Source organism: Scomber japonicus, chromosome 12 (assembly GCF_027409825.1).
Source record: "Scomber japonicus isolate fScoJap1 chromosome 12, fScoJap1.pri, whole genome shotgun sequence".
In the NCBI taxonomy this organism is placed as follows: domain Eukaryota; kingdom Metazoa; phylum Chordata; class Actinopteri; order Scombriformes; family Scombridae; genus Scomber; species Scomber japonicus.
Window position 1 is genome coordinate 6,751,189 of NC_070589.1, and position 70,684 is coordinate 6,821,872.

Below are 70,684 nucleotides of genomic sequence, written 5' to 3' on the forward strand. Positions count from 1 at the left end.
TTTACTGTATTCTACATTCCCTATGAGCTGCATTAGCCTAATTGTGAATCGTTATATGTTTCAGGTATCTAATGACATAACTCATCACACCACTATGTGTCCAAGTGAACTTACTTTAGACCACAGCCCAGTGGTCTCCAACCACTACCCCAGCCCCTCTCAGTTTAAACTCTATGGCATGTGAGGCTATTTTTTGCTCCTGAATCATATTATATATTCATGAAGAAAATACTGCCACTGTGTGGATCAACTGTGACATTACACAGAAAGGGTTTCTGTTAGTTTACAGCTCATGTAGTTTTACTTATATACAGTCTATGAGTTTTACATTATGGAATATATCACATCATGTATTCCCACCTTAAAGTGAGTAACAAAGTGATATTACTGCTAACTAATGTCTTACAGGATTCACTGTCAATAATGGTTCCTAAATGTGTGTCAAGCAATCTAACAAGTTCAGTATTCAAAATCAAAGTCAACAGGTCTTCACTTTAGGAGATCAGCTCTGTGAAAAATGAATTCAAGAAGTGGTTGCAGCTTTCCCAATTGCATATATCTTACTTCACACTTGGAACAGTAATATTTTCTTGATGGTGAAATTAATGACATTGAAACCTGACTGACACGTGTTGGAACACAGAACATTGCCGTGGTTCTCTTGATGAAATGTTGTGTGGTCTGATGAGTCCTGTGTCCAGCTGCTCAACCACGACTGCAGACTCAACATGAAGTGATGGGGGGGTTGTTATGGTTTGATGGACATCCTAATAACATATACAGTGTTCAGTAAATTCCTGTAGCTGAATATCTTGATGCTGGAGGATACCTAACACCATTGAAGACCAAGTATATCCATTCATTCTATCACCTCTCTGACAATGTCAACAAAAACTAAAAAATGTATAAACTTTGTTCATGTCGAATTTATGGCAGAGCTGTTGTGTTGGATTGATTGAACAGGTGTTCCTAATAAAATGCTTAATGAGTGTCAATACTTATTTGTACTTTGCTAATGTTTGGTTAATACAAAGTACAAGCACTTTGTTTTTACTGGTACCTAATTATGCAATGACAATCTAAATGACATTTTTTTAAAGATCATTTAAAACTATGAAAGACGACATTTTCATACTATTAAATAATGACATTACAAAGACAAATGATTGCGTATATATTTTATTTGAGTGTACAGTTTCTTTAAAAATATTAGTAGGGTCTTTTTCATGCAATGTGAGTGTTTAATGAATACTCTCCATGTCTTGTTTTTGCTTTGACATGCTTCATTTGATCTGTGGCATTAAAATCTACTCAAAAATGTGTTTTGTTTTTTGTTCCTTCATTTGAATGTTTCTTTCATGGTGCAGAATAACGTATATGTATGAGTTTGTTTTCACATCCATCTGCTCAAAGTGGAAAGTTTATCTGAGCTCATTGAGAATTTTAAGGGACGGGTGTACGAGCATGACTTGTGACATCACAATCAATTCTAGTCCCAGTATGCAACTTACACAAGTGTGATGTGGAAACTTGAAGCCTCCAGTGCACAAACACTGAGAAAGGAAACATCTTGTGTCCAGCAGTCAAAACATTTTAACATGGTAATTATAAAATTAGAGTATTTTTTAAAAGTCTTATTACATGTCTGTAGGGGATCATTAAATAAGGCAGGCTGTGGTACCACATACTCACTCCTCCCATGTGCAGATCAAATCCATCAACAGCCCTGGTCTCTGTGTGCCATCCAGGCAACTTGAAAAACTGTCAGCTGGAGGATCTCACCTCTAATCCTCCGTAAAACACTGACTGACAACACAAACAGCTGTGTGGCTGATCGGCTCTGCCCTTTCCTTCTGCTGAAAATTTTCCAAAGCAGAGAGCCAAACAGGATGGGCGTGCATGCTGGAAGCTTCATGTCCATTTCTGCTGGAAAACAAAAATATGTTAAGCTTGCGAAGCAGAACTGAAATCAGCAATTGCAACATGTATTCAGACGTTTCATGTTGGGTTGACCGCTATCCATACAATCAAAGCTCATCAACCCAAGCAATATAAAAGCACACACCACTGGTTCATGAGGACAATTCTGAAGCTACAAGCTGCAATTTTCATCACATGCTGAACTTTCACAATATTCAGTCTCACAAGACTATTATAAAACTTTATGTGGCTTAAATATGGGCACCAGTGAAATGACAACTGAGAGAATGAACAGAAATAACAACTCTATCAGTACAAGTTCTTTGTCTAGCCATGGTGGTTATTTTTTCCTCATGACTGTTTCTGTGTATGGTTCAGTTCTAGTAAAAGTGAGCCCTTATCTCCCTGGCTGCTCTCAGGCTGGAAATGCCATTGATAGCATGACCAGTGAACAGGCTCAGTTTGTGTGGCCTATCTCTGCAGCGGGTTCAGGCAACGTATCAAACAAAGGGTTTATTAATATCCATCACACCCAAAGTATTAATAAACTGCACACATGCTTAATACCAAAATGATGAGAGGACGGGCAGATGGATTAGTGGAACTTGATAGCAGAAATCACATAAAAGGAAGCTGCTATAATTACATATCCTTAGTTTGGGGATCTGCAACTGTCATGTCCAGCAGATTCATCTTATTTGTATATTGTAAACTATTGGGCCAAAATAAGTGAATTTGTGGCTTCAAATCTCATTTGGTGTACATGGGACGTACTTTGTAGGAGTAGTGCATTTGCAACCTTATGAAATTCTATTTATTTAGTGTTGTGACTTCAGCCTTTGGACTTGATTGATTTTAAATGCTGCTATTAAAAAGTATGCTGTAAGTCAGTTCTTCATTTCCTGGTAACAGGCCTGCTTTCAACCAATCAGCCAGCCGCCTGTTAATGGAGAGCAGAGGAAAGACTATGCCGTGGGCAACAAATACAGATGATAAAAAGCAACAGGTTGAAAATGACAGTAGACTGTAAGACATAAGCCTCAGCTGTGTTCAACATTTGAGGTTGTACTTGGACATTTGAAGGAGACAATAAGGCTTAAGCTAGCTGAGCTGAGTAATTTTGCTAACATGAAATTAAGGTTGCCACTTTTACACATTATCATTTATTCTATTGATGTTTTTTTCTCGATAACTCAGTTAGTTGTTTGTTTTTTTAAAAAGTCATAAAATGTTGAAAAATATCAAGTGCTTCTCTCTTGACTTGTCTAAACCAACAGTCCACAACCAAAAATTTTCACTTTACTTTAGAGAACTAAAGAAACCATAAAAGACTCATATTTAAAAAGCTGGAACCAGAGAATTCCTTCTCGTCAAAATAGTTGATTAATTTTCTGCCGATCAATCAATTGATTCATTGGTGATTGATAAACTCGTTACCTAAATGTTGTGTTACAAACTAATAAATCATACCCAATATTTACAGTAGGCTACCAGATGCCTGTATTTCAGAAATAGCGGTGATTAATACGATAGTGGTAGTTTAATATATCTTATAGCCTCATACATGGTCACATAATGTTACACAACAGTGTCTGCACTGTAATGTGTTTCAAGGATAAAACATAACATGCTACTTTTGCTGAAAAGACGACCGGGAAAGAAGCTGATTAGCTGTTAATCCGATGTCTGCTCCATAAAAAGCTGAATATCAAGTTATAACCGACCAGTCTGATGTGTGTAGAGGTGTGTGTGGTTATGTTGTAGCAGCCTGGTGAAATAAGGATTTAAAGAAGGTAAAGACAGTGAACAGCCGTATGTAACAGCACTGTGCTCTGGCATGGCACTTCTCAGAGGCTGCAGACTTATCAACTTATCAGCCCTGCTGCCTTCAGATGTTGCAGAGATTTAATGAACTGAAGGAAGAGTGTTTCATACAGTGAACAGCAGACACTGCAAGAATCACCAACATTCTTTTTGAGATCAGTGCTGATTTACTGACTTCCCTGATTTAACCACAATAAATATTATTTTCTGTGCTGATTTTGGTTAGAGAATGTTTAACTGAGATCAATTATTTGTATTTTAAGCATTAGTCCATTGTGCAGCATGTCTTCTGCAAGTATTTTGCTTGTTCCTGTGGATAAAATCAAGAAGATTGACAATGTGCCACAAATAGACAGATGGTTCTGAGAACTCTGTTTAAACAACTACCTTTGCGCTTTTCAGTGCCAAAACCTATAACTTGCAAGTACAAAGTGATTTAAGTGATTTACAACTGCAAAATAAATATGCTGGTAAATCCTTTAACACACATGCATGTTTCAAGTAGAACAACACATGGCAGGGACAATAGAGCTTACAGTATACCCAGTTATGTCTGTAAACTAATTTAACCTCAAATTTTTGATCACTTCAGAGCTACTGAAGCTAATATGAATTTAGCTGTCTGAAGCCAGACATTGCCCTCGAGTGTTAATGTTTAAAATTTCATCACTCAGTATTCATTTCTTTGAAGTGTGTCCATCTGTGTTAGCTATATTTCATTGCGAGGTCATGACAGAGCTGTCACTGAAGTGTCAGTAGTAGTTGCTGACAGGAAGCCAACTACATGTAGTTTGAAAAGCCTGCAGTGTATACCATAGACATAAAGCCTGGCTGCGCCAAGCATGCACTAAAGAGACAAGTGTTGATTTAAATTGCCAAACCACTTAACCCTCCAGTCATTCAGGGAGGAGTGATCTCAAAGTCAGTTAGTACCTGGTGACAGAACACTAATAGCTAATTTATGCCAGATCACAGTAGCAGCAGAGTGGTCTGTGAAATTTTAACAACTTCTGGTCAATCACTTGAACCAATAGGTATAAATATTTATCTAGTGGTATGGTTCTACTGCTGGAGCTTCTTTCTGCTAGAGTTATACATACAATAGCATGGAATACACAGAAATATAAGTGACTTATAACTAGGGGACATTGCAAATAAAACCCCAGTGGCCATTAACTCTGAAATGAAGATTCCTCCACAGTGCTTAGAAGCAGAGCATGACTAAAGGCTTTTGCAGTAACAGCATTCACAGAGTGAATGCAACCATCAAGGCCTTTAAATACACTAACCAATTAAGTTCAATGAGATGTGGTTGGTGTGACAGGTTAACTATTGGCTACCAAGAATAGCAACTTCCAGCACGCTGCCTGAACTTGATATTTTTGTACTGTAATTAACTGTTTAACCATTTAAACATGACTGACATTGACTTGACTGTACTGTCCTATGGTATACCAGCATGGCATACACAGTGCATTAATTGCATGCAGAGAACATTTTCATTAACCCTGAACACAACACAAAGCCTAGTCTTACATCAAGTCACAAAGAACGACTCTCTGATTCTGCTGGAATTTGGATTAACAGTGGTACTCATGAGCAGACTCATTCAATATGTGAACTTCTTTTGGACATAACACATCCTTCAGATTATTAGATGTCTGTTGCCTCCCACTAGCAAGGAATCTTATTTTTCAAGCTAGTTTTTTTGTGCTGCCTTCAGCATGGGCATGTTGAAGTTGAAAACTAGGTCAGACAACAGAGTGATGCACTGTCAACTCACAGCATTGATTTGTTTGGCAGGCTCTAGCACAGGCCTTTCTGTGTTTTCCACAACGCTATGTGGGCTTCCTCCAGGATACACTGGTTTCCTTCCACAGTCCAAAGACATGCACACTCTACATTGCCCATGGGGTTGAATGTAAGTGTGAATATGTGTTTGTCTATATGTGTGATACTTGAATCTCCCTACTGGGTAGAGCAACTGAACCCCAACCTGAAGGGAATTCAACATTTTCTGGCAGTGTAAGGCATGTGGCAGGTCACAGTCTAATAAGCCTAACAGCATTATATTGTTGGCCGTGCCAATAGATTACGTCCATTAAAATCAAACACAGAAATGGTGACAAGGTACAACTATGGTGAAGCTCAATGATGTGCCACAGGGTATCCTGGAAGGACAAAGTCATGAACCTCCATGTCCACAAACCAAATGAGCAATCACTGTTTCATGATCAGAACTGGTCCCTGCATTGCTTATCCTGAACCAGAGGCTCAATAATCAGATGTAGCCATGGGGAGGTTGAGCAGTGTGATACCTGATAATTGGAGCACACCTTTGCAAAGAATGGGAACCATCATCCTGTGTACCAATCCCCAACAGTCACACAACACTGAAGATTTGTGTCTAGGAAGACAGCCCCAAAATCTCTATAGCCGTAAGGGTCGTATGTCAATGAACATACTTTTCTCCCCTGCTTAAGTGAGAGTCCAAGACATAGAGCTACAGAAACTGAGCACTGATCTAACCTCACGTTCATGAAGTTGATGACATGGTGTTTTTTATGGATGACCCATGACCAGGACGGATGTTCAATAAGAGAGCCCCACTCAGGTATATAGATAGTAAGCTATTCTCCCCAATCACCTCCTCCAGGTTTATCTGACATGACCACATGCAAGTTAGCTGGTCCAAATGAGGTGTTCAAGTACCTTGGTGATCACAAGTGAGGGTAAAAGCAATTCTGACCTTGCTTGGATACTGAGATAGACTGTCAGATGAAATAAGCTGCTGTTGGTGCCCGAGACAGAAAAGATATTTGCCTGCTAGTAGAGAAAATCGACAAGGGTCACTGTTGTGGAAGGCTGAGGAACCGTGTGTTTAATCACTGCTGTCCTACTGTTCCAGGCACAAGTGGCTTTAAGGTGGCTCAGGAAACATTCAATGGGCAGATCTCCCAGGTAGTTGGAATATTAAAAAAGGGGTTCTGAAACAACCTCTGTGTGATGCACCTTGTCTTATTGGTATTCTACAATATTCCTGAAATAAAAAATGACAGCAGTTTCTCCTACTGTTCCTATTAACTAATTTTCCAATGATTTGTTATTTCTGACCCAGATCCTTTTGGTTAAAAATCATACTGTGTGTATGTGTGTACAGCAGCAGAATGCATACATAAAATATGTGGACAGATATTTTTACTTTTGACCAAGGTGAAAATTCATACCTTCCTTGCCACATTCTGCCCTTCTTTTCTTTGCCTCACAGGGAATAAATGGAATCTGGTTTCTGTCCAAGAACGGTCCTCACTTGGAAAAAATGGGACAAGAGAAATGACAAAAAAGTGTGGGCGTGTGGCTATGGTTTGGGTGAGTCATGAATGAGTTATGCAGGAGAAAGTTCCTGGCATTGCTCCCAAAAAATCACATTATTTGGATATGAGAAGTAGAGACAAATAAACAGAGAGGGCAGCCAGACATCATGAGGGCTAGAGCCCTGTCATTAGTGATAAAAGTGATGGTGATTACCACACAGTGTGTGTGTGTGTGTGTGTGTGTGTGTGTGTGTGTGTGTGTGTGTGTGTGTGTGTGTGTGTGTGTGTGTGTGTGTTAGTGAGTAGAGTGAAATGTGTGAAACTAGTGTACCTGTTGATGTGTGTGCATATGTGTGTGTGTGTGTGTGTGTGAGTGAGTAGAGTGGAATGTGTGAAACTAGTGTATCTGTTGATGTGTGTGCATGTGTGTGTGCATGTGTGTGCGCGTGTGTGTGTGTGTGTGTGTGTGTGTGTGTGTGTGTGTGTGTGTTGGTGGTGGGTGGGTGTGTGTGTGTATTGGTTAGCAGGTCAGGGTGGTACCCTTGGCCTTGTAAGGCAGGTTGATCTGGGGTTATATATTTGATCCCTGCTTGCCAAGTCTAAGAGCTGTTTCTTCTTCACCTGGCCTTTGTAAGTCTGCACAGCTGGCTGTATTATACATTCATCAGTGTTTTTTTAATACTGTATGTTCCATCTCATTTGTCTGATACATTGTGTCATTTGTACTTAACAAATCTCACAATGTATCTGACAAGTACAAGTTATCATGAATACTGGTAAGTAGAAGAAACATGTTATTTCAGACATTTTACTTTGATCTTAATATCTTGAAGTCCTCTCTTTACACTGCAGGTGGATCACTGATACTCTGAAGTCTCATCTCACCATCCTCATCATCTGAGTTGAAGCCACTTGGTAATTCTTCTTTCCTTTTAATGGCTTCTACAGCTTATCAATACCTTAAGATGTAGATGGAATTATCTCTACTAACTATACATATATTTTATATATATATATATACATTAGTGTAGCCATGGGGGATGCACAGATGGCTGTGTTTGGGCTGGCTGCCCCATTCCTGCGGAAGTCGGATAAAGAACGTATGGAGGCCTCCACACGTCCCTTTGACATAAAGAAAGAGTGTTATGTCCCCGATGCTGTGGAAGAGTTTGTGAAGGCAACCATCACCAGCCGAGACGGAGACAAGGTTACTGTGGACACGCAGCACGGGAAGGTCAGTGGTTACAATTTACCATTCAGGATTTAGTTCATAATACTAACAGCACATTCTTATCATAGTTAGGTTGATTTTTTATAAATCTAAAGCCTCAACTTAACATGCCAATACATCCAAAATCAAGTGTAAGCACAATACTAAAATACACCAAATCTAATAATTTCAGGATAACTAGAACTACAAGGCAGGCGGTGCAAAGCTTGTAAATAAAAGTGATTTTTTTAACAATGAAAAGGTATTTAGTTGATGTTAAATACCTGCTGTAACATACCAAGCATGCCAGATACATTTTCTACTTTGTTCTTCAGTGCACTTGAAACCATATCTGTCCCAGAAAAGGGATTTAATCAATTTTGTCACTCCAGTCACCAGGGCCAACTAAAAAAGCAAAGAAAACACATTAGATGTGAGTGTGAGTCCTTGACAGGAAGCAAGTGTTAATCTATGTGTGATTTAAAGCATTTATCCTTAAGTGGGTGTGAATGGGAGCTTGAGTATGGCTGCATTTGCAGTGTCTCCAGTCTCTGCAGTGAGCATCTGAGTGATGAAGCGAGGCATTGCTGCCATTTGTCAATATTGCTTGTGCAACATGATGTTGCTCAAGCAGTATTGTTGCTAACAAGCGCATTCAGGTTACAAAAACCACAACAGACTGTCTGATTGTTTGGATTACTCACTCATGTGGCTATTACAGTTTAAACTGAAAACTGAAATATTTTCCATTAGACGGTCACTGTCAAAGACACCCAGATCATGCAACAGAACCCTCCAAAGTTTGACAAGATCGAGGACATGGCCATGTTGACCTTCCTCCATGAGCCAGCTGTGCTGTTTAATCTCAAAGAGCGTTATGCAGCATGGATGATCTATGTGAGTAGCCTTCAAGTTGATTAACAAAGTTTGCCAACAAACGCTACTGTCTAAGTCTTGTGCTGAAAGCTCATCTAGATGAGATAAAGCAGTACTTTTACACCTAGAAGAAATATGTTGATGTTTAATAATACTTTTAAACACTGTAATATAGTGAATTGTTTTTTTTTAAAGATGTGAACACAAACATAGTGACGGACTGAAAGTTATAAGTACAAAAACCTTTACGAGGAATTAGAAATACAGTGCCAGTCAAAGGTTTGGATACATTTTCTCATCAAGTGAATGGGAAGGAAGGAAAGAAGGAATAAGAAGACTTTTGACTGGTACTGTAAGTGTGTCAAAACCTGAAATCAATCAAATAAAACCTGATTTTTCTGTGTTTCTCAGACCTACTCTGGGCTTTTCTGTGTGACTGTTAACCCCTACAAGTGGCTGCCAGTCTACAACCAAGAGGTGGTTGTTGCCTACAGAGGAAAGAAGAGGAGTGAAGCTCCTCCTCACATCTTCTCCATCTCTGACAATGCCTACCAATACATGTTGGCAGGTACAGACTGATGAGTTAGATACTGTTTTGGGTAACTTTTCTCAGATATATGTAATTGTGCTAAATTAATAAAACTGTATTCTCTTTAAATTTATTTTGCAGACCGTGAAAATCAGTCAATTCTGATCACGTATGTATAATACTTTATACGTAAAAGCATCATTGACACAAGATGCTCTGAAATAATTTTTATATTATGCCATTGTAAGTACTGACCATTGACTTTGCAATTACAGTGGAGAATCTGGTGCAGGAAAGACTGTCAACACAAAGAGAGTCATCCAGTACTTTGCAAGTATTGCAGCTGGAGGCTCTAAGAAAGATACTGCTGCCAAAGACAAGGTAAATAATGAGCTCATTCAAATATGTGAGTTGTTGGAGGGTTTTTGAGGACTACAGAAAATATAATTATACCAAAAAAAGTGTGTCACCACTAACTTTTGCTCCTTTTTAAAAATGAAACAGATTTCCCTTTCAAGAAACCTTCTCTGTGCTCTGGTGACAAATTGAACTTAAAAATTACGAATTTACAAAAAAAACCTCTTAGTGCTGCACCAGAGTAAGCTGAAGTCTCTTTATATCCTTAAACATAATTTACAGATTAAGTATGCACAATGTTCCTCTGTGACAGGGCACCCTGGAGGATCAAATCATCCAGGCTAACCCTGCTCTGGAAGCTTTTGGTAATGCCAAGACCATCAGGAACGACAACTCCTCCAGATTTGTAAGTACCTAATCTTTATGTGAATAAATGATGTATTTCATGTATTTAGTTCACATGAAAGCATAATCATTAACATTGTCATACAGTATATCAATGTACAACCTTTATCCTTCAGGGTAAATTTATCCGAATTCATTTTGACACGAGGGGAAAGTTAGCCTCTGCTGATATTGAAACATGTAAGAGCACACACCCTCATCACACTTAAACTAATAATGGAAATATAATTTATGGTCTGTCATGTCAGCAGAGTGGATTTAACTCTCTTCTTTCTGGCACTTTGAACTCCAGATCTTCTGGAGAAGTCTCGTGTGACTTTCCAGCTCAAGGCTGAGAGAGATTACCACATTTTCTACCAGATTCTGTCTCAGAAGAAGCCTGAACTCCTTGGTCAGTACAGGGCTGTTTTGTGTGCTCACTGCTGGTTTGCCTCTGAACAAGAAAAGGGCTGTTTTTTCAGTCTGTTCATCTGTCTGACCTTGTCTCATCCTCTTTCTCTGTCCACCAGAGATGCTGCTGATCACAAATAATCCCTATGATTACGCCTTCATCTCTCAGGGGGAAACCCAAGTGACCTCCATTGATGATGCAGAAGAACTGATGGCTACAGATGTCAGCATCTTTCTTAGTCCTCTATTCACAATTCCTCTTTAAACTTCTAACACTTTGATCTAGTAATAATGACCATAACTAAGTCACTGTATTAAGGAAATTAACATAAAGATTCTCAGCTTAGTATTATTTTGAGGAGAATTATACTTCATTATTCTTGATCTAGTGTTACTTACTGCTCCTCCACAGAGTGCCTATGATGTATTGGGCTTTACCCAAGAGGAAAAGAACTCTGTGTACAAGTTGACTGGTGCCATCATGCACCATGGCAATATGAAATTCAAGCAGAAACAGCGAGAGGAGCAGGCAGAGGCTGATGGCACTGAAGGTGAGAGTGGTTCAGTGTGCCATGTTAGCTAATACCAACCAATAGGTTATGGCCTAAGCAGATATGTTAATTGTACAGCATTTGCTTTCCTTCCTCAGATGCTGACAAAGTAGCTTATCTGATGGGCCTGAACTCCGCTGACCTCATCAAAGCTCTCTGTCATCCAAGAGTCAAAGTAGGAAATGAGTGGGTCACTAAGGGACAAAGTGTTGCCCAGGTAAGAAATATGGGAAATTGACTTAAAGGGAAATGCTTTATTTCTAATAAAGGAATACATAACATTGTCTATATAGTTACTTCTGTAGAGGCTAAATATGATGATTTGTTTGCATGTATGGGATTAAATATATTGTCTATTTTGCAGGTGACCTATGCTGTTGGAGCTCTATCCAAGTCTGTTTATGAAAAGATGTTCCTGTGGATGGTGGTGAGAATCAACCACTCACTGGAGACCAAGCAACCTCGGCAGTACTTCATTGGTGTACTGGACATCGCTGGATTTGAGATCTTTGATGTAAGTGATTTTTATTAGAACACAATAAATATCTCCCTTTCAATATAAGATACACAGAAAAAAACTTACAAAAAAAATATATATTTGCAGTTCAACACCTTTGAGCAGCTGTGCATCAACTTCACCAATGAAAAACTGCAACAGTTTTTCAACCATCACATGTTTGTGCTGGAGCAGGAAGAGTACAAGAAAGAGGGCATTGAATGGACTTTCATTGATTTTGGTATGGACTTGCAGGCCTGTATTGACCTGATTGAAAAGGTGAGTTATGAAAAATATTGTATCAAAAAATGATCTGTCTTTCAAATAAGTTACTGCAATGTTTATTCCACTTGTAAGACAGCACTTTTGTCTTTATTCTGTAATTTATTTTTCAGCCCATGGGTATTATGTCAATCCTTGAAGAGGAGTGCATGTTCCCCAAAGCCAGTGATACCACCTTTAAAGCTAAACTCTATGACAACCACCTGGGAAAATCCAACAACTTCCAGAAGCCTAGAATTGTGAAAGGGAAACCAGAAGCTCATTTTGCCCTGGTCCACTACGCTGGAACTGTTGACTATAATATCAACAACTGGCTGGTGAAGAACAAGGATCCTCTGAATGAGACTGTTGTTGGACTGTACCAGAAATCTAGTCTTAAGCTTCTTGCAACACTCTTTGCAAATTATGCTGGAGCTGAATCAGGTAATTTTGAGTAAATATCATATTGGCACACATCACAATTAATATGTTCTAGTTCTAAGATGACATGATTTTTTTCTTAACAATGACAGAAGGCACTGAAGGCAAAAAAGAGAAGAAGAGGAAGGGATCATCTTTTCAAACTGTGTCTGCTCTTCATAGGGTATTAAATGATTATTTGTATCCTTGGATATGGTATTTTGTACATACCTACAGTAACAAATACTTACTTTAAATGACAAATTATTCACATTAAAGGAGAACCTGAACAAGCTGATGACCAACTTGAGGTCTACTCACCCCCACTTTGTACGCTGCATCATCCCCAATGAGTCCAAAACTCCTGGGGCCATGGAGAACCCTCTGGTCATGCACCAGCTGCGCTGTAACGGTGTGCTGGAGGGCATCAGGATTTGCAGAAAGGGCTTCCCCAACAGGATCCTCTATGGAGATTTCAAACAGAGGTATCACCTCATAATAAGTGTTAAATCATATAATTTCAAAAGAAAATTCAAATATTATTTCTATGGACATTTTGTCTTTTATTTTCCAGATATCGCATCCTGAATCCTGCTGCCATCCCTGAGGGTCAGTTCATTGACAGCAAAAAGGGAGCAGAGAAACTCCTTGGGTCTTTGGATATTGATCACAATCAATACAAGTTTGGACATACCAAGGTATCACTTGAAGTTGTACTAATATTGATTAAAATAAAACATGATTACAGTGGAAAATGTGGAAGGTAAATGCCCATTGCTATCGCTGCCAGGTGTTCTTCAAAGCTGGATTGCTGGGTCTGCTTGAGGAGATGAGAGATGAGCGTCTCTCTAAAATCATCACTGGAATTCAAGCCAGATCCCGTGGTCTCCTGTCTCGTATTGAGTTTCAGAAGATCGTGGAACGCAGGTATCTTTTGTGTCCTGCTGGAACTGGTCAAAGATTGTTGATCTGTAATTTGTATATTTAACTAATACCTTATGTTTTCTGTAAATAAATAAAATAAAATGTAGAGATGCATTATTAGTGATCCAGTGGAATGTCCGTTCATTCATGGGAGTCAAGAATTGGCCCTGGATGAAGTTGTTCTTCAAGATCAAACCCCTGCTGAGATCTGCTGAAGCAGAAAAGGAGATGGCCAACATGAAGGAAGAATTCCTGAAGTTGAAAGAAGCTTATGCAAAGTCTGAAGCTCGTAGGAAGGAACTAGAGGAGAAAATGGTCTCTATTCTCCAAGAGAAGAATGACCTGCAGCTTCAAGTTCAAACGGTGAGAATGGCACTATAGCAACATTTTCCTAACCTGTCATTAAGGTATGTGCTAATGAGGTTAAACTTTGCAGGAGCAAGACAATCTCTGTGATGCAGAGGAAAGATGTGAGGGGCTGATCAAAAACAAAATCCAACTGGAGGCAAAAGTCAAAGAGATGACAGAAAGAATGGAAGATGAGGAGGAGATGAATGCTGAACTGACTGCTAAGAAGAGGAAGCTGGAAGATGAATGCTCTGAGTTAAAGAAAGACATTGATGACTTAGAGTTAACTCTGGCTAAAGTGGAGAAGGAGAAGCATGCCACTGAGAACAAGGTATGACAATTGATTTAACCATTTATTTGACAACAAATCAGCAACTTGATGGGACATAGAAAAAATGCATATTTTCATGGTCCCTAGGTAAAAAACATGACTGAAGAGATGTCTGCTCTGGAGGAAATCATTGCCAAGCTGACCAAGGAAAAGAAAGCCTTACAGGAAGCTCATCAGCAAACGCTGGATGACTTGCAGAGTGAAGAAGACAAAGTCAACTCTCTGACTAAGGCCAAGACTAAGCTGGAGCAGCAAGTGGATGATGTAAGAATCTACATTAAAATCATTCTACTTATATGGTATTGAAAGTATTAATAATTAAACAATTCACAAATATTGTGATTATATTTATTTGCATTAAGCTTGAAGGATCTCTTGAACAAGAGAAGAAAGTTCGAATGGACCTTGAAAGAGCCAAGAGAAAGCTGGAGGGAGACTTAAAGTTGGCCCAGGAGACTATAATGGATCTAGAAAATGACAAACAACAGATGGAGGAGCACCTGAAAAAGTACAATGCAATATAACATGGTTTAACCGGTAACCAGAGTTTTAATTAACTAACACTGAAACCATACACTGCTACAGGAAGGACTTTGAGATCAGCCAGCTGAACGGCAAAATTGAAGATGAGCAAGCCATAATACTTCAACTTCAGAAGAAGCTGAAAGAGCTGCAGGTAAAAATGCAGTATTGGGTTTTAACATTACATGTTAAGATTTTCCTGAGGTACAATGCATTTAAGCACGTTTTGACACTAGGCTCGTGTAGAGGAGCTGGAGGAAGAGCTTGAAGCAGAGCGAGCTGCCCGAGCCAAGGTGGAAAAGCAGAGAGCTGACTTGTCCAGAGAGCTGGAGGAGATCAGCGAGAGGCTGGAGGAGGCTGGTGGAGCAACCTCTGCTCAGATTGAGATGAACAAGAAGAGGGAGGCTGAGTTCCAGAAACTCCGCAGAGACCTTGAAGAGGCCACTCTGCAGCATGAAGCCACTGCTGCTACCCTGAGGAAGAAACAAGCTGACAGTGTTGCTGATCTCGGGGAGCAGATTGACAACCTGCAGAGAGTCAAGCAGAAACTGGAGAAGGAGAAGAGTGAGCTCAGACTGGAACTGGATGATGTCGTTTCCAATATGGAACATATTGTGAAGACAAAGGTATGTGTGCTTAATGATTCTTAATGCAAATTTTCACACTGGTGGAGCCACCTGACCTCCTGCTAGTTGTTTGAAATGACAGCGGTTTGATTCTTAGAGGTGATGCAACATCAGTAATCTATAAAAACTTAATCCCCTATGTCATTGTTTTGCCCTCAGGCAACACATTTTATAATGGCCCTGCTGAATTTTTCCCTTGCTAAAATAAAAATGCCATAGAAGGTTAAATGTATTGTAGGGATAAAATTTAATGGGGGGGGGGGGGGGGGGGTCTTTGCTCTACAGTATTCATTATATATTTATTATTGTGATACATTTATTTTGAAGACTAACTTGGAGAAGAACTGCAGAACTATGGAGGACCAAATGAATGAATACAGGACTAAATATGAAGAATCTCAAAGATCCCTTAATGACTTCACCACTCAGAAAGCCAAGCTTCAAGTTGAGAATGGTGAGTATTACACTTTTAAAGTTGTATAATATAGAATAATGATAATCTAAAACTGAACTCGCTTTTCCAGATGAGCTTATAAGACAGCTAGAGGAGAAAGAATCTCTTGTTTCACAGCTGACTAGAGGAAAGAATACATACAATCAACAACTTGAAGATTTGAAAAGACAACTAGAGGAGGAAGTAAAGGTATGGAAATAATGCCAAATGTGTTAATTTCTCTGAATGTCTCAAAAAAAGAGAAACATCTCTATTGTCTTTATGCAACCAGGCCAAGAATGCATTAGCACATGCAGTACAGTCCTCTCGTCATGACTGTGACCTGCTCAGGGAGCAATATGAGGAGGAGCAGGAGGCTAAGGCTGAACTGCAGCGCAGCATGTCCAAGGCCAACTCTGAGGTGGCTCAGTGGAGAACTAAGTATGAAACTGATGCCATCCAGAGGACTGAAGAGCTGGAGGAGGCCAAGTAAGTAAAATTAATTTTCACACAAACAATGCTTAAAAGTTAAAAAGCAATCTGATTCAATTCTGTGATAATCTAGAAAGAAGCTGGCTCAGCGTCTGCAGGATGCTGAGGAGGCGGTTGAAGCAGTGAATGCTAAATGTTCTTCTCTGGAGAAGACCAAACACAGACTGCAGAATGAGATTGAAGATCTCATGGTGGATGTAGAGAGGTCTAATGCTGCTGCTGCTGCTCTGGACAAGAAGCAAAGAAACTTTGACAAGGTGTATTATTATTCATTATCAAGATTAGTTTTACATTTCTACACTCTAAGAACCAGGACTTCAGTGGAATATTAGCATATTCTTCTAGTTGGAATATTAGTTAAAATGTTGTAAATAGCATCAATAATAGCTACCTACGCTTCTGGCTACACAACTTCATAATATCGCTATAGTTTGATTGTTACTTATGAAAACAAAAATAGATTGTAACAACACTTCAACCTAAGTCTAAAGTATAAACTTAGACATTAAAAGGGGTCTTACAACTTGCATCTTTATATCTAGGTCCTGTCTGAGTGGAAGCAGAAATATGAAGAGTCTCAAGCAGAGCTGGAGAGCTCTCAAAAGGAGTCCAGGTCTCTGAGCACTGAGCTTTTTAAACTGAAGAACTCATATGAAGAGTCTCTGGATAATCTGGAGACCATGAAGAGAGAGAACAAGAATTTACAGGGTAATGTTTCAGTGAATATGTCTTGGAAGGCAATACATAGTTCACTTAGCATGTAATTGAGATGCCAAACAACCAACTAACTTCAAATTACTTCCACAGAGGAGATTTCTGACCTCACTGAGCAAATTAGTGAAAGAGGAAAAATCTTTTATGAGTTGGAGAAGGTTCGTAAGCAGCTGGAACAGGAGAAGACTGAGATCCAGTCTGCTCTTGAGGAAGCAGAGGTACAGACCTTCTTTGATGAATAGCACATTTTAGAGTAATCGTGCGTGTTAATTTGTATAACTGTGTACCATCCTGTCCATCAGGCCTCCTTGGAGCATGAAGAGGGTAAAATTCTGAGAGCCCAGCTTGAGTTCAATCAAGTTAAAGCTGATATTGAACGCAAACTCGCTGAGAAAGATGAGGAGATGGAGCAGTGCAAGAGGAACCAGCAGAGGACTATCGACACCCTGCAGAGCTCTCTTGAAGCTGAGTGTCGTAGCAGAAATGAGGCGCTGCGTCTCAAGAAGAAGATGGAGGGAGACCTCAATGAGATGGAGATCCAGCTGAGCCAGGCCAATAGGCAGGCATCTGAGGCCCAGAAACAACTTAAATCCATTCATGCACATTTGAAGGTACACTAGAGAGACAGAAATGTTCACTCTCTTAAGATGTTTAAAATCCAGACTGATTATAAATAAATGTTATTATCATCCCATTTAGGATTGCCAAATTCAGCTGGATGAGTCTGTTCGGGCCAATGATGACCTTAAAGAGAACATTGCAATTGTTGAGAGACGCAACAATTTACTTCAGGCTGAACTGGAGGAATTGAGGGGTGCTCTCGAACAAACTGAAAGAAGCCGCAAGCTTGCTGAACAAGAGCTGCTGGATGTCAGTGAGAGGGTGCAGCTACTGCACTCACAGGTGAGACCTGATGACTTACTGCAACACAACCACAGACTGACTAGTTTTCTTGGATATTAAGACAAACAAAAAAACAATTTACTATTTCTGAAGTTCACTGACACTCTTTTTCACATTCTCAAATATCACATCTTAAAATATGTAGAACACTAGTCTGTTAAACCAGAAGAAGAAGCTGGAGGGTGATACATCCCAGCTTCAGACAGAAGTGGAAGATGCACTGCAGGAGTGCAGAAATGCTGAAGACAAGGCCAAGAAGGCCATTACTGATGCTGCCATGATGGCAGAGGAACTGAAGAAGGAACAAGACACCAGTGCTCACCTTGAGCGTATGAAGAAGAACATGGAGCAAACCATCAAAGACCTGCAGCACCGTCTGGATGAAGCTGAACAGATCGCCATGAAGGGAGGCAAGAAGCAAGTGCAGAAGCTTGAGACAAGGGTCAGCATTTCTATTACATATATAATCTTTGTCATGTTTTAAAGACCAATGATGTTGAATAAAAGTTATTTGCAAAATCTTGACCAGGTGAAGGAGCTGGAAAATGAGGTGGAAATGGAGCAGAAGAAAAGCAGTGAAGCTGTGAAGGGCATCCGGAAATATGAGCGCCGCATCAAGGAACTCACCTATCAGGTTGTACCTTGTTGCAAACATAAACAATAACCTACATATGTGGTTACATTTCTTTTTACGGGAACATGTGTTTGATTGTCTTTTTTTTCACAGACTGAGGAGGACCGCAAAAATATTGCTCGACTCCAGGACCTGGTTGACAAGCTGCAGCTGAAAGTTAAATCCTACAAGAGGTCTGCTGAGGAGGCTGTAAGTGTGGAAATCATTGAAGTGAATTCTCCATGTGGTTTCTTCCCCTGGTCTGAGTAATAATATTTCTTTAATTTATCTTTAACAGGAAGAACAGGCCAATTCTCACTTGGGAAAATTCCGCAAGCTGCAGCATGAGCTGGATGAGGCCGAAGAGAGAGCTGATATTGCCGAGTCTCAGGTCAACAAGATGCGTGCCAAGAGCCGTGATGCTGGCTCCAAGGTACGACGCATGCACCCTGCAGAAGGCGCACAGCATGACCCTGACATATGCTGTCCTCTGATTCCTGCATTTAACTCATATGCTGCTCTGCTTTCCAGTTATTAGGACAAATATGCGATATGTCAATTTCAATGTTTATTATACTAAAGCAATACTAATCTGAAGAACTAACAGCTGTCTCTCTTTCTTTCTCTCCAACTTTCCCGGCTGCAACAGAAAGGGTTTGATGAAGAGTGAAGCTTTGGAGCCTTCAGAAAACCTGCTGACTGCTGAGTAGATCTGCTCATCTATCACTATTCACTGCCTGTAGTGCTTAATAAAATCTCATCAAGCTTATGCTCAACTTTGAATTCTTTTTTCTCTTCTTTTTGAGAATGAATGAGTTAATAAAATATTGTGGATTTATCATATCTTAATCAAATTATGAATATGCAGATATTTAGTAAAGTAAATAGTTTAGGCATAAAATCTATACAGAATTAGTGACTAGCCTGACAAAAATTACTTTTAATTTGGGATTCTACTTTCTCTTTCTCTTTAAATATTAAAACAAAATACCTATCTGAAATACTGAGTATAGCTTCAAGAAAAGCAATTTCAGAAAAGGATTAAGCTAGACACAGCCCTATTAATGGAGGACTGGTACATAATCATTTGTGAAATCTTTGAAAAGAATCACCTTCCTATTATTACACTGGAAAATACTGAAAAGGTGAATGTTTCTATCAATATCTAACTAATAATGATGATGTAAACTGTAGGTTATTTATTTGTGATAGCAAATAAAGAAGAAAAGGTGTATTTACAGGTGTTAGGGAGTACTACTGGGTATGTGAAAAAGTAGTATAAAGCCTTTTGTGACTCCAGAGGGAGCTGTGTGAAATCTGATAAATTGGTTGAAATGCTAAATCAGTGGAGCACTTGCTTTAAGATACATCTTACTGTTGAGGAAGGAAGGGAGAGAGGAGTTAGGCCTGAACAGGAGAACTCAGGGGAACAGTGAAGTGTGGTGGTAGAGGGCCTGAAAATTGAAGAGTTGAGGTGAGGTGATGGCTAAAACAGAGAGACACAAAACAAATCTCTTGTTCTTAAAATAGAGTTAAAGAAAGCCCAAGAGCCCTGGCCTCAAGGTCAACATTAAATCCATGCTCACTCCCAGGCCTTCCATATTCCAGTGTATAATCACTTGCAGCTGGTCAGTGAATCCCTGCTCAGGTCTGCCTGTTTCTCCAAAATGGCAAGAGAGGATACTACAATCAATCAACACAACAAAAACAAATTCAACTCAAATGACTTTCCCATTTCGTGGTACATTTACAAAAATTAAGCATTGGAACCTGAATTGAATTAAGTCTAAATCAATCTATACATTTTATAATATGTTGATGATATGAGATTAGTTCTAAGATTATCAGTAGATTATAATAGTGGAGTGGTTTTCAAATAAAAGTGCTATCCTTACCTGTCTAGAGCTTTTCCTTGGCGCTGGTGTGCTGGAGACTAAATGATGATTTGAGGCAGGAGCAGGGAGGAGAGGGAGGCCCCAGACTCCCTTTATGTTAAATTCAGGGAGTCCTGTCTCTTCTCTTATTACATGTCATGTCCTTAACTCCCTGAGTGCACAAGAACGTATCTGTGCGCAAATGAAAACACTATCACACCTCTGCATTAAGCGGTACACCACGTACAGAACAGTATGTGTTAGGGATTATCAGCATGATTAACAGGATATCTGAGCCTATGCTTAAATGAATAAGATGAATGACCAAAGATGGAGCAGTAGGCCACCACTATAATTAGACCACCTTTAATATGATATACTGTATGATGCACATGGTTACATCTCAGGAGTTAAAAGTAATCCTCTTTTACACTGTCATATAAAATATGTTACTGACCTAACACAATAGAGATTGGGTTTAAAGACAGTTTAGAAAAGCTTTTAAACCTGCTGCTCTCTGAAGTTAAAAATTCCTCTGCTGCACAAAATGTTTTAAATATCCAGCAGTAGCAACAGCGGTAATATGGAATAATTCAAGTTTTTCCTTTAACAATGAACTGTATTGAGCAACAGAATGGTTGAACTAACTAAGAAAAGAGCAACACCTACAGTGACTCGTTAACAGAAAATCTAGAGAGGATGACCTCACCCCTCCAAGTCATATTTGGTCCGTCGATAAGCAGTTTTAAGTCTTTAGATGGGACAAAATGTCACAAAAAGAAAATTTCCTATAATAGGTGCATACTGTAATTATTGAGTGCTGTTGATTGCTTTAGTGAAGCAAACCACAAAAAGGTACTTTAACCCCCAGGTGTGCTTCTGTACTTCTTTTGCCCTGATGTACACTTGAAGAAGTCATAACACTGTATCAGGATCAGAGTTAATAAACTATATTTATGTATTTATGCAGTCAATAAATGCTTTATAATTTAAAGAGAGGTAAAGCAGATACAATACGAGAGCGCAATATTTAAAAAAGGTAGAACACAATAAAAAAAGAAGAAGCAATTGACAAAGAAAATACAAATTTTGTCCGTCTCTAAGTTGCTGACACTCAACACACTTGTTGACCAATAATTGAAGTGAGGGCACAAATGCATGTTGCTAAATGCTGCATTGAATAACTTGGCACAGTTTATAGTTCACTAAATGTATGAGGTGACGATATACGTCTGTAGTGACATAGAGCATTTAAATCATGTTTCCTTCATTGAGTATAAGGTCAGTGTTATCTTCACTTGGTCTTTAACAGGGACATGGAATCTCTCACTTCCATTTGGCACCCTGACGCCGGCTGTCAGTAACAGGGCCTGGGAAGTTATCAGAATGGAAATAATCTCAGCACTTGTCAGCAGCTGTTGACCCTCTTTTTATCTCTTAACCTTTGAAGGGGCTGTGATTGTTAGTGCTAGTGATTGACTGTGCATCACAGTTTTCCATACATTATAACAATGTATGTTGTATATGTTGTTAGTTCAGTTTTAAAAGTTAGAAATCATTACATGTGATTAAATAGTGGGCCTAGACAATGAAACTGAAATAAACTAAATGTACACACAGCACAAATCGGTAAGCTTGTGAGTGTGTGGTAGTTTTCTGCTTGTTTTTGGAGCAACACGTTGATAACTGTTGATGAGGCAGATTTCAAAGATATCAGAATTATGACTTGAAGTAAATCATGCAATAAAGCTGAAGCAGCTCAGCTTGGACTCAGACTGAATATATGAGAGGCATTCTAAATGGAACATAACAAGTTCATGGGCTTTGGGATACCTGTCATTCTCAGTAAATTTATGAGAAGCAGAACCCAGTGTGATGCCATCATCTGCCGCAGTTGAACCTTGATGCACACAAAGGCAAGATCCTCAAAGCCCCTGTAGCTGTTCTCCTCAATCAGTGCGGGGTTCTCAACAGGAATTTCACACAGTTATCTTTGTCCTCAAAGACACAATGCCATGTCAACAGGACTATAACTGAGGGGCCAGCTTTCACTAGCTGCTGCTTGATAATGGAAGAAGGCTTCCACAGTGACCTTGGCATCACATTGGAGCATGTCATGTAGGCACAACCCTCTATTGTTTGTCATCATTACTGCCTTTCTGTGAATCTCAAGCATGTCACCTGTGGCAGACCTCTGTCTGTGCTGCCTCACACTTGTCGCCTGGATAATCACACAGACTAATGTTCTTTATTTAGACCGACCCACTCGGTATCTGATGGCTGTTTATGTTACTGCAAACTCCATTCTATGATAACTAAACACAATATGTTACCCATGCCTCATGGCGACTCCACTTAAGCCCTCTGCGTAATTGAGACCCATTCATAGCATACTTCTCTAAAATATTTCCCCAGAAATTTTCTGCATTTTCTTTTGGGACTAGTAGTTTACATTTATTGAAATATGTATCTGTATCTGTATAATTGTAAACCACGCAGAGAATGTCATTTATCCTTTGGGGATGTTTTTTCTGTTGCCATGCCAAGAAGCTTTGATAATACTATCTTTCTCAATGTTATTTTCTTATCCTATAAATGATTTTGTAAATGCAAAAATATATTTAACTGGAATGTAATGATTTTGAAATTATTTAGCACAATTACAAAACAAAACAGACACAATTGTCCCTCTGGATTTTAGTCAGATATATTTTTGTATGCCTCTACTTGAGGTAATTGTTGTTTAATTGTACTATTTAATATATATATTTATTCAGTTCTTTCATTTTTATTATATTGGTAACATTGGCATTTGGTTCACTGATAACAGAAAATAACATGGGCGTCCACATTTCTACTATTACATCACTGTTTGTGATTCATACTTTGTCTAATTTAAAAAAAAAGGTTTTAACCAATAAATACCTATAAAATTGGAAATTGGACATCCTAAAGTTCAGCATATGACCACATTTGTAAAATCATACAATGCATTTGGACAGTGTCAGTATCAGTATCTTGCATGTTCTAAGTGAGGATGCTTCTGTGTAATACAATGTGCATTGTTCCTGTAACAGAAGCACACTTAAGGGATGCTGGAAAGGAATTCCACCCTGCGTCTATTTAAAGATTGAGTTGTGTTCCCCTGGCTGCTTGAGGATACCTATGATTAATCACTGCTCTGCATGGAGCTCCTAATATGGCCTCGTTAGGAGACTCCATCACTGATAAGACTATGACCCGCTGATTTCTATATTGCTCAGTGCCACTCATTAACCCCCTCCCTTCATGTACCCCCAACTCAACTCAGACACAATAACATTCCTGGGTCCTGAAAGGCTCCTCCATATTTGGTAGAGGGGCTTCACTTATAAAGAGAACCCATGGTGACACACCCAATAGGTCACCATTCTATCTCAAGGTAAGGTCCATGGACAATGGCTTGTAAATCAACAGCAATGCTTTGCCACTAAACATTACCTGTGCTGGTGTGGACTGAAGAATTAGCTCATCAGTTTCCATTTCTTCTTTCCACAGGACCATTAGCCTACACCTCAGTCTCCTCACTAGGGGTTGTTAAGGTAAGAGAATCTGAAAAATTAAAATGTGTTTGATTTAAATACAGTGAATTTTACGATGTAGGAAAATTAAATTTAACTTCAGCTAAATAAATATATAATATGGTTGAACTGTAATTGATTGCTCTTTCTTTTTTTTTTTTGCTAGACAAAGTGAAAAATGGGTGATGCTGCCATGAGAGAGTTTGGGGCAGCTGCCCCGTTCCTGAGAAAGTCAGACAAGGAGCGTCTGGAGGCACAGACTCGTATATTTGACATGAAGAAGGAGTGCTTTGTTCCTGACGCTGAAGAGGAGTACGTGAAGGCTTCCATCGTCAGTCGTGAGGGGGACAAAGTCACCGCTGACACTGCAAAAGGAAAGGTCAGTGATCTGGCAAGCACAGCTGCCCTGGATGCAGCTGGCTTTCCTAATTGAGATACAGAGTGATGAAAGAAAAGATTCAGGCCTATTTGTTCTTTGGTGATACACAACAGAGCAACAACAGACAACCAAAACTCCTGAGCAAGAAGGCATTATGTCTCTGTACTCCGAACTTGGGTTGCACATCTCTCTGTGATAAACGATTCGATATGCATCTAGAAAACGATATCCTTTTATTACAGACCGATTCGATACGAATCGATTCAATACAGTGTAAGAATGATACGATTTGATTCTAATATTTGTTGTAGATATTTTATAAAATAAAGAAGCCAAATCTATGAAAGTGACAATATTTTCTTTTCAAATACGTAAAAAAACATATATCCCCAAGCATTGTGGCTTTATGGCACTGGCAAAAAAAAAAAATCCAGAATAATAAAATCACATGTGAATGTATTTATTTTTAGACATGGACCAAAAAAAAGTCTGGTTGAATCGTTGGATGGGAACTCCAGAGGTAAAAGTAGTACAGAATAGTCACAACAAAGTGCAACATTTCAGCCTGAGCATAGTGTTTTGAACACTAGAATAGATAACAAAGGTGCAATATGATCACCTCCATCGGTCAGGCTGACGCTGTCGTTCTTCACTTCCTCCATTTTCCGTTGTCACTTGATTATCAATCATGCTAATACTAGCTAAGCAGCTACAGAGTTTTGCGTGCAGCTTCAACTCTCGCGTTGTTTTAGAGACGCTGGCGCGTGATGGCACCAACCGACTACAAGCCTCGCAATACCGAATCCATGACTCTACAACCGATTCATCTAGGAATTCACGGCTAGTCGTACCGATTGAGGAGGCTGCTACCGATGCAGCCGTATCTCTCACTTGTTGAACCAAATATCCGGTCGCATCAGTTTATCGTTTACAACACTACTCTGAACTACACTGCATGACATATTAACTGCATACACACAACATGCACTAAATCTTGTTTCATTTTCAAAAGATGGGTTAGGGTTAGAATTGTTACAAATTCCGTTCTATATTATTATTATTATTATTATTATTATTATTGTTATTATTATTAATATTATTAAATGTTATTATTATTGTTATTATCATCATTATTGTTGTTTAACGGTAGCTGTAATTTTCCAAAATGACCAACATTATAGTTTCTGCTTTCAGACTGTCACAGTGAAGGACTGCGATGTACACCCTCAGAACCCGCCAAAGTTTGATAAAATTGAAGACATGGCGATGTTCACCTTCCTCCATGAGCCAGCTGTGCTGTTTAACCTCAAAGAGCGTTATGCAGCATGGATGATCTACGTGAGTTGAAAGCTTTTAAAACAATGTGAAGCAAAGTAAAGACTGTTCCAAACCGTGGTGAACATGTTCCCTTCCTTTTGCCCTACATTCATATTTCAAATGAAATCAAAGTGCGTTACAGTACAGTATGTTGGATATAATTGATTCACGTGTTTGCCTGCTTTGTGTTTCTCAGACCTACTCTGGGCTTTTCTGTGTGACTGTTAACCCCTACAAGTGGCTGCCAGTCTACAACCAAGAGGTGGTTGTTGCCTACAGAGGAAAGAAGAGGAGTGAAGCTCCTCCTCACATCTTCTCCATCTCTGACAATGCCTACCAATACATGCTTACTGGTATTTGACCTGCAGTTATCATATAATCACATAAAATTCAAATGCCGAGGAAGCCTGCAATCTTAAGTGATCCTTTCTTTTCTTTTTTTAGACAGAGAAAATCAGTCAATTCTCATCACGTGAGTTTGGTTTTTATGACTTTGTGTGATAACATTTCAGTGATTTAGTGTGACAATAGTCAGTGGCATCACACAGCTCCCTGTAAAATACTGTTTGCTGTTTTGTTGTTGTTGTTGTTGTTGTTGTAGTTTATCTTATAATTTGATGTGGAATATTTACAGGAGTTAATACTCAGGCAAACACTATATTGGAATAGACAACAAGCATGAAAATGAATGTATGAACATATACGCTGCCAAGTTGCCGTTTTATTAAAAAAAATGTTTTGTATCGTCAGTGGAGAATCTGGTGCTGGGAAAACTGTCAACACCAAGAGAGTCATCCAGTACTTTGCCAGCATTGCAGCTGGAAGCGGCGGAAAGAAGGATGCAAGCCAGGAAAAAAAGGTCTCTACACTGAATTTACACAAAATGGAACCTTTGCAGGCACATTGAATTTTTAAATGTTTATCCATTTGAATAAATATACTGTTATACTCTTTCAGGGCACCCTGGAGGATCAAATCATCCAGGCTAACCCAGCTTTAGAAGCCTTTGGTAATGCCAAGACTATCCGGAATGACAACTCCTCCAGATTTGTAGGTTTCTGTCTGTAATATAATTTCAGCTTTTGTGCTTAGTGTACAGTAGTGTAGTGTACATTTTATTATTTTATTTTTTTCAGGGCAAATTCATTCGAATTCACTTTGCTGCCAGTGGAAAACTGGCATCGGCTGATATTGAGACATGTAAGTATACATTATATACTTTCATCTGGTTTGATATCTTCATCACAATGTTCACCTTCCTACCCATATTCATAATACAAATGTCTTTGCAGATCTGCTGGAAAAGTCCCGTGTCACCTTTCAGCTTAAGGCTGAGAGAGATTACCACATCTTCTATCAGATTCTGTCTCAGAAGAAACCAGAGTTGCTTGGTAAATGAAAGTAATGATTTTTAGACTTAGAAGTTCAAATGCTGCTTCATTGCTATCATAAAAATGTTATGGTTTTGTTTTGAATTTCAGAGATGATGCTCATTACCAACAATCCCTATGACTACGCCTTCATCTCTCAAGGAGAGACGACTGTAGCCTCCATAAATGATGCTGATGAGCTGATGGCCACTGATGTGAGTAAAAGATGAAACCTTCTCTCTGTTCACAAAACACTTGTTCACACAAGTAATTTGAACATCTGTTGAATTTGTACATTTTACTATTCTAGATTTAAACCTGAATGGGTTTACTGAAGAGTAATAGTTTATTAATAGGGCTTGTTGGAAAAACCAGACAAAGGACATTGCTCTGGCCTTGAACATGGTGTTTTACCTGTTGGCATAGGATCCTGAAATATTTATGCGTCTTGTCAGAGGCCAACTTTGGTTTAATGTGTGATCATGGGGGCTTAAACGAGAAATGCAATTTTATACCACCTGCTGTCACTCTACACTGTAAACCTTGATACAGCATAACAATACAATGACATATCCAATATAAAACCTGTATTCTCTATTCAGGAAGCCTTTGATGTGCTGGGCTTCACTCAAGAAGAGAAGAACGGCATTTACAAGCTGACTGGTGCCATCATGCATTATGGTAACATGAAGTTTAAGCAGAAGCAGAGAGAGGAGCAGGCAGAGGCTGATGGCACTGAAGGTGAGAGAGGCCCTCTAAACTCTGAAATGTGATAAACATGATTTAAAACATGTCACGATTCAGGCATTTGATACTTGCTGAGAGATTTTAAATTCATTTGTATTTTCTCAGTTGCTGACAAAGTAGCTTATCTGATGGGCCTGAACTCTGCTGACCTCATCAAAGCTCTCTGTCATCCAAGAGTCAAAGTAGGAAATGAGTGGGTCACCAAGGGACAAAATGTTAACCAGGTAAGAGGAAAATTGGAGGACTGAATTTCTGTCCTGGTTGATTTGGTAACACCTGTGGTCACTGGTAGTAACTCTTTGAGCAGTTATTTTGTCAGCAATTAAACAGAGGAGCATTTGGTCTATCTGTTGTCAGTCAAACACAAATTGGAGCTAGGCATTTGTAGGCAATTTTAAACTGAAGAGTACTATGTAAAGGGGTAATCAAAAATGTAAATAATTGATATATACATGTCACATATTGACATAACTTAAACATTGAGAGTTCATGAAAGATTATTTTCTGGATTGTTCTTTAGGTCTACTATGCCATTGGTGCACTGTCTAAGTCAGTGTATGAGAAGATGTTTCTGTGGATGGTAGTCCGTATTAACCAATCCCTGGACACCAAGCAGTCTCGCCAGTACTTCATTGGTGTACTGGACATTGCTGGATTTGAGATCTTTGATGTGAGCTCTTTCTATTATTTGTAAATAATGAATTAAAATACTCTTTTTCACTTTTCTGCACATGAAAAAGCAGTGGATGTGAAAATGACTATATTGTTATCCACTTTATGTTACAGTTCAATACCTTTGAGCAGATGTGCATCAACTTCACCAATGAAAAACTGCAACAGTTTTTCAACCATCACATGTTTGTGCTGGAGCAAGAAGAGTACAAGAAAGAGGGCATTGAATGGACTTTCATTGATTTTGGTATGGACTTGCAGGCCTGTATTGACCTAATTGAAAAGGTGAGGGACTCTGATCTAATGCTCAATCACAAATAAGATGAATTAAAACATTTTTTTTAATCACTCATATTTTGGTCAATTCAGCCCATGGGTATCATGTCAATCCTTGAAGAGGAGTGCATGTTCCCCAAAGCCAGTGATACCACCTTTAAAGCTAAACTCTATGACAACCACCTGGGAAAATCCAACAACTTCCAGAAGCCTAGACTTGTGAAAGGGAAACCAGAAGCTCATTTTGCCCTGGTCCACTACGCTGGAACTGTTGACTATAATATCAACAACTGGCTGGTGAAGAACAAGGATCCTCTGAATGAGACTGTTGTTGGACTGTACCAGAAATCTACTCTTAAGATGCTTGGCGTCCTCTTTGCAAATTATGCTGGAGCTGAATCAGGTAAGAATAAACCAGCCCATCCTCCCAAGAAAAACAAATGTAAATGGTCTGTACTTCTCTAGTCTTATGACCACTCAAAGCACTGCATGTCTTATTCACCCATTCACACACATTCATACACTGATGGCAGGCTACCATGCAGGGAGCCAGCCTTTTAATCAGGAGGAGACTAATCAGTCATACACAATCACACACTGTTGACTTTTGGGGTTAACTATCTTGCCCAAGGACACATTGGCATGTGGACTGGAGAAGCCAGGAATTGAACCGCCAATCTTCCAATTGGTGGACAACCACTCTACCTCGTGATCCACAGTCATCCCAGCAACAAAACAAAAAAACAAAAAACAACAGTATAAGTTGTACAAATGACCTATGGTTATGTTTGAGTGACAGACACCATTTAGCCGTAGTAGTTATGACCAAGACAAGCAATGCAGACCAGATTATGTCTATAGGAGGTTATAGAATGGGTGAATAGCTAGACAAAATTTTGCTAGGCAAAAAGTGGACTTAATTTCAGGAGACCATTGTTCGCTTCCCGTTTCTAACTTTTTAACAAACGTGTTTCAAGTGATCACTTCAACCCAAACTATGATCTATCCCTAACCCTAATAGAGTGTTTTTGTGCCTACATCTTACAAGACTTTAACCACAGCGTTGTCACACCATAAAACATAATATTTAAGCTGTGATTTACAACAGTTTTGGAAAGCAAAGACACATGACATTGTCCTGTTGATTACTGCCAAAAGAGGCAGCATATTAGAAAACACTCCCATTGGTTGTTCTGGAGTGCATGTTACAATAGACTTCTGTCATTGTTTATTTATGAAGACATGTGGGAATAAACTGAATGTACTGCATTAAATTGGGAAGATCTACAATTCATAAGTTTACTCACAGATGTCCACTAACAGTGGTAAGATTGAATAAGTTCTGTCTATGTCTATTAATGCAGTCTAACTAGTTGCACTTTTGTTTACAGGTGATGGAAAGGGTAAAGGAGCCAAGAAGAAGGGCTCATCGTTCCAGACGGTATCTGCTTTGCATAGGGTTGGTATAAACACATACATATCTCTGAATGGCTGCTTCACATGGAAATCAGTAACTGAGATTTAATTTTCAAGGGATAAGATTAGTCACATAATCACCTAAATAGGTTGCTAAACAAACTGCTTATTTACCTTTAAAGGAGAACCTAAACAAGCTGATGACCAACTTGAGGTCTACTCACCCCCACTTTGTACGCTGCATCATCCCCAATGAGACCAAGACTCCTGGGGCCATGGAGAACCCTCTGGTCATGCACCAGCTGCGCTGTAACGGTGTGCTGGAAGGCATCAGGATCTGCAGAAAGGGCTTCCCCAACAGGGTCCTCTATGGAGATTTCAAACAGAGGTATTACATTATAAGTGTTAAATCATACAGTTCCAAAAGAAAATTCAAATATTATTCCTATGGACATTTTGTCTTTTATTTTCCAGATATCGCATCCTGAATCCTGCTGCCATCCCTGACGGTCAGTTCATTGACAGCAAGAAGGGAGCAGAGAAACTCCTTGGGTCTTTGGATATTGATCATAATCAATACAAATTTGGACACACTAAGGTAATTAATGAAAGGCCAAATGCAATGCACATTTCTAAGCTACACACAACAGTCAGCTTTGGAATCACATATCTACAGAAAAAAACATCAATCCAGTTCAAAGCTACATTGTCTCAAGAGTGTGATCCTTCATTTGTTGAATATATGCATAACAGCTGGTGGATATTGACATGATATTCATATATCCTGAAGGTGTTCTTTAAAGCTGGTCTTCTTGGGCAACTGGAGGAAATGAGAGATGACCGTTTATCACTCATCATCACTGGAATCCAAGCTAGATCAAGAGGTCTACTGGCGAGAGTTGAATTCCAGAAGATTGTTGAAAGGAGGTTAGATAAATCAGGACCTTGAAATGGGCTAAAGCAGAACAGAATTGTAATGTTTTTGTGTTGTTGTTGTTACTCATACAGTAGATGAAACTTTGGTTAATTTTTGACAGGGATGCACTATTGGTAATCCAGTGGAATATCCGTGCCTTCATGGGGGTCAAGAATTGGCCCTGGATGAAGTTGTTCTTCAAGATCAAACCCCTGCTGAGATCTGCTGAAGCAGAAAAGGAGATGGCCAACATGAAGGAAGAATTCCTGAAGTTGAAAGAAGCTTATGCAAAGTCTGAAGCTCGTAGGAAGGAACTAGAGGAGAAAATGGTCTCTATTCTCCAAGAGAAGAATGACCTGCAGCTTCAAGTTCAGGCCGTATGTTTGATGACCACATTCCTAATGGCTTTTAATTACAATCATTATATGCAAAATAACATATACAATATATAATTTGACTCATCATGTGATTAACTCAGTTATCATTACAAATTAGGAGCAAGATAACCTTGCTGATGCTGAGGAAAGATGTGAAGGGCTGATCAAACATAAAATTCAGACGGAGGCAAAAGCGAAAGAGTTATCTGAGAGACTGGAAGATGAGGAGGAGATGAACGCTGAACTGACTGCTAAGAAGAGGAAGCTGGAAGATGAATGCTCTGAGTTAAAGAAAGACATTGATGACTTAGAGTTAACTCTGGCTAAAGTGGAGAAGGAGAAGCATGCCACTGAGAACAAGGTATGACAATTGATTTAACCATTTATTTAACAACAGATCAGCAACTTGATGGGACATACAAAAAATGCATATTTTCATGGTCCCTAGGTAAAAAACATGACTGAAGAGATGTCTGCTCTGGATGAAATCATTGCCAAGTTGACCAAGGAAAAGAAAGCCTTACAGGAAGCTCATCAGCAAACACTGGATGACCTGCAGAGTGAAGAAGACAAAGTCAACACTCTGACTAAGGCCAAGGCTAAGCTGGAGCAGCAAGTGGATGATGTATGCATTTCAATGAATGTGTTTGAAAAAAGGTCAGGCACTGTTACTTGCATTTTGGGGAAAATGGTTTGACTTTCTGTAATGATCTTGTCCAGCTTGAAGGTTCTCTGGAACAAGAGAAGAAGATCCGGATGGATCTTGAGAGAGCAAAGAGAAAGCTCGAGGGTGACTTAAAGTTGACCCACGAGAGCCTAATGGATCTGGAAAATGACAAGCAACAGCTCGAAGAGCATTTGAAAAAGTAAGCACTCCATTCTATGAACTCTATGTCTATATTTCATAACATAGAGAAAGGGTCTACAGATACAGACAATATAAATATGCATTTGATCTAACTATTACTAATTTCACAACAGGAAAGACTTTGAACTCAACCAACTCAATAATAAAATAGAGGATGAGCAGGCCATTGCCATACAGCTTCAAAAGAAGCTGAAAGAGCTACAGGTAATGAATAATTCATGTGCAAACTCGGTTAAACAGTCAAGAGCAAGTAAGGGCTAAATCATTCTTCCTTAACAGGCCCGCATTGAAGAGTTGGAAGAAGAGCTTGAGGCAGAGCGAGCTGCCCGAGCCAAGGTGGAAAAGCAGAGAGCTGACTTGTCCAGAGAGCTGGAGGAGATCAGCGAGAGGCTGGAGGAGGCTGGTGGAGCAACCTCTGCTCAGATTGAGATGAACAAGAAGAGGGAGGCTGAGTTCCAGAAACTCCGCAGAGACCTTGAAGAGGCCACTCTGCAGCATGAAGCCACTGCTGCTACCCTGAGGAAGAAACAAGCTGACAGTGTTGCTGATCTCGGGGAGCAGATTGACAACCTGCAGAGAGTCAAGCAGAAACTGGAGAAGGAGAAGAGTGAGCTCAGACTGGAACTGGATGATGTGGTCTCTAATATGGAACATATTGTGAAGACAAAGGTTGGCTAAATTGAGAAGAAATTTCTTGCTAATGTGGATACCACACAGATTGTGAGTATTTGGAACATATTGGGTATATTGAGAAATGTCTTCTTTTATGTGATTTATTTCAATTCAGACAAATCTGGAGAAGACCTGCAGGAGTATGGAAGATCAGATGAATGAATACAAGACCAAGTTTGAGGAAGCTCAACGTTGCATCAACGATTTCAACATGCAGAGAGCAAAGCTTCAAACTGAAAATGGTATATTTTTTGTCTTAATATAAGACCAGACATAATGTTTTTGATTTATCTTTATCTTGTCTGCTTAATTGACAGGACCATGTACTTAATATGTTTAAAATGAACGTAAGCTTTTAAAATATGAAAAACCAATGCACAAGACACATTTTCTCATAAAAGTTACCTTCTTGGTGATGCAGGTTTAGACACTGACAATAACATATTGCTTTTGACCAAAACACTAGGTGAACTCTCAAGGCAGATGGAGGAAAAGGAATCCTTGGTGTCTCAATTGACAAGGGGAAAAATGTCTTACACTCAACAGATTGAAGACCTAAAAAGACAATTGGAAGAGGAGACCAAGGTGAAGTTTCAGCACATAGTGAGAGTAGTGTATGTCATTTTTAACGTGTATATTATAGTGTTGCTCAATCATATACAACTTTTTAAAACAGGCAAAGAGTGCCCTAGCCCATGCAGTGCAATCCTCTCGTCATGACTGTGACCTGCTCAGGGAACAATATGAGGAGGAGCAGGAGGCCAAGGCTGAACTGCAGCGCAGCATGTCCAAGGCCAACTCTGAGGTGGCTCAGTGGAGAACTAAGTACGAAACTGATGCCATCCAGAGGACTGAAGAGCTGGAGGAGGCCAAGTAAGACAGTTTGAGATCTAATTAATAATTTAAGCTATAATTCCTAAAAAGAAATTTTACTTTGTCTAGCAGATCAGCTTTTTGTTTGTGTTATGTTCCTACTAAAATGTAAGACGAACAAAAAGTTTGTCTGTTAGATGACTGAGCAGCTAGTCTTAGCGGTTGATGTAATTTGAATTAGGAACAAACAAACAAACAAAATATGCAGGATCATTAAATTATATGAATGATTGGTTCCTAAAGGAAAAAGCTGGCTCAGCGTCTGCAGGACGCTGAGGAGGCGGTTGAAGCAGTGAATGCTAAATGTTCTTCTCTGGAGAAGACCAAACACAGACTGCAGAATGAGATTGAAGATCTCATGGTAGATGTGGAGAGGTCTAATGCTGCTGCTGCTGCTCTAGACAAGAAGCAAAGAAACTTTGACAAGGTGAAGTATTTGATGATGTCTTTTATAGCTTTTAACCTGCTATTTTCAAGTGGTACCTTTCTTCACATTTTTGGAGCTGATTAATTTTACAAAATGATGATATCACCCAGTCTGTAGTCTTTTTTCCATTCGCCTCCCACATGTACACTTATTGCTGGCCATTCTATTCATTGTAGGTCCTGTCTGAGTGGAAACAGAAGTATGAAGAGTCTCAAACAGAGCTGGAGAGCTCTCAGAAAGAGGCCAGGTCTCTCAGTACTGAGCTCTTCAAACTGAAGAACTCCTATGAAGAGTCCCTGGATCATCTGGAGACCATGAAAAGAGAGAACAAGAATTTACAGGGTAAGATATGATGCTACAGTTTGCTTCAAGGTTTCTGTAGACACAATTATAATTAATTGTGAAGCTTTCTTAATACCCCCGCTTGACATTCCACAGAGGAGATTTCTGACCTCACTGAGCAACTGGGTGAGGGTGGAAAGAGCATCCATGAACTGGAGAAATTACGGAAACAACTGGAACAGGAGAAGACTGAGATCCAGTCTGCTCTTGAGGAAGCAGAGGTACAGACCTTCTTTGATGAATAACACATTTTAGAGTAACCATGCGTGTTAATTTGTATAACTGTGTACCATCCTGTCCATCAGGCCTCCTTGGAGCATGAAGAGGGTAAAATTCTGAGAGCCCAGCTTGAGTTCAATCAAGTTAAAGCTGATATTGAACGCAAACTCGCTGAGAAAGATGAGGAGATGGAGCAGTGCAAGAGGAACCAGCAGAGGACTATCGACACCCTGCAGAGCTCTCTTGAAGCTGAGTGTCGTAGCAGAAATGAGGCGCTGCGTCTCAAGAAGAAGATGGAGGGAGACCTCAATGAGATGGAGATCCAGCTGAGCCAGGCCAATAGGCAGGCATCTGAGGCCCAGAAACAACTTAAATCCATTCATGCACATTTGAAGGTAAACTAGAGAAACAGAAATGTTCACTCTCTTAAGATGTTTAAAATCCAGACTGATTATAAATAAATGTTATTATCATCCCATTTAGGATTGCCAAATTCAGCTGGATGAGTCTGTTCGGGCCAATGATGACCTTAAAGAGAACATTGCAATTGTTGAGAGACGCAACAATTTACTTCAGGCTGAACTGGAGGAATTGAGGGGTGCTCTCGAACAAACTGAAAGAAGCCGCAAGCTTGCTGAACAAGAGCTGCTGGATGTCAGTGAGAGGGTGCAGCTACTGCACTCACAGGTGAGACCTGATGACTTACTGCAACACAACCACAGACTGACTAGTATTCTTGGATATTATAAAGGATTAAAAGGCTTTATTTATGAAATTCTAACCGTTTTTTTTCACATTCTCAATTGCCAAAAAAAATGTAGAACACAGGCTTGATAAACCAGAAGAAGAAGCTGGAGATTGATGCTTCCCAGCTTCAAACTGAAGTGGAGGAAGCGCTGCAGGAGTGCAGAAATGCTGAAGACAAGGCCAAGAAGGCCATTACTGATGCTGCCATGATGGCAGAGGAACTGAAGAAGGAACAAGACACCAGTGCTCACCTTGAGCGTATGAAGAAGAACATGGAGCAAACCATCAAAGACCTGCAGCACCGTCTGGATGAAGCTGAACAGATCGCCATGAAGGGAGGCAAGAAGCAAGTGCAGAAGCTTGAGGCCAGGGTAAGAGTTTCCAGTATAGAAATATCACAAATTGTTTGGACAGGTATCTGTACGACAACAATTACATTTTTTTTTATAAAGCTGCTTTATCTAATTTTGGCCACAGGGGGACAGTGGTCCAAAACAAGGTGACACACACAGAAGTGACATGTTATTGCATTTTAAATCTGTTATTGGTAAAGTCTGCACACTTATTCATCCAGCAGACATGTTATCATCCCATTGCCATGTTTCTACCCATTTAACAAATACATATGTTCACAATTCATTGACCTTTTAATTCTGATTTAGTCTCTTCCATCCCCTTGGAACCCCTGGAAACATCAGGACATCTCGTTTAATATTATGATATTGTACTTTCCTCAAGAGGAAGTAATTACCTATGCCTGAGACTGAACCATGCCATAACACCAAAACAGTTGGCTAAAAAAGCTCTGTAATGTTACAGAGCGGATGATCATTCTATGGGGGGGTTGTCACAACACTAATTTTGGCAAAATGTTATTCAAATAATAATCATGTTAAAATATACTGATTAAAGCAGCTTTAAGCTTATCTACTGTGAATAATATTTTTTTTCCTGATGTTTTCAGGTGAGGGAGCTTGAGAATGAGGTGGAGTCGGAGCAGAAGAAGAGCAGTGAAGCAGTGAAGGGAATGCGTAAATATGAGAGACGCATCAAGGAGCTGACATACCAGGTGATTTTTTTAAACAACCCACAATCTATACAAATAGCCATAACTGTGTGTCTTCATACAATGTTTAATATTTATAGGCATCTTTATGCTCTGCTGACAAATGTCTCTGCACGGATGTTTTGTTCAGCTATGTCACACATACTTTTGCACAGCTAATTTCTTGGTCAAAATTAGGATGCTATTTAAAGAGAATACTCCTTATTGAACTTGTGAATCCCTTCCCTATTCCATTGATTTCAACAGACTGAGGAGGATCGCAAGAATGTTACCCGTCTCCAGGATCTGGTTGACAAACTGCAGCTGAAAGTCAAAGCCTATAAGAGATCAGCTGAAGAGGCTGTAAGTGGGACTGTGTCTCATTTGTGCTGTGTGCTCTATTCAAATTTACTTTTCTTTGCAAAAGTTAATCAAAATTACAATGTATGTAAAATTGCATACAATGTATGTAAAATGCATTTAATGTCATATAATTTGACCACATTACATTAAATTATATTTTTAAATACTACTAGCGCAGTAATTGTTTTGAGTTTTGGCCAGGAATCTTCTACTGTGTTCTTGAGACAAAGTTGTTAACATCAGACCAGTGTTATCGAATTTAAAACTTTTTTTCCCAGTTTTTAAAAACCCTATATTTTTAATTGACAGGTTATAGATGTATTTACCCTTTAAACTGAAGACCACAAGTCTTCGGTAAACTCCCCCTGGTCCATTTCCTTTTGTACTCTTAATGTTGATGTCTGTGTTTTTGTTCAATCCTGTAGGAGGAGCAGGCTAACTCTCATCTGAGCAAGTTTCGTAAACTGCAGCATGAGCTGGATGAAGCTGAGGAGAGAGCTGACATTGCTGAATCTCAGGTTAACAAGCTGCGTGCCAAGAGCCGTGATGTAGGCTCTAAGGTAAGAGGCTCTGCTAGATTTCAACAAAACACTTCATCTAGTCTCCTACTGCCTTCAGAAATTGCAATTTTTCACAACCACCATCACAATCATAATCATTATACCGTAATTATAATGTTACCTGTTCCAAACGTTGATTTCTTAAAATGCAAAATTTATAAGTGTCATAGTGTCATTCACAATGGAACCAAATAAATCAGACCAGTCTTTGTGCAGATTGATTTTATTTTGATTAAGTTAGTTGCTATAGGTTTGGTAAGTAAAATTAGTGCAATTTGATGTAGGTTAGTGGAAAATGCATTTTTGGCCCACTTAAGGTATCACTAATTTTCGTATTTGATCAAATCACAATAATTTAGTGTTTTTGGCAGAATTTAGAGACAGCCCTTAAGATTGTAATTCCATTACATTAATGATAGTTACATAATATGTACAACTCCATGTAACCATAACATTTTAATAGATGAAACACTCACCTTTTGATAAAATATTGCATCTTCATATTTGCAAAAAGTCACCATGCAGTTGCTGGAACATACTAACATTATGGCTGTTATGGCATACTTACCCGCATCTTTGTTCTTTGTAGCCATCAAGTAAAAGATAAATGTCTTCATGTATCATCAATTAGGCTTGAATTGCAATTTTTGCAAATCATCTATTTTGTAAGGTCAATGAGTGATTTATTATCCTATAAGTTAGACTTTGTCATTTTGGGAGGGGTAACAAATGATAAAAACAAAAAATACAAGATTAATCTAGGAACTAGCCCATTTTGACATAGTTGTAGGCATCCCAGTGTTCCTTATTATATTTACATTGCTACATTTTTGAAATAGTATGTATAAGCCAACATTCATTATACTGTAAGGAAATGCAGTTGGTAAAATAAACCTTATTCAAGTTAAAATATTAACAATTGCTATGTTTCAAATTGAGAAACAAACATTTCAGGCCAGAATCTTGTGTAACACGTGTTGAGTCTTGCTGGTCTTCTGTCACTTATGTGTCTCTCTTTGTCTACTCTCTTATCATTATTCATCGCAGAAAGGGCTAGATGAGGAGTGAAACTCACAGACGGCCACCTAAGACCTTTGGGATCTCCTGTGCTTTAGTCCAATCTGTCTCCAAAGTATCTGTAGAATAAAGCAAAAGTTCATTCAAATTACAGTGTAGTGTCCTCATTTTTTGCAAGCAGGTAACAGTTCTACACATTAAGGTTCATCTTAGAGGGCAGAGGGCTGATGTGTCAGATAATGTAGAAGTAAACATTTTAAATACACTATTATTCACTTTACCACCACTGACAAATATCACCTAAGTTGCTGGATGTATTTCAGTAGATTAAGCAATCAGAAGGGTTTGCACTTGAAAGCATAAAATGGTCTAAAAGTTGCCATTGTGTATGAAATGTGCTATATAAATACAGCTGCCTTGCCTTGCCTAAAAGAACACGTACATTTCCACGACAACAATAACTTTCACTGTATCTGAAACCAATTCATTACTAACACAAAACTATTCTGTTCACTTTGCCCAGGAGGGTCACAAAACGAGGAGGGTCACTGATGTTAGGTTGGTTGCCACCTTGAGCGAACACTCTGAACTTTCTGTTGTTGTTGCATAGATGTGTTCTGACAATTTGACAAATTTGCTTCTGGTCAAGAAACCCAGTGTTTTTGTGTGAATAGTGAATATAGTGTTAGATTGATACATCACATTGGTAATATTAAAAGATTGAAAAAAAGATACGCTTAAAAGAGCAGCTCTTAGAGTGCCTTGGTAGCCGAGTGGTTATTGTGCATGCCACATAATGGCAGCGTCTCTGGTCAGCAAGGGACCTTTGCTGCAGGTTATTCCCCGCTCTCTCTCTCTCTCCCTTTTCCCTGTTGGCCTCTATACCATCAAGCCAGTCTCACAGCAAAACATACCACAGCTACGTTGGTCCACAGTGCAAAACGTAGCCATCTCTCAATTTGGGCTATGTTTTTTCTGCTCTATTCTTTTCTATAGGACTGAATTCACATCATTCAAGTTTTTGTCTGCAAAAGTTTAGCAAAAGATAGTTTCTGCATTAAAATGTGTTTTGATGACACATTTTGTTTTCACAATCTCTGTTCAGTGAATGTATATAATGTGTAGTTCATCACTTATTACCAAGTAGTTTTCAAGTGCGGCACAATACAACGTTTTGCTTGGCCACGTGTGGTAATATTAATTCAATAATCTTCTTGTCTTTATTATTTTTCTGTGAATATTCTGAGATGAGAAGTGATTTAGAAGAGCAGTAATATTGGTGACAGGCCCATGAAGTTACATTTAACAAGTGATTTGAGATCGTTAACAACAAATGATCTGTGTGTTTTTCTACGGGACGTGCTCATTTTAACGAATAGATTCATTTATAATTCCTGTGTATCTTAAAACTTCACTGATATATCATGCTTTACACATCATAACCGCTTTTTGATCAGCTGGCATTGTTGAGAGGAATAAACACAAAAGCGGGACGACCGGGGGAATCCCGAGTGACATCATGCCCTCCAATAAGGAAACCGCTGTGTGGCCCACTACCCCCTCCCACTCACACACCTCTTATTTTTTAAACATTTCACTGACAAAAAACAAGAGTTTTGGTTACAGGAAGTACGTCACTTGCCTTCGTCTCCTTCGTCAGTTTTTTTTATATCAGACACATGACTCCAAGCGCCAGACACACGAGCGACCCCACGAGTGTCTACAGTAAACTACATCATGCAACCAAACTACCGTCCCAAAAAGGCTTTCTAGAATATTACCAAAAATATCCGAAATAAAGCAACATCTATACTTTTTCTTAACATAAATCATCTAGATACAGTGTAATTACTTGTTCGGTTGTACCAGATATTTCATATATTCAGTAGAATTATAATTTCAAAACCATATTTTACAACCCTACTTTAGGACCCAAAACTTCTGTTCCAAATATGTGCAATATTAGACTGAGAATGAAATGAATGGCAGCCATTTTATTATTATTATTTTCTCAGACAAAAACTTGAATGTCATGTGACGTGAACGCAGTCCTATAGAAAAGAATAGAGCAGAAAAAACGTAGCCATCTCACAATTTATGAGCTTAAATTGTGAGATGGCTACGTTTTACACTGTGGACCAACGTAGCTGTGATACGTTTTGCTGTGAGACTGGGTTGCAACCATCCACTATCAAATAAAGGCAAAAGGAATAAATCTTAGGAAAAAATAAAAATAAACAAAGAGCAGCTCTCCCTCAAAGACAGCCTTCCAGTGGAAAGTGGAAAAGGTGGTTGATGGTCTAAATATTGTTTCAGAGGTTTCGCTACATTGTGTGATATGGATGCCTTGTAATGTTATAGCAATAAAATGTCATACTCCTGTTCAATGAAATGTTATTATTAACAGGAGTGCTATAAATAGGCATATGCCTAATCCTCTGGTGGTATGATATCAGTTTGTATAACATGAACAGACAAGTACAAAAACTGCAGCAGTGAAAATAATCTACTAGTGATTTATAATTGTTGTATTTGTTTACAATACAAACATGTTCAAAATGTTCCTGAATAAAGTATTCTCTTCTTGGTCTAAGTGCACCCTTGTGCTTTATTCTATCTCATGTCAAAGTACTGGTAATTCTTTCTAAAAACAAAAAACAAAACAAAAAGTAATAATAATTGAAAGAAAAAATGAAAATAAGCTTTGAATGATACTGCCTTACTTTCTCTTGAAAATAGACTTTAAAAGAGTGAGTTTCTTGTGGTGTGGCAGGGCTATTGCCTTCAGGACATGAGATTTTAAAAACAATACAATTAAATGTTAATAATAATAAAAGCTTCTAACTTTGTCCAAAAATAACAAAGCATGAATGATCTGTAAGAAAAAGTCTCTGTTGCAGTGGTTAGAAAAATGGCATCTTTTTCATTAAGTAGTAGCAGGATCAGTACAGGCTAATTAAAATGTAATGAGAAATCACAGGAACCGAATGGTTTATACATTTAATATGGTGGAATGGTGGAAGTCTAAAGCAGCAGCAGAAACATTAGAAATGTGTAAAAAATGACACTCCAAATCACATGAGAACAGTTGTGGCATCTCAATACAGAACTATGAAAATATGGTAACAGATACTATATGTGTGGGTAAATTAAGCTTTTTTTTTTTTGCCTCTAGGCTTCCATTGATATTTTAGATGTTCAAAGGCTTCGAACCAGTCTTTGTCTTTGTTTAAATCCAATTACAGTAGATTATATTGCTTGCAAACAGTATTAAATGAAACATACTACTTTAAAAGAGAAAAACATAACGAGAGGTTTTGTTATAACATAAAATATACAGCAGAATTCACTGACATTGTACTAGTGAATTCTAGTGGGTGATAATTCAATATTATCAATTATCAAGTTTTCAGCAGAATTGTGAAATAATGTCTGTTGTCCAAACTCATTATTCAGAGCAGTATTTCAAAGATAAACAAAATTAGTAATTCAAGTTTTGGTTTTGCTTTGAAAACCAGTTTGATGATTTAAATGTACTTTTTGCTAACTTTTCTCCCATCGTGATTGTAAAAAGTATACAATTTGAAATCACAACAATGATTTAAGCCATATACACAGCTGTCCTGTGCAACATTCAGTAAAACAACATAAAACTGTGTGGACTGTTGCTCAGGCTAGCATGCAAGTACTAAAAAGATTCTTTACATAATGAAACAGAACTGGTTGAATCTAAAAAAGACAAAATACAATAAAAACAAATAAAAAGCTAATTACAATAAATCTAATCAGCATTCCTCACACTATAACTAGCTTCTAGATGCAACTATGACATGCTTACTATACCTCATTCATCTGCAGCAGCACAAAGGAGAGAATGATGTAGCAAGTTCTTGCACTGATGAAGCCAAGCCATGGATATGAGCTTGACACTTGGCTCTGCATGCTGACCTTGATCTCACATGACGCAGTCCTTCAAAAGGTCTTTCACATGTACAGAGAGATTAGAAAATAATAAGTCAATTGACGGGTGTTATTGTTTGTCATCCACATTCCAAAACTGTGTAAACCATGTTTGTGTTTGCCTTCCCACTGCTACTTAACAAACCCTACTATTGCTGTTTCAGTGCTTAAGGCTTCTCTGTGTGTCAACTGCTTGTAACATGTATGACTGGGATGTTTAGAAATGCTTAAGGATTAACTGATGGATACAACCAACAATAGCATATCAAGGTGACACCATTTGTTCTTTCCATCAAATACTTTAGCTGCTCAACAACTGACCTTACCTTAGAGGAATCTGGTTACCACTCCATCCTGATAGAGTGAGAAGGGGATGATAGCCGGGGGGTGGAGGGGGCGGGCACACAAAACAGATGAAGATCCATGGGGATTCAAACAGCTGAGAATGAGAAGGAGTGCCACAATGTCAAAATCTCACAAGGTCCATTGGAAACTTGTTCAACACCACAGTATAACACCAAGTTGATGGTAAAGGTCATTCTCCATTGTACAGGAGGAAACCAAATTTGCATGTCTGGCTTCAGTTGCTAAGGGGTGAGAGTGGATATCTGGCTACATTCTATTAAAAAGGGTCAAAGCAATAAAATTCATTCGTCCGTCATGACATCAGACACTGCAGTTCAGACATGTCAATGCCCTTCTCAATCGCAGAGAAAAAAAATCCAGGAAAGAATTTCACAGGGTTATCTTTGTCGTCAAGGCCAAAGGAGAGGGAACAATGCCATGATGACACAATGAGACAAAGGGTGTAGACTTTTCTAGGTGCAACAGTGGTGAGTGATAATTTAAAGAGCCTGACATTAGCTCTCACTCAATAACAGCTGCAACACTTTATTGTCTCAGCGGCGGCTCGAGAAATGCATTTCATACCCCTTATAACTGACCTTTACTGAACTTGATCTGATTAATCTTAACGTGACAAACACAGAGCTGTTATCAAAGCACAATGTTTGAAGAACAAATCTAATTATGTTATTAATATCCATTTATCACCTTTCAGTTTGAGATTTAGAATAGAGACGCTGAATCAACTGGTGTTGTTAAGGAGGACAGAGAGAGTCATGGAAAAGTGGATCCTGTGTCTACCTCAGTTGTCAAACAATTCTTTATTTAAACACATTGTTTGAACCTTGCAACGTCCACTATGTACAGCTTTGGTCATCAAAAATATTCAGCTGCTAGGTAACTAAAGCAGATATACTCCTGGGATCATTTTACCGTAATATATGGAACCCAAAATGAAATTTAACGGTACATAATTCACATTTAAAGATTAATAGATCTATTTGAATCAATAAATAAACAATATAAACTTATGTGTTACATAGGTTACACAAATAAAATTAGTTACTTGATATCAAGTCTGTCCCTGATCCCCACCTCTTGCCCTCCCCTTTCTATGTACAGTGTATTGTCCTAGCCTTGTTTGTCACAAGATGTGGGCAACAAATAGCATCAGTTCATCGAGCCCAATTAGGAGGATGCTTTTTTAATGTGCAACCTTTCTCCAAAAAATTCATCCCATATTTGGTGGATAGACAACCTTTATTAATCGACAGAGGGCTACTGTCAGCTGCGTAGATCATCACTTCACTTGATTGAAGGTTGAAAATCAAAGGTAAGCAAAGCATTTATATGAGTGGCATGGGATAGAAATGTGAGCCACTTCACATACTGATGTACTGACATTCGTGGGCTGATACAACATGTTATGGTATTATGTTTCATGGATATATGTGTGTATCATGTTCTTTGTTGGTGGGAACAGATGGTGATCATATGGTAGTATTAATGGACTAATGCTTTGCTTTGTTATTTAATTCGAAGACAGTAGCAAGATCCTGATTGAGACTGGTCACCTTGTGAGTCCAACCCAGCCTAGGTAAAGGCCAACACTTTCCCTAAATTCAGTGAGAACTGAATTGGTTTGTGATTATGGACAATTGTAACATACAGTAAAAAAAAATATTTCTTTGTATTTACTCACTAATTCCAAAACTACAATATAGAATATACCCCTTATATAAAAAATGTGAAAATTACCATCTATGTTATAATGATGACTAATGAAATGCATGACAAGTTGAGGCTGAAGTACTGTTGTACAAATTCTACAAGTATTCTGACGTTTATTCTGTGTAAATCTCCAACAGGTTAAAACATGGGTGATTAAAATGTGTTTGATTTAAATACAGCATTTTAATTTTAATCAGAATATTATGATGTAGGGAAAGAAAAAAAAACATTATATGATGAATTATATTCAATTCATTTTATCTTCAGCTAAATAAATATATAATATGGTTGAACTGTAATTGATTGCTCTTTCTTTTTTTTTTTGCTAGACAAAGTGAAAAATGGGTGATGCTGCCATGAGAGAGTTTGGGCTTGCTGCCTCTTTTCTAAGAAAGTCAGACAAGGAGCGTCTAGAAGCCCAAACTCGTATATTTGACATGAAGAAGGAGTGCTTTGTTCCTGACCCGGAGGTTGAATTCGTCAAAGCAACCATCACTAGTCGTGATGGTAACAGAGTCACTGCAGAGACTGAGTTTGGAAAGGTAAAATAATGATATAGATTTTGAGGGAGAGTGCTGATCCATCCACATTTTTAAAGAAAGGTATTTGGTCACGCTTAAAATGTGTTATTTTCTTTTGTAGACTGTCACAGTGAAGGAGAGCGACGTAAACCCTCAGAACCCGCCAAAGTTTGATAAAATTGAAGACATGGCGATGTTCACCTTCCTCCATGAGCCAGCTGTGCTGTTTAACCTCAAAGAGCGTTATGCAGCATGGATGATCTATGTAAGACAATTTCCTCATTTCTATCTCTCCTTTGTTGATAGAAATCTCAGCATCTAAAAAAACACCATTCTCTATGCCTCTCTTAATATGGCAGACCTACTCTGGGCTTTTCTGTGTGACTGTTAACCCCTACAAGTGGCTGCCAGTCTACAACCAAGAGGTGGTTCTTGCCTACAGAGGAAAGAAGAGGAGTGAAGCTCCTCCTCACATCTTCTCCATCTCTGACAATGCTTACCAATACATGTTGGCAGGTATATAACCTATTTTAGCCTTCTTTTTTATATTCAACTCTGAAGTCATACCATGTGTAATTTTGAACATTTCTCTCCACAGACAGAGAAAACCAGTCAATCCTTATCACGTAAGTCACACAGACAATCAAAATCTCTTCCATTTCTGAGAATTAAAAGTCTTAAAAATAAACATCTCAAAAACTAAGACTTTTCTCCTCTTCTCAGTGGAGAATCTGGTGCTGGAAAGACTGTCAACACAAAGCGTGTCATTCAGTACTTTGCCAGCATTGCTGCTCCAGTGGGTGGTGTGAAGAGAGATGCAGCTGCAGAGAAGAAGGTTTGCATTACACATATGTATGAATATTACACAACCAAAACATCAGAATCAGAAATACTTTATTGATCTCTCGGGGGAAATTGGGTAATTTTGGGTCACGTCAATGGTAAGCCACTGATATTTTTCTCCAAAAAAACAGGGCACCCTGGAGGATCAAATCATTCAGTGTAACCCTGCTCTGGAGGCCTTTGGTAATGCCAAGACCATCAGGAATGACAACTCTTCCAGATTTGTGAGTAACTGTGTGACTGCAGTGAGACTACTTAATTATCATTAATGGTCTGACAGTTCTTTTTTTCCCCGATTAGAAATATAAATGAACCCTACTTTTCCTCACAGGGTAAATTCATCAGAATTCATTTTGACAACCGAGGAAAGCTGGCCTCTGCTGATATTGAGACTTGTGAGTAAAGCTAAAACCCTCCACACACCCAATGTCCAAGAAATGTATCCTTTGTAGGGTTGTGTGGTGCTGGGGACAATCCCTGCATATGAGTGGCAGGGTACACTGTGGCAGGGTACACTGTGAATAGGACACACACATTTATACTCACATTTAAACCTACAGGAAATTGTATGTCGCCATTTTGCCTAACCTGAATGTCTTTAGAATGTGGTAGGAACTCTGAGCAACCCGAGAGACCCACACAGATACAGGGAGCAGACTCCATATAGAGAGACTCTTGCAAAATCAAACCCCCGAGCTTATTGCTGTACCTACTGAGTCAATATGCTGCATATGTTAATCCAAATATTTGATATTAAGTGGTGTAAGTTCCAACAGTTTTGTTTTAGAAAATATATTATTTTTGTGTAGACCTTTTGAAGAAATAATAGTGTACCAGTAACTGTAGCTAAACCTACACCTATACAGCTAATATTTACATACTGGAACATAATAACCTAATATATATTACATCTGTAAAAGACCTTCTGGAAAAGTCCCGTGTGACTTACCAGCTCAAAGCTGAGAGAGACTACCACATTTTCTACCAGATCTTGTCACAGCAAAAGCCTGAACTTCTGGGTAAGTGTACAATATATAGTACAGATACTATATGGTTATTAATGTATCATGTATTGCAAAAGAAATGTAATACTTTATTTTGTGAAATATTCTTTTAGAAATGTTGCTTATTACCAACAACCCCTACGACTACGCTTTCATCTCTCAAGGAGAGACACAAGTAACCTCCATCAATGATTCTGAAGAGCTGATGGGCACTGATGTGAGCTGAACCTTCGATTCACAAAGCGAACTAGTTTTATTCAAAATTAATTAATGATAAAATAGGGACTTATCAAATTTAATGTTTTGATTTCATTATAAATAGATTTCAATATAAAACCTCTTTTCTCTATCTAGCAAGCCTTTGATGTGCTGGGCTTCACTCAGGAAGAGAAGAACAGTATTTACAAGTTGGTTGGTTCCGTCATGCATTATGGTAACATGAAGTTTAAGCAGAAGCAGCGAGAGGAGCAGGCAGAGGCTGATGGCACTGAAGGTGACAAATAATATTTAAAATAATTTAAATGGTAACAACAAGTTTCAAATTAAAACCTGAAAGCAAAGTAAAGCGTGTCATGATATGCCCCCACCTCCCACTCCCCCCTTTTTAAATGTATGTCTTATGTACATTCTCACTTTCTCAGATGTTGACAAAGCAGCTTATCTGATGTGCCTAAACTCTGCTGACCTCATCAAAGCTCTCTGTCATCCAAGAGTCAAAGTAGGAAATGAGTGGGTCACTAAGGGACAAAATGTTGCCCAGGTAAGTGTTTTTGACTTTTTAGTTCAGTTCCAAAATCAGATCCTGAAAGGTTTATTTAATTTTTCTTATGCATTTCCTTGTTAGGTCTACTATGCTATTAGTGCACTGTCTAAGTCAGTGTATGAGAAGATGTTTCTGTGGATGGTAGTCCGTATTAACCAACAACTGGACACCAAGCAGCCCCGCCAGTACTTCATTGGTGTACTGGACATTGCTGGTTTTGAGATCTTTGATGTGAGTGTTGTCTATTATTATAGGGAGAGAATGAATTAAAATACCTTACAGATGAGAGGTGATTGTAATGATGACTATATTGTTATCCACTTTATGTTACAGTTCAACACCTTTGAGCAGCTGTGCATCAACTTCACCAATGAAAAACTGCAACAGTTTTTCAACCATCACATGTTTGTGCTGGAGCAGGAAGAGTACAAGAAAGAGGGCATTGAATGGACTTTCATTGATTTTGGTATGGACTTGCAGGCCTGTATTGACCTGATTGAAAAGGTGAGTTATGAAAAATATTGTATCAAAAAATGATCTGTCTTTCAAATAAGTTACTGCATTGTTTATTCCACTTGTAAGACAGCACTTTTGTCTTTAAACTGTCTTTTTTTTCAGCCCATGGGTATTATGTCAATCCTTGAAGAGGAGTGCATGTTCCCCAAAGCCAGTGATAACACCTTTAAAGCTAAACTCTATGACAACCACCTGGGAAAATCCAACAACTTCCAGAAGCCTAGAATTGTGAAGGGGAAACCAGAAGCTCATTTTGCCCTGGTCCACTACGCTGGAACTGTTGACTATAATATCGGCAACTGGCTGGTGAAGAACAAGGATCCTCTGAATGAGACGGTTGTTGGACTGTACCAGAAATCTACTCTTAAGCTGCTTGCAACACTCTTTGCAAATTATGCTGGAGCTGACTCAGGTGTGTGTTTAAAAAGTATCCTAGTCTATAAGGGTTCATCAGTGTATCACATGAAAGAGCAAAATTTGACATGTTCCCACATTATTTTTTCTACTGTACGGTACCTTTACAATTTAACAAGACTAAAGTTTACATATAACCACATGTGAATCTCATGATAGCACTAGGACAAATCATTATAATTCATCTACTGGGGACCATAAATGTCTGTAAAGATTTAATGCCAGTCCATTTCATCCACCTTAAGATATTACGGTGGATGAGGACATCTACATAAAGATATTACACTGGATAAGTACAATCTTTGACCTGTTGGTGGTGCAAGATGAAAAGTCAGGAGGTCATCAGTGTCAGTGGGATTCATACATAACTTTTCTGGCTACAATGTCTGTGGTAGCTTATGCTCTGTGAAACACACTGTGCTTTCACCTGGAATTAACCCTTTGACGCACAGTGGTCACTGCAGTGGACAGCTATTCAAAAGCTGTTTTCTTTTTTGATTTTGATGGCATAGTTACACTTAAACCACCACAGTGGACACTAGTGTGTCATCCCATACATCACCACTTAACCCGCAGTCTTGTTTTTGATTGTAGATTGGTTGATTTATGTTATTATAATGTAATAGTATATCATTTGGTGAAAGAAAAAAATAAGTTCAAGTATGTTTTTTCATGCCTAAAAAGAAATTTAAAAAATTGGAGCAAAATCCTGATTGAGGTTATCATAATTAATGCTTGCTTTTGCTACTTTGGGAATCACAAAGGTCTGCATAAAATGTCATGGCAATCAGTCTTGACCAACATGGTGAACTGATAGACCATTAAATTGCCATCCCAATAGCCATAGCTAAAAACATATATTCAATATATTTTTTTGAAGTCTAATGTCTAAAGTCTAATGTAACTTGTTCTATTCAGTTCAAGAGTCTGGTGGCAAGGGCAAAGAAAAAAAGAAAAAAGGTTCATCATTCCAAACTGTATCAGCCTTGCACAGGGTAAGATCAATGTAATTTACAGTTTGTTGTACATTAGGTAATTAAGAGGTTCTTCTCAGATTTAAAACAGTACCCTTAAATAGTCCTTCACTGAATGGCAGATTGTGGTCTATATTTGTAATGGTGTTCTTGACGATGATAGTAATTGGTAATCAATCTTCCCTCTGTGGTGATCTCACAGGAGAACCTGAACAAGCTGATGACCAACCTGAGGTCTACTCACCCCCACTTTGTACGCTGCATCATCCCCAATGAGACCAAGACTCCTGGGGCCATGGAGAACCCTCTGGTCATGCACCAGCTGCGCTGTAACGGTGTGCTGGAAGGCATCAGGATCTGCAGAAAGGGCTTCCCCAACAGGATCCTCTATGCAGATTTCAAACAGAGGTATCTGTCAGATATACCGATGGGCGAATTATAGGGTTGGGTACCAAGGTCTGTACTTTAAGTGGTACTGAACAAATTATGTTGGTACTACCGAATATTGGTTCACGTCAAATCAAACAGTGCCAAATTTCAGTAAATTCACAGGCATCATTCTGGAGCCAATCACACAACCTGGGTGCACCCTGCTGTGTTCACATCCTGTCAGTGTGTGTAAAATAACATTAATTTGTCTGAGGCACTAATTCTATCAAAAGATATTCCTAACCCTTATCCTGATCTAAGCATAGTCTAGTTGAGATCTGGTGACTGTGAAGGCCATAGCATGAGATTACAAAAATAACAAATGGAGTTCTCAACACTTACAGATAAGTGTATAAATAATGGATGCGTTTCAGCCCTAGGCTTTTCTCAGCCTTAATCTTTGAGCGCGCCAGTTCATTCACTTACATAGCATGAGATGCATCCAATGTTCATATCAGTGTCTCATCAAACCATACATTTGTGCTCTCCATGCATTAGAATGCACTTCTCTATTCAGGTTATTTACATTTTACATTTTTCAGCCATTGATATATTCTACTAAGCATTTAGGGATACATTTAGCAATATTTTTGTAGTTTAAAATGTTATATATGAAAATGAAAATTGAATGGATCTTTTATCTTTATTGCAAAGATACCGCATTTTGAACCCAAATGCTATCCCTGAGGGACAGTTCATTGATAACAAGAAAGCTTCAGAGAAGCTTTTGGGCTCCTTGGATATAGACCATACCCAGTACAGACTGGGGCACACCAAGGTAAGAATGGGTCAAAAATTGTGTATTTTTACCTCTGTGTGATCAGGAACTGTGCAGGGTGACTCTGCATTTCTGGTTTTTTACTCGTTGCTGATGTTGGTATTGTGGTATCTATGACCATATTTGGCTGTATGGTGGCCAATGTGGGCATCTTGTGCTTGCTATTTCTGATCTCATGCGTTTGCAAAAATCAGGTATTCTTCAAAGCTGGTCTCCTTGGTCTACTGGAAGAGATGCGAGATGACCGTTTAGCTCTAATCATCACTGGGATCCAGTCAAGGTCGCGAGGTGTTCTGGCAAGAATAGAATTCCAGAAGATTGTGGAACGCAGGTAAGCGCACTATTAAATTAAGGGAACTAGACTGAATATAGAGTCAATTACAAAATCATAGGCATCTCAGGTATCTGAGCAGAACAATGGAAATGACCTATTCTATTTGGGAGCACACAAATTCATGACATAGGCAAAAGCTAAATTAAGCAAATGATTAAAAGTTATTCATCGATCCATCAATCACTAAATGTTTCCAACTGTGTTCAAAGAATTATAGTTCACCGTTCATATACCGAAAAGATTCATCTGCCTGAATTAAGAAAATTATGAAAATGCATTAATTGATACAGAAGTTACATCCAAGACAATTTGACTTGCATTGCTCTGAATCATTACTCTGTCTTTATGAATGCACAGGGATGCACTAATTGTTATCCAGTGGAACGTCCGTTCCTTCATGGGGGTCAAGAATTGGCCCTGGATGAAGATGTTCTTCAAGATCAAACCTCTGCTGAGGTCAGCGGAGACTGAGAAGGAGATGGCCAACATGAAGGAAGAATTCCTAAAGTTGAAAGAAGCTTATGCAAAGTCTGAAGCTCGTAGGAAGGAATTAGAGGAGAAAATGGTCTCTATTCTCCAAGAGAAGAATGACCTGCAGCTTCAAGTTCAAACTGTATGTTTTAACAATATTTCTGTAAGCATTACAATAAATGTTACAATCACACCAAGTCTCCTAATACTGTATGGCATGCTTTGTGTTTTTAATAACAGGAACAAGATAATCTGTGTGATTCTGAAGAAAGATGCGAGGGTCTGATCAAGAGCAAGATTCAGCTGGAGGCAAAACTCAAAGAGCTGACAGAAAGAATGGACGATGAGGAGGAGATGAATGCAGAACTCACTGCTAAGAAGAGGAAGTTGGAGGACGAGTGCTCTGAGCTGAAGAAAGATATCGATGACTTAGAGTTAACTCTAGCTAAAGTGGAAAAAGAGAAGCATGCCACCGAAAACAAGGTATTGCAAAACACTCAAAGTGACTATGTGTCCCAAATAACATCCATTTTCAAGTCCTTCATAAAAATGTCTTGTGGCAATAGGTAAAAAACCTGACTGAGGAAATGGCTGCTTTGGAGGAAATGATTGCCAAGTTGACCAAGGAAAAGAAAGCCTTACAGGAAGCTCATCAGCAAACGCTGGATGACCTGCAGAGTGAAGAAGACAAAGTCAACACTCTGACCAAGGCCAAGACTAAGCTGGAGCAGCAAGTGGATGATGTAAGAATTTACAAAATCACATGGCTTTGCATATAATAAAAGGACATTTGAAAAAGAAAATATTTATGACCATCCACAGCTTGAAGGGTCCCTAGAGCAAGAGAAGAAAGTGCGTATGGACCTTGAGAGAGCAAAGCGGAAGCTTGAAGGAGACCTGAAGTTAGCTCAAGAGAGTATCATGGACCTTGAAAATGACAAGCAGCAACTTGAAGAGAGGCTGAAAAAGTAATATGAAAAGACCATTTTCAAAAACACAAACAGATTGTAAGTATTTGTCAGCTAGTTCAATTTATTCTTTTTTTCATCCACAGGAAAGATTTTGAAATGAGCCAAATCAATAGCAAACTAGAGGATGAACAGGCGGTAAACGCCCAGCTCCAGAAAAAATTGAAGGAGTTGCAGGTAAAAAATTAAATGCAAATTGAGTAAACTTTAAACTAGTACATGAATATGATATTTTAAGACCACAATTTAGACCAATATTAAGGTTTTACTCTAATTTTGGTCAAGGCCCGAATCGAAGAGCTGGAAGAAGAGCTTGAGGCAGAGCGAGCTGCCCGAGCCAAGGTGGAAAAGCAGAGAGCTGACTTGTCCAGAGAGCTGGAGGAGATCAGCGAGAGGCTGGAGGAGGCTGGTGGAGCAACCGCTGCTCAGATTGAGATGAACAAGAAGAGGGAGGCTGAGTTCCAGAAACTCCGCAGAGACCTTGAAGAGGCCACTCTGCAGCATGAAGCCACTGCTGCCACCCTGAGGAAGAAACAAGCTGACAGTGTTTCTGACCTTGGGGAGCAGATTGACAACCTGCAGAGAGTCAAGCAGAAACTGGAGAAGGAGAAGAGTGAGCTCAGACTGGAACTGGACGATGTTGTTTCCAATATGGAACAGACTGTGAAGTCTAAGGTAAAGTACTAATTTGTATTATTTGTTGTTCTACTGAATTTCTTTTAAATTACAATTTTCTTTGTAAGACAAATGTAACCCAACTTGGTGCTATTGTTGATGCTTTATGTTTTCAGAATAATTTGGAGAAAATGTGCAGGTCTCTGGAAGACCAGATGAATGAATACAAAACAAAATCAGAGGAAGGACAGCGTACCATTAATGACTTCAACATGCAGAGAGCAAAGCTTCAAACTGAGAATGGTATACATTTGATTTGAACAGAGTATTGTGTTTGGTGTATTATGAATTACGCATTGTTTCACTCTTCTTTTCTCAAAATTAGGTGAACTTGCAAGGCAGCTTGAAGAAAAGGATTCCCTGGTGTCTCAACTCACCAGAGGAAAACAGTCCTATACTCAACAAATTGAGGACCTGAAAAGACAACTGGAGGAAGAAATCAAGGTAGCAAACAAATACCAGTGAGAACATCTTTGGTTCATATGGTGGTATCTAAAGATGCATGAAGGTTTTCTTTCATTTCAGGCCAAGAATGCATTAGCTCATGGAGTCCAGTCTGCTCGTCATGACTGTGACCTACTCAGGGAGCAATATGAGGAGGAGCAGGAGGCAAAGGCTGAACTGCAGCGCAGCATGTCCAAGGCCAACTCTGAGGTGGCTCAGTGGAGAACTAAGTACGAAACTGATGCCATCCAGAGGACCGAGGAACTGGAGGATGCAAAGTAAGTAAAATTAATTTTCACACAAACAATGCTTAAAAGTTAAAAAGCAATCTGAATAAATTCTGTCATAATTCTAGAAAGAAGCTGGCTCAGCGTCTGCAGGACGCTGAGGAGGCGGTTGAAGCAGTGAATGCTAAATGTTCCTCCCTGGAGAAGACCAAACACAGACTGCAGAATGAGATTGAAGATCTCATGGTGGATGTAGAGAGGTCTAATGCTGCTGCTGCTGCTCTAGACAAGAAGCAAAGAAACTTTGATAAGGTTTAAATTGATTCATTTATTATTATTACTTTATTGTAGGTATAAGGTAAATCATTTATCTAAAATATACACTATTTCTCAGGTCTTGTCAGAATGGAAACAGAAGTATGAAGAGTCTCAAACAGAGCTGGAGAGCTCTCAGAAGGAAGCCAGGTCTTTGAGCACCGAGCTCTTCAAACTGAAGAACTCATATGAGGAATCTATTGATCATCTGGAGACCATGAAGAGAGAGAACAAGAACTTACAAGGTCAGTGTTATTAACTATTAAAAACCTTTGATGAATCATTTTCTTACAACATTACATTTACATTTGTTTCATTTTGACCTTCAGAGGAAATATCTGACCTCACTGAACAAATTGGTGAGGGTGGAAAGAGTATTCATGAGCTTGAGAAGATTCGAAAGCAGCTGGAACAAGAGAAGTCTGAAATACAAACAGCTCTGGAAGAGGCAGAGGTCTGTTCTGCCTTCTGATGAACAACAAGGTAAAATCCTGTTAAAAAGAACCTATGTGACATTTTTCTGACATCTTTCTAGGCTACTTTGGAACACGAGGAAGGAAAGATTCTCAGAGCCCAGCTGGAATTTAATCAGGTCAAGGCTGACATTGAGCGCAAGCTGACGGAGAAAGATGAAGAGATGGAGCAAGCAAAGAGAAACCAACAGCGTGTTGTCGATACTCTTCAGAGCTCTCTTGAGTCTGAGACTCGCAGCAGGAATGAGGCCCTCCGTTTGAAAAAGAAAATGGAGGGAGACCTCAATGAGATGGAGATCCAGCTTAGCCAGGCCAACAGGCAGGCAGCTGAGGCCCAGAAACAACTTAAATCTATACATACACATCTGAAGGTATGCATTTTATTCACAATAAAATAACACTGAGGACATATTGTATTATGTCATAACTGGGATTAACTTGCTTCATAATAAATGTCACACTCCAGGATTCCCAGCTCCAGCTTGATGACGCTCTTCGAGCCAATGATGATCTGAAGGAAAACATTGCAATTGTTGAGAGACGCAACAATCTGCTTCAGGCTGAGGTGGAGGAACTCAGGTCTGGTCTTGAACAAACTGAGAGAGTTCGCAAACTTGCTGAGCAAGAGCTGCTGGATGTTAGTGAGAGGGTGCAGCTACTGCACTCACAGGTAAGATGCAGTCATTGGTACAGTTCTTTCCTATTTCAGTTCTTTTCCTATTGTTTTACATTTACTGAGGAATTCACTGATAAAATTTTGCATTAACCCAGAACACAAGTTTGCTCAACCAAAAGAAGAAACTGGAGTCTGACTCAGCCCAGTTTCAGACAGAAGTAGAGGACGCATTGCAGGAGTGCAGAAATGCTGAAGAGAAGGCCAAGAAGGCCATTACTGATGCTGCCATGATGGCAGAGGAGCTGAAGAAGGAACAAGACACCAGTGCTCACCTTGAGCGTATGAAGAAGAACATGGAGCAAACCATCAAAGACCTGCAGCACCGTCTGGATGAAGCTGAATCCATCGCCATGAAGGGAGGCAAGAAGCAAGTGCAGAAGCTTGAGGCCAGAGTAAGTATCAATCATTCAAGAGAAATCAAGTTGTAAAAGTAATGGAAAACACTAAATAATTATAATTTGACATATTGAACATATTAGAACAAATCTAAGCTGAATGACCCCCCTCCCACCCACAGATCAGAGAACTGGAGACTGAGGTAGAGAATGAACAAAGAAAGTCCAGTGATGCTGTCAAGGGTGTACGAAAATATGAGAGACGAATCAAAGAATTGACCTATCAAGTAAGTTTCAATTCATTTAAGAAATAGTAGAGCACTTAGTGTGTAATTTGTATTTTTTTTGTCAATTACAAAACTGTAATTGTTTCGTTCCTTTTTGTTTTCAGACAGAAGAGGATCGTAAGAATCTTGCCCGTCTGCAAGATCTGGTAGACAAGCTACAGCTTAAAGTCAAATCCTACAAGAGAACTGCAGAGGAGGCTGTAAGCACTCTCAGTATTTTAGGAAAAACAATATTGCAAAAAAAGTATAAAACCTGTCCCTGCCCACAGCATCTATATGCATATTTCATACTATGCTGATTTCCTGCCCAATGTAGTAAAAGCCAGGAGGCAGAGCAGAGAAATATTGCCAAATATAACATTTAATCAAATCTTGATTAAATGACTTAATAATAGTATTTGTCATCATGCACTGATACAATGTATACATATGTATATATACATATATACACTGAAGATATTGTGTGTCTACAGGAGGAACAGGCCAACAGTAATCTTACCAAGTTCCGTAAAATTCAACATGAGCTTGATGAAGCTGAAGAGAGAGCTGACATCGCTGAGTCTCAGGTCAACAAGATACGCGCCAAGAGCCGTGATGTGGGGTCAAAGGTTGGTACACAGACCTGCACACATTTCAAAATACATGAGTCTAGTGTTAAAGAACCCTGACAGCAGTCATGATGGCAGATCACCCTAAAAATTCCTTGCCTGACTTACTGTTGTCACATCCAGGAAATATGGAAGATATTTTTTCTCATAATTAAAAGTAAAAGTCCAAACAGAACATCAAAACACATTTTTAATATAAGGAAATTTAAAAAGCAAATATTAAATGTAAAATGTTCATTTGAAAATGTACAGAGACAATGATAAAAGTGAAAATTTATAATGCAAAAGCTCGAATGTAAATGGTCAAACTGAGAGCCTAAATTGTAATGTCAGTGCCTAAATTGTATGAAATTGAAAATAGCAATAGAAATAAAAGGGGAATATCAAAAATCAAAGTCAAAACAGGAAATGGAAAAGCTTATATGGAAACACTCAAATTAAAAGCTTAATAGATAAACATACATATTGTTTTGCATTTTCACTTTACCATTGGCCATATTAAATTTCATATTTTCCATTTGGCATTAGGCACTTTCCATTTGCCTTTTCAGGTTGTATGTTGTGATGTAAGGGATTAGACGTAGCTCAAAGGCTGGATGGTGGGTTTGAAATGACTGAGGTGCAGAGACATCTTATGGACAACAGGGGGGAGATGACTGCTAAAGATCACAGTAAGTTTGGTAGAGCAGTCCAAACCATTGGCTGTATATAAAGATGTATGACATCATCACTCCCCAAAAGTGAAGCCATAACATCTTGATCGCCTTCTGGTGGCTAGCTTGCTCTATTGTGCAGAGTGGCTTCAAATGACATCACACAAGCAACATGGCAGCTGTAGTATAGTCAGTTGATACAAATGATTTGTATTTGTATTCAAATAAAAATAGAAATAGGTATAACAATCCAGTTTTTTTTATAACATTTCTAATTTTAGGCTAATAAAATGTTAAAATAAGTTCTCTTCAATTAACTATTGAGGCAACAGCACACTGTCTCAAACCCATCTCCCAGACAACAGTTAAATACACTAACCATCCAACCACATCTCAGCACCATTAGAAAAAATAGATCTGCTGTTTTCATATTTCTCTTTATCAAGAACTTCCAGTGCCTGTCTCAGCAATGAGCTCTAGCTCTGGCTTTGCCTTTGCTAACAGCCGCTGTAGATGGCAGAGCACGATGCAGTTCCTTTTCAAGTTTAGACTCACACTGCTCTGCCAAACTCAATGTGTTCTTTAGCAATTAGCTCCCTCTACTGTCCATAAGGTGCCTTTGTGCCTCAGCCATTTAAGCCCTTCCCAAAATCTACAACTCAACAACAACTCAATCCACAAAAAAATCAAAAAATCCCCTTAAGGTTATAAATATTTAGAAATAAAGATTATGCCTGAAATAAAAGTTCTGGTTCTGATGAACTGCAACCCAATCATAGCCTCTGTAACAGATTATATAAATAAATGGATGCTGCTCTCCTTTTTGCAACCCACAATGGATGCGTTAATATGATTAATATCCTACCTAAATTTCTGTATTTATTTCAGTACTTAGTGTTGAACCCCCTTGCCACTATTTTTTTCCTAAACTGAAGAAGATTATTACAGATTTTCTCTGGAACAATAGGGGACCAAGATTAGGCTTATCCCTTTTATACCTACCTTGTGAGACCTACCTTGTTGGTCTTTAGAGTTAACTTCTATAAATAGAGCTTACTACAACAACAACTCCATAACCAACTCCAAAGAAGCTACAAAAAGAGAACACAAAACACTTTTGTTAGAAATACAACTGAAATTTAGTTTAAAGTAGCAGCAGATTAATGCCAGGAACACACAATCCTACATTCAAATTATAGGCTGACAAAGGTCTGAACAATATCAGAGATTATATTATATATAGATTATATTATAATATTTTTGACTCAAAAAAATAAAAATAATATCCCCTCAATACATCTTTAAGTATCAACATCTTAGGAGGTCCATATTAAAGAGACAAAATCACACTTCTTTGCTCATCTTTCTCTATATTGAAAGATGTGATAGTGCATGACTCTAGCAGTCACAGTCAAGTGTCTAAGATCTAAAATATACCTAAAACTCAACCAGAGGAATCCTCAGAGAATAGGAGACTTGCTTGGTGTAATGACTTAAAAACAGAGATAACAAAAGATGAATGGAAACAGATAAACCATAAATCCCAAACTATTAATGCTGGATTTAGACTCATGCAGTAAAAATTGATTGTGCATAGTTATTTAACTCTGTCCCTACAACACCATTTTTACACAATCTATACTAATGTGTGAAATGCAATGCTGTAACGAGCACTCTGGTTCACTGTTCATGGGTTCATCCAAGGATCAAAGAATGTGTACTTGACATATTATCACAAATAGTTTGAGCTAGATTACCGGATAGTCCACAATCGTGTATTTTTGGTCTGTCCCAGAAACCCCAAGGCTCAATAACATCAAGAAAGAAAAAAAGAAGAGAGAAATTAACCTTTGCTATCAAGTGAAAACCTCAAATCTTTGGATTATGTAAAACTTATTCAATATTACCTATTATCATGGTGAGAATTAATAACACATTTACACAAAATATGTCTCATATACATTTAATCAATTAGCATTATTATTATGAAATGTCATCATTGCTACTATTTATTCTATTTTACTTTTGGGTACATTTGTATGTCTGGATGTGAAAATGCCAAATAATATATTTGTCATAGACACACCAGACAAATCCAAATTCGGTTTTCATTTTCTAGTTGGACTTTCAATTTTAAATGTGACCAAAAATATCCTCCACAGAAAAATACTATTTTTATCTTTACTGTCAAGTATACTTACTACAGCACATTAAGAACACCCCTCTGAATGACCTTAAAATCACAAGATGTATCCGTTTGTATGTGTATGTATCCATATATTATAAATGAATAATATAAAATTAACTTAACTTTTAAATTACTTTAACTTTAACTTCTTTCTTTTTACAGAAGGGATTTGATGAAGAGTGAAGTTTCCTCAAGAATGATTGTTTCTGAGGCACCTGTTGCCTGTGTAATGGTGTCTCCCTAAGCATGTCTTTTGTTCAGTAGAATAAATTTAATGTGCATCTGAAGCAGTTTCTTGACTTTTCATTGACAATTGCCTACATGGCTCTAAACTTGACTTGTTCCTAAAACAAATGAATGAAATGAATCATCTTTCGTAATAAACTTAGAAAAAAATTGATTAATTTGAAAAAAATGTATCTTTTATTTTTTAACAATATACAAATTATGGTGATAATGTTCAAATTCTTATTTTTATTTTTTATGTATATTTAACAGGGGCCATGCTCAACATAACTGTTGAGCCAGAGTTAGTTATATAGCTCATTTACATCTGCGGTCCCTAGGCAGGGAAGTACAAAAGATACGATACAGACAGTTAAAAAGACAATAAAATATACAAACAGTACAACAAGACAAATTAGTAAAAAGGTCAGTGATCACATGATTGGTTTGTCTTTGTCTTGCCATGTTTGAAGTGTTGTTTTAAAAATACTAAAATTTGTTCTTTTTCTGATATGGGTGGGAATTGAGTTCCACTTACCTGCTGCTGTCCAAAAGCAGTTCTCCTAAATGTAGCTGAGCAATCACCTCTTGCTGATGCCCTGGTCTCCCTAGCATTATTCCTGCAGAATCACACACATTGTTTAAGTGGTGATGGTGCAAGATCATTAATTAATTCATACATCAGGCACATATCTGTAAAGCAAAGAAAACTGTCAAAGGTCAGTAAATTATACTTGGTAATGATGGTACAATGATGGTAGCTCCTTGTGTGTGTGTGTGTGTGTGTGTGTGTGTGTGTGTGTGTGTGTGTGTGAGAGAGAGAGAGAGAGCGAGTGTGTGTTTGAGTGTGTGTGCATGTGTGTGTGTGAAGGTCTGCCAGATGCCTTTCAAGGTAAAGATTTGATAATTTTGACCTGAGAACATCTATGACATGCTCTTCATGTAGTAATGGAGCTGAGTACAGTATGATTTTGCATTGCTAAATGCCATGATTTTAAATTATTCTAAAATGATGGAGGCGATAGATAGATGGGCATGTTCCTGGAAGCATGGCTCTGACCCCTTTTGATTCCCAAGCCTCTATGACCTTGGGAAAGGCACGTCCCCATTTGTCGTATTTTTGTCATAGGTACTGATATTTCATGAATACATGTATGTGTGTGTATGTGTGTGTGTGTATGTGTGTGTGTGTGTGTGTGTGTGTGTGTGTGTGTGTGTGTTAGAATAAAATACAAAATGTACAGTTGTAATATAATCGGACCACCACAAATAATAGTTGAATAGTTCACCAACAAAAAAACAATGACAAAAAGAAACTAGAAACAGAACACAAAAAAGTGTGGATAAGAAGTAACCAAAAAAAATTGAATTGCATATATTAAAGTCATATATTTATTCATTCATATATTAATGATTACTTTGTTTCAAATTTGTGAGGATTGGTCCTCCGAAGTCCCAAAAACTACAAGAATGCAACTTCATGTTTGTGTCAGACACTGATAAGTTACTGCAACTGCTGCTGTTTTGAAATCCAACTATCTGATGACATTATGATACACTGTGCACTCAGTTGTAGATTTCAGCCTTTGAGCTGTTTAGATTCCGTGATTCTTTTTTCTTTTTTTCTTTCTTAACTTTCTAAATAATAGTGAATATATCATATTTTCACTTGCTATATTTGTTATCATTGACCAAGTAAATCTGCAGAAGTAATTTATCTGATATTTAAAGTCAATCAGTCAGACGGTCAGCAGAGGGCACTAGTATATCCTATTTTAATTTGGTTAACAAGTTAGTTGCTAAAGAACTACATATGTAATCCTTACCTACTGATAACAGACATTATGCTATTTTAATCCTGGTGATATGACACAACTAAAAAGCAATTGGTAAGAAGTTAATAGTTTTACCTTTTTATTTGGAATTCAAGTATTGATTTATTATTTCTTGCAACACGCTAATTCAAAATACACACAGTTGGTGTTTTTTAATGGTTTAGGTGAATTGAATGCATGTTTTGGGGTGAAAACTATTTTAATTTTTTCAAGGATACTGGATTGGAATCGCATTGTGAAAATGTGAAAGCAAGTAAATGAAAGTGACAATGTGAAAAGGAGAGTTTTGTCACCTAAATCCATCACTGAAATAGCTGACTAAAACAGCACAACTAAGGAACATTTTCATATTCTCAGTAATAAACTCAGTGACACGGGCCCATTAACTAAGAAACTGCAAAATCATTTTGACTGAATGCACATGAAAACCATTGACAAATCAGTTCATAACAGCTTTGCTGAGGAGAGTGATGCACTGTATATTTTAATTCTGTAGATGTTATTTTGCAAATGTGGCATGTTTAGGATTATAAGAGGGAACTCTTGGCAACATAAGCAACATGCTTTGTAGTGGACACACTTATTAACCACTGAGCTATGAGTTAGTAAAGAAACAACACCACAGCTAAAAAGACTAAATGCCTATGTTGGGTAGATAACAATTATCTCTTTAAACTGATAAAATGTGTAAAAAAAGGCTGTGGTGTGAACTAATGACAAATACAATTTGATATTATCGAAACTGAAACATAACCATATATACATTTCAAATTTCTTTTGGATACAGAAAATTGATCATTCTCCAATGATGAGTTGATCTTTACTTTTCACCTAAATGTAGCTCAAAATATTTCCATTTTGATAAGATTGCAGAATAAAAAGATTTGAACATAGAAAAGTTGAAAATACTAACCTTTATATCAGTAGTGGACATCAGTCTTTCTCTAGCAACAAGTATCCTCTTTCAAAGCCAGAAGAGGGAGGGCTATTTGAAACACAGAGAAGAGGCAGGTTTGACAAAGATGTCTGACTGACAGAAAATAATCTGGACTTGGTGTATTGAGAAGTAGAGTCCTCCAAGAAACCAACACCATTTCATCAATCAAAATAAGACACTGATAGTAAGACTACATTATGACAGAATTGTGTCTCTAACAGTTCTGCACACCAACAGCTTTTTAAATAGATTCTCATTTCTTAATCCTAGAAAATAGAGAAACACTTTAAACAGTACCTTTTCATATCTAATCCTGTCCTGTACATTGCTTCATCAGAAGAAAAGCAGTGCTCAAGATCGGAGTCTACACAGAGCTCCACAGCGAGTGGGAAGAGGACAATCAACTCCAGTGAGTCTCTCCCAGAACTGAATACCCCCTTAGAAGTGACCTTTAACAACAACAGAGAACAAATACTAACAATAGCTTTGCTGGCTCCAGTTTTAAACTTAAGTGAGGCAAGGTGCCTCACACCTTCCCTTGTGTTCTCATGTGATCATAAAAGTCAGGGATACAAGGAATCTGGACAGCTGGGAATGGGGCCTTTAATGGAGGGCTGAGTGTGCCGCTAGAGCCTGGAATAGACAGAGGGATATGCAAAGGAGACAAGAATCTCAGAATGAAGGCACGCAAGGACAAGGCCTTGTAGGATGTGATGTGACCGAATTGAGGACTGCTGAGGTTCTGGTATCATTACTGCCAAAAATGCTTTGCTGAGTTTCATGTTAACATTTCACAAGGCCACACACTTCAGCACTTACATCCAATTTTTTGAGTTTGGTCTGAATACGGATCCCCGTGCATATTGCATAGTATCCCACATAAAGCTAAAAATACTACAGTACATACAGTACATTATTTGTTTACCATGGGCTTATCACCTGTTGCTGCTGATCAAAGAGGGTTACGGTTAATAAAAACCTGTCCTGTATCTACGTAACAAGCTGTCCCCAAAGTGTCCTCTGTACCACCAAGCCCCCAAAGGCAGCCAGCAGGAATTTCACAAGTTATCTTTGTGCTAGGCGCGAAGGTGGTCAAGTGGTGTAACGCATGCCATATAACATGCCCCAGTTCGAATCTTGGCCGGAGAGAGGGGGGTCACACACCCCCTCTCTCCCATGTTTTCTGTCTGTCAATTGCTTAATAAAGGTGTCTATGCCAGAAAAAATGTAAAAAAAAAAAAAAAAAGAAGATCTTTGTGCTCAAGGATAAAGAGAAGAACCCAATGCCCTTTCAACAGAAGTACACCAACAACACTCACAGCAGGAATCTTTTGCAGAGGTCAGAAGCACAGGTCACATTGATATGAACTTGTTTTTGTGTAGAATTATGTGTTGCATATTTCAGTTTTCCATCTAAATTTATTTTGAACATTCAAAGATAAATTAAAATGCAATGAAAACGCCACAGTTTAGCTGTTAGCTCGCCTGCTAACCGGTAGCACTAACTTCTGTCATCATGCTAGCCAGCGTGATGTCAGCTCAGGTGTGCTGTGTTGGGCAAACTATCAACACTTATACACAACATTAGCTGTGAAATTAGTTTGGTTTTACTGTTTTACCGCAATACCCATTTTAAACAAGTCCCAAACAAGGTTATTATAGTTTTTAAATTTTCTTTAGATTTTATTTTTATTTAGTTTTTCAGTTTGCTTTTTTATTTCAGTTTAGTTTTAGTTAGTTCAACAAGTGATTTAGTAGTTTTAGTTTAGTTTTTATTTTGAGGAATTGACTAGTTTCAGTTTAGTTTTTTTCTTAGTTTTAGTCTTAGTCTTTCAGGTATTAAGAGAAAGCCTTGACTTGTAGAAGCTGAAAAGGATGAAAGAATGTGTGACACCCAATATGGTTTATCAAGTCCTTTTTAATTTCATTCTTTAACCATGAAGATGAACTTTCAAATTTGTGGGATTTTTCCCTTTTAGTTGCATCCCACAAATGTTCCCATCACTCTTCATCACTATACATTTACTCTTATCTATCAGTAGGTCGTACTTGAAGTAGTCCCATATTGGGCTGTGGCATTTTCGTCCTGCAAAACTCTCGTCTAGCAAATCATAAAATGCCCGCAAATCACCTTCCTCTTTCAGTATGTGGCAGATGATATCCGCTATGCTGCCACCCTCTGGAGGGAGGGCAGCAGCATAGCGGCTGCTGCAGGACAGGCAGTAATTGAGGGAGAAAATGAAACGACAACGAAAACAAAGCTGAATTTATCTGCAATTAAGTTTTGTTTTAGTTAGTTTTACATTGTTCATTGTAGTTTTTATTAGTTTTCGGGTTTTTTTAAATTATAGTTTTTATTTTGATTTCAGTGAACTAAATTATTTTTTTATTGCTAGTTTTACTTTTAGTCTTAGTTTTCGTTATCTATAATAACCCTGGTCCAAAAAGACTGTCGCTACTTTCTAACACCTGCTCTTGTTTATTTATGGAATTGTTTTTGTTTTAATGTAATTTTAGTTCAGTCTTTCAGTGGTACATGTTTTTATGTTGTTTGTGAGGCCCTAACCTAAGACACTAGTTTGTCATTATGTGATAGACAATAATGTTTTTTGAATTTTAAGCGCTGTTCAGTGACTTAAGATCATGGATCGTGATCCTGCCTGAAAAAACTCCTGATATGACATTTTTGCGATATCGCCCACTCCTATTGTACATTGCTATTGCTGTACAAAGACAAGCAACAAAGAAGGCATTCAGATAATGCCCACAACACATACATATGCATAGACCCAACATCAATGTAGAATCACAGCATAATCAGATATAGGGTTACACCAGTCTGTGCAGTGCACTGATTTCATACTTCAAAACTATAGTTTATTTTCAAATGTACAGTGCTACATAATATAAGTAACATCAGGGCTCTGTCTGTACTTGTACAAACATTCAATGTCAGCCTTGTTCTGGACTCATTGGTTTCATTTCTTTTTTCTCTAAAATATTTGCTGATAATACAGAATGCCAAGGCACAAACCAAAGTTAGGACACTCCCAATAAATTATTTATATTATATTCCTACACACATTCAAATACCTAGTTTTTGCATGAATTCAATGTGCTGTGGGCCCTTTCAGACAGTACTTGTACTGGCATCCTAAAAAGGCATACTATCAGTGACATTTCCCATTGATTTATGGTTTTCAGCTATTTCACATCTTGCTGTCACTTTATATTAGGTATCAAGTGTTAATAATTTTGAATCACGATAAAATTAGATCTTGAAGTTCCAGGCCATTTAAGTGTTGAGGTCCATCTTTTTATGTCAAGCTACTAATTCATGTCATCTGAACATGAGTTGGACGGATCACAATTGGTAAAGAGAAGGAAACAATGCTGAGTGAACAGGATTGGAGTCAGGGTATAGACCTAACTGTGAACAGTGGTGAGTGATAATAGAAGGGATCTCACAGCTGTGACCTTGGCCTTGTCTTACCTCTCTATAGACAACAGCTGCAGCTCTTTATTCTCCCTCTTGAAATGTATTTCACACCCTATCACCTGACAGAATATTGTTGAACTTTAAATCTCGAGATGTTTGATGACTCATAAATCATTGTTACCTGCTAGCCTACTTTATTTAGTTCAAGGGTAAAGGCTAAGCCCACGATGAAATGTGTCTGTCATGAATAAGACATATATCCTAACATACATGATCCTCTAAGTAGCAAATAGCCATATATGTATTAAGCATTATGAGTGATGTCTTTTCTCCTGGGATTTTCAGAGCCAAGATGAAAGCCTAATTAGTGATTCTACAGAGCATACAGTATATTAGGTCTTATATTGAGTTTATTCCCCAACATACATACTGCACAAATGGGAAATAATGAGCAATGATTTGATATTACTGCTTTTTCCACAATAGTGCCCATTAATGTAGTATAATCACCCAACAAAAAGAAGAACAAGAAACAATCATCACATTCATTTGATTTTCATCTTAAAAATGTAAGTCATTTTTATCATCCATCCTGACTGATGACTGTTACTCTAGAATTACTTCATTAGCTTACTGGAACATAAGATAATTACTTGATACACTGTAGCCTGCCCTTGCTCCCCCACCTCCTGCCTTACCCTCTCTTGGTCATGTCCAGTTGGGCGTATTACCTTGTTGTCCACAAAGGGAGAGCAACAAATAGCAGCACTAGGCTTTGCCCAACTTGGAGAATGCTTTTTGTTATATGCAACCTGGATGCCCTTTATCTGATATTCATCCCCATATTTGGTTGAGTAACAACCTTTATTAATGGAGAGGGAGCCTGGTGTTAGCCACTGGTTCCATCATTTCACTTGACAAAGGTTGACGGTCAAAGGTAAGAAAAATTGTGTTATAAGTATGACAGTGATCATGCTGAAATTACTGTCAGCTGTAGAGACAATTTCTGCTGTTAACTACATTGCATAAGAGGTTAGTAATGTATTATGCTGATAAGATTATTTTTGTTACTGTGACTTCTTTGTTTTTGTACTTGTCAAGCTTTCTTTGTCTGAATTTACAATTACAGTATGTAATATGGCATTTGCTTCTGTTTACTTATAAAAGCCACAAATCTCAATTTCCTGTGAAGCAACCCCCCCCCCCCAGGTAAAATTCACAACTAGATTTAATTAACAGTGTGATATTATTTTATAATGCATTAAAACAATTAACCCAATTATTTCCATTCAATGTTATGATTCTGCCTTTTTGGTGTGACACTTGTTTTTGGTATTGTAAATTATAAGGTCTGAAACATCCAAATGTATTCCATGTTAAGTTCTGCATGGCTCTGTAACCCTGTCATTTGTTATTTAGTGACTGTAATGTTGGTGATTCATGCAGTTAAGCTTATCTTTGTATTTCTACAAATGAAATCAAGTAAAAAGATTAAGGTTTTAAATAATTACATGTACTAACAAGACAAGAGAAATATTGTGGATATTCTAATAATATAATATTGTGTGTCTTATCTGTTCTTGTATAGGGATACAGAACACTTGGTGTTTTTAAAGTTTATTATGTTTTACTTATTTTATTTTATTCTTCCACTACAGAATATCTGTTTTACTAACTCTTGTGTTGTGGGTATTTTATCTGTTCTTGTATAGGGATACAGAACACTTGGTGTTTTTAAGGTTTCACTAACCCTTATGTTGTATGTGTTTTATTGGGTCTCATATGAATAATCACTGGGACATATCTTTGTTTACAAACCAAATCACAGACCGTCAAAGATATTTTGAATCTTAACAGGTTAAAAAATGGGTGACGCTCAAATGGCAGAGTTTGGGCTTGCTGCCCCTTTTCTAAGAAAGTCAGACAAGGAGCGTCTAGAAGCCCAAACTCGTATATTTGACATGAAGAAGGAGTGCTTTGTCCCTGACCCGGAGGTTGAATACGTCAAAGCAAGCATCACTAGTCGTGATGGTGACAGAGTCACTGCAGAGACTGAGTTTGGAAAGGTAAAATAATTATCAAAGTGTTTGAGGGAGAGTGCTGATCCACACATTTTTAAAGAAAGGCATTTGGTCAAACTTAAAGTGTATCATTTTTTTTCCTAGACTGTCACAGTGAAGGAGTGCGATATAAACCCTCAGAACCCGCCAAAGTTTGATAAAATTGAAGACATGGCGATGTTCACCTTCCTCCATGAGCCAGCTGTGCTGTTTAACCTCAAAGAGCGTTATGCAGCATGGATGATCTACGTGAGTTGAAAGCTTTTAAAACAATGTGAAGCAAAGTAAAGACTGTCAAATGCACCCAAACCGTGGTGAACATGTTCCCTTCCTTTTGTCCTACATTCATATTTCAAATTAAATCAAAGTGCGTTATGTCGGATATAATTGATTCACCTGTTTGCCTGCTTTGTGTTTCTCAGACCTACTCTGGGCTTTTCTGTGTGACTGTTAACCCCTACAAGTGGCTGCCAGTCTACAACCAAGAGGTGGTTGTTGCCTACAGAGGAAAGAAGAGGAGTGAAGCTCCTCCTCACATCTTCTCCATCTCTGACAATGCCTACCAATACATGTTGTCAGGTATATAATCTATTTTAACCTTCTTTTTAAAAAATATTCAACTCTGAAGTCATATCATCTGTAACTGATATTTTGATCATTTCTCTCCACAGACAGAGAAAACCAGTCAATCCTTATCACGTAAGTCACACAGACAATCAAAATCTCTCCAATATTTGAGGCTTAAAAGACTAGAAGTAAAACTTTTTATACCTCCTGTTGTCAGTGGAGAATCTGGCGCTGGAAAGACTGTCAACACAAAGCGTGTCATTCAGTACTTTGCCAGCATTGCTGCTGCCCCAAATATAAAGAAAGATGCAGCTGCTGAAAAGAAGGCCTGTATTTCTTTATGTCACACAACCAAAATATTAATGGTAAGCTACAGACTTTTTTTTCTTAAACCTGTTCTGTCTTTGTTTTTTTTAAAAACAGGGCACCCTGGAAGATCAAATCATTCAGTGTAACCCTGCTCTGGAGGCCTTTGGTAATGCCAAGACCATCAGGAATGACAACTCTTCCAGATTTGTGAGTAACTGTGTGACTGCAGTGAGACTACTTAATTATCATTAATGGTCTGACAGTTCTATTTTTCCCCGATTAGAAATATAAATGAACCCTACTTTTCCTCACAGGGTAAATTCATCAGAATTCATTTTGACAACCGAGGAAAGCTGGCCTCTGCTGATATTGAGACTTGTGAGTAAAGCTAAAACCCTCCACACACCCAATGTCCAAGAAATGTATCTTTTGTAGGGTTGTGTGGTGCTGGGGACAATCCCTGCATATGAGTGGCAGGGTACACTGTGGATAGGATAACACACATACTGAGCAAACACACACATTTATACTCACATTTAAACCTACAGGAAATTGTATGTCGCCATTTTGCCTAACCTGAATGTCTTTAGAATGTGGTAGGAACTCTGAGCAACCCGAGAGACCCACACAGATACAGGGAGCAGACTCCATATAGAGAGACTCTTGCAAAATCAAACCCCCGAGCTTATTGCTGTACCTACTGAGTCAATATGCTGCATATGTTAATCCAAATATTTGATATTAAGTAGTGTAAGTTCCAACAGTTTTGTTTTAGAAAATATATTATTTTTGTGTAGACCTTTTGAAGAAATAATAGTGTACCAGTAACTGTAGCTAAACCTACACCTATACAGCTAATATTTACATACTGGAACATAATAACCTAATATATATATGTTACATCTGTAAAAGACCTTCTGGAAAAGTCCCGTGTGACTTACCAGCTCAAAGCTGAGAGAGACTACCACATTTTCTACCAGATCTTGTCACAGCAAAAGCCTGAACTTCTGGGTAAGTGTACAATATATAGTACAGATACTATATGGTTATTAATGTATCATGTATTGCAAAAGAAATGTAATACTTTATTTTGTGAAATATTCTTTTAGAAATGTTGCTTATTACCAACAACCCCTACGACTACGCTTTCATCTCTCAAGGAGAGACACAAGTAACCTCCATCAATGATTCTGAAGAGCTGATGGGCACTGATGTGAGCTGAACCTTCGATTCACAAAGCGAACTAGTTTTATTCAAAATTAATTAATGATAAAATAGGGACTTATCAAATTTAATGTTTTGATTTCATTATAAATAGATTTCAATATAAAACCTCTTTTCTCTATCTAGCAAGCCTTTGATGTGCTGGGCTTCACTCAGGAAGAGAAGAACAGTATTTACAAGTTGGTTGGTTCCGTCATGCATTATGGTAACATGAAGTTTAAGCAGAAGCAGCGAGAGGAGCAGGCAGAGGCTGATGGCACTGAAGGTGACAAATAATATTTAAAATAATTTAAATGGTAACAACAAGTTTCAAATTAAAACCTGAAAGCAAAGTAAAGCGTGTCATGATATGCCCCCACCTCCCACTCCCCCCTTTTTAAATGTATGTCTTATGTACATTCTCACTTTCTCAGATGTTGACAAAGCAGCTTATCTGATGTGCCTAAACTCTGCTGACCTCATCAAAGCTCTCTGTCATCCAAGAGTCAAAGTAGGAAATGAGTGGGTCACTAAGGGACAAAATGTTGCCCAGGTAAGTGTTTTTGACTTTTTAGTTCAGTTCCAAAATCAGATCCTGAAAGGTTTATTTAATTTTTCTTATGCATTTCCTTGTTAGGTCTACTATGCTATTAGTGCACTGTCTAAGTCAGTGTATGAGAA

At 38.3% G+C, this 70,684-nt stretch overlaps 4 protein-coding genes across 4 annotated transcripts in view; all 4 read left to right on the plus strand.

Moving 5' to 3' along the window:
- Positions 1-8,091: 8,091 nt before the first annotated feature.
- On the plus strand, positions 8,092-19,129 carry LOC128369137 (myosin-7-like). Its single transcript, XM_053330110.1, has 37 exons — positions 8,092-8,292; positions 9,022-9,165; positions 9,556-9,712; positions 9,815-9,842; positions 9,949-10,054; positions 10,344-10,436; positions 10,552-10,615; positions 10,728-10,826; positions 10,945-11,048; positions 11,238-11,376; positions 11,475-11,593; positions 11,741-11,890; positions 11,981-12,151; positions 12,268-12,577; positions 12,658-12,737; positions 12,833-13,038; positions 13,128-13,251; positions 13,344-13,480; positions 13,585-13,840; positions 13,914-14,156; positions 14,244-14,420; positions 14,519-14,664; positions 14,742-14,832; positions 14,915-15,304; positions 15,632-15,758; positions 15,829-15,947; positions 16,030-16,226; positions 16,303-16,486; positions 16,772-16,937; positions 17,037-17,161; positions 17,246-17,554; positions 17,643-17,846; positions 17,992-18,288; positions 18,376-18,480; positions 18,574-18,669; positions 18,758-18,892; positions 19,109-19,129. Exons 1-37 carry the CDS (start codon positions 8,092-8,094, stop codon positions 19,127-19,129), a joined length of 5,820 nt encoding a protein of 1,939 aa, XP_053186085.1.
- Positions 19,130-24,071: 4,942 nt separating this feature from the next.
- On the plus strand, positions 24,072-38,547 carry LOC128369139 (myosin-7). The gene is made up of 37 exons (XM_053330112.1): positions 24,072-24,272; positions 25,467-25,610; positions 25,786-25,942; positions 26,034-26,061; positions 26,340-26,448; positions 26,547-26,639; positions 26,726-26,789; positions 26,882-26,980; positions 27,071-27,174; positions 27,562-27,700; positions 27,812-27,930; positions 28,227-28,376; positions 28,493-28,663; positions 28,748-29,057; positions 30,046-30,113; positions 30,253-30,458; positions 30,545-30,668; positions 30,861-30,997; positions 31,108-31,363; positions 31,482-31,724; positions 31,812-31,988; positions 32,084-32,229; positions 32,345-32,435; positions 32,511-32,900; positions 33,019-33,145; positions 33,370-33,488; positions 33,580-33,776; positions 34,020-34,203; positions 34,380-34,545; positions 34,642-34,766; positions 34,851-35,159; positions 35,248-35,451; positions 35,586-35,882; positions 36,476-36,580; positions 36,824-36,919; positions 37,345-37,479; positions 38,527-38,547. The coding sequence occupies exons 1-37, from the start codon at positions 24,072-24,074 to the stop codon at positions 38,545-38,547; spliced, it is 5,811 nt and encodes a 1,936-aa protein (XP_053186087.1).
- A 6,326-nt stretch (positions 38,548-44,873) lies between these two features.
- Positions 44,874-59,704, plus strand: LOC128369136 (myosin-7-like). Its single transcript, XM_053330108.1, has 37 exons — positions 44,874-45,074; positions 45,175-45,318; positions 45,413-45,569; positions 45,652-45,679; positions 45,777-45,888; positions 46,028-46,120; positions 46,228-46,291; positions 46,817-46,915; positions 47,014-47,117; positions 47,255-47,393; positions 47,542-47,660; positions 47,745-47,894; positions 47,997-48,167; positions 48,282-48,591; positions 49,512-49,588; positions 49,770-49,975; positions 50,651-50,774; positions 50,969-51,105; positions 51,466-51,721; positions 51,820-52,062; positions 52,146-52,322; positions 52,402-52,547; positions 52,634-52,724; positions 52,833-53,222; positions 53,339-53,465; positions 53,548-53,666; positions 53,748-53,944; positions 54,022-54,205; positions 54,288-54,453; positions 54,538-54,662; positions 54,744-55,052; positions 55,148-55,351; positions 55,453-55,749; positions 55,875-55,979; positions 56,084-56,179; positions 56,453-56,587; positions 59,591-59,704. Exons 1-37 carry the CDS (start codon positions 44,874-44,876, stop codon positions 59,609-59,611), a joined length of 5,823 nt encoding a protein of 1,940 aa, XP_053186083.1. The 3' UTR covers positions 59,612-59,704.
- Positions 59,705-67,041: 7,337 nt separating this feature from the next.
- LOC128369138 (myosin-7-like) overlaps positions 67,042-70,684 on the plus strand; it is a 15,611-nt gene continuing 11,968 nt past the window's right edge. The window contains exons 1-13 of the mRNA XM_053330111.1: positions 67,042-67,073; positions 67,722-67,930; positions 68,030-68,173; positions 68,347-68,503; positions 68,596-68,623; positions 68,709-68,817; positions 68,915-69,007; positions 69,115-69,178; positions 69,713-69,811; positions 69,910-70,013; positions 70,151-70,289; positions 70,438-70,556; positions 70,641-70,684. The exon at positions 70,641-70,684 is cut by the window's right edge and continues 106 nt beyond it. Of these exons, the coding sequence (XP_053186086.1) occupies positions 67,730-67,930; positions 68,030-68,173; positions 68,347-68,503; positions 68,596-68,623; positions 68,709-68,817; positions 68,915-69,007; positions 69,115-69,178; positions 69,713-69,811; positions 69,910-70,013; positions 70,151-70,289; positions 70,438-70,556; positions 70,641-70,684 (1,301 nt within the window). The 5' untranslated portion in view covers positions 67,042-67,073; positions 67,722-67,729. The remainder of the gene's footprint in view (positions 67,074-67,721; positions 67,931-68,029; positions 68,174-68,346; positions 68,504-68,595; positions 68,624-68,708; positions 68,818-68,914; positions 69,008-69,114; positions 69,179-69,712; positions 69,812-69,909; positions 70,014-70,150; positions 70,290-70,437; positions 70,557-70,640) is intronic.

Bases quoted from the DNA above. Each gene is read 5' to 3' on its own strand.
- LOC128369137 (XM_053330110.1), top strand. From the start codon at position 8,092: ATGGGGGATGCACAGATGGCTGTGTTTGGGCTGGCTGCCCCATTCCTG. The intron at 12,578-12,657 runs GTAATTTTGAGT...TTTTTTTCTTAA, and splicing joins TTATGCTGGAGCTGAATCAG to CAATGACAGAAGGCACTGAA. The intron at 17,162-17,245 runs GTACAGACCTTC...CCTGTCCATCAG, and splicing joins CTGCTCTTGAGGAAGCAGAG to GCCTCCTTGGAGCATGAAGA.
- LOC128369139 (XM_053330112.1), top strand. From the start codon at position 24,072: ATGGGTGATGCTGCCATGAGAGAGTTTGGGGCAGCTGCCCCGTTCCTG. The intron at 31,364-31,481 runs GTATGTTTGATG...ATTACAAATTAG, and splicing joins TGCAGCTTCAAGTTCAGGCC to GAGCAAGATAACCTTGCTGA. The intron at 36,920-37,344 runs GTAAGTGGGACT...TCAATCCTGTAG, and splicing joins AGAGATCAGCTGAAGAGGCT to GAGGAGCAGGCTAACTCTCA.
- LOC128369136 (XM_053330108.1), top strand. From the start codon at position 44,874: ATGGGTGATGCTGCCATGAGAGAGTTTGGGCTTGCTGCCTCTTTTCTA. The intron at 54,663-54,743 runs GTCTGTTCTGCC...ACATCTTTCTAG, and splicing joins CAGCTCTGGAAGAGGCAGAG to GCTACTTTGGAACACGAGGA. The intron at 55,053-55,147 runs GTATGCATTTTA...GTCACACTCCAG, and splicing joins CTATACATACACATCTGAAG to GATTCCCAGCTCCAGCTTGA.